At 43.4% G+C, this 72089-nt stretch overlaps 1 protein-coding gene, 1 non-coding gene and 1 pseudogene across 5 annotated transcripts; 2 read left to right on the top strand and 1 right to left on the bottom strand.

The window, feature by feature from the left end:
* Window positions 1-26459: 26459 nt before the first annotated feature.
* AZIN1 (antizyme inhibitor 1) lies at window positions 26460-57324 on the bottom strand. Of its 4 annotated transcripts, XM_057531646.1 has the most exons (13): window positions 56967-57324; window positions 52401-52538; window positions 45196-45341; window positions 39014-39211; window positions 36975-37148; window positions 35624-35796; window positions 33835-33969; window positions 32403-32484; window positions 31969-32043; window positions 31217-31376; window positions 29924-30039; window positions 29384-29598; window positions 26460-28790 (listed from the first exon to the last, which is right to left on the bottom strand). In XM_057531646.1, exons 4-13 carry the CDS (start codon window positions 39113-39115, stop codon window positions 28679-28681), a joined length of 1344 nt encoding a protein of 447 aa, XP_057387629.1. In that variant the 5' UTR covers window positions 39116-39211; window positions 45196-45341; window positions 52401-52538; window positions 56967-57324; the 3' UTR covers window positions 26460-28678.
* TRNAG-UCC (transfer RNA glycine (anticodon UCC)) lies at window positions 44450-44523 on the top strand. Its single transcript has one exon. It is a non-coding gene; the product is annotated as a tRNA-Gly (tRNA).
* A 13168-nt stretch (window positions 57325-70492) lies between the features above and the next one.
* Window positions 70493-71295, top strand: LOC103007637 (60S ribosomal protein L7a-like; annotated as a pseudogene).
* Window positions 71296-72089: the final 794 nt, after the last annotated feature.

Genomic DNA, 72089 nt, shown 5'->3' with positions numbered 1-72089 from the left:
GCGGGAGGTGGCCCGGCGTGTGGTCTGGGAGCCCTGGTGCACTTGTAGATGTGTTGGCAGCTGCCAGGAGAAGGCTGAATTGTTTCCAGGTTGTTTTCAAGGCTTCCTTCTGCAGCTGTTGGGCCCCGCCGGTTCCCTCCAGGGAGATCTCCGAGAAGAGGCTCAGGGCCTTTTTCCCAGGGCCCTACACGGCAGCCCTGGAGCTGTAGGCCTGGTCTCCCTGGAGTCCCTGATACGAGGCGTATGCCTGCCAGACTCTTTTCCAGAAGTCACTTCTCTGCCTTCCCCTACTGGGGTGGATGGAGGCCCACACAAGGTTGCCAGATTGAGCAAATGAAAATACATGGTGGCCAGTTCAATTTGAATCTCAGATAAATGACAAATAAATTTTTTAGTAGAGGCATGTCCCATGCAATATTCAAAACATGCTTTTATACTAACAAAATATTCGTTGTTTTATCTGGAATTCAAATGTAACAGGCCATCTTGTATTTTATCTGGCAACCCTGGCCTCACCTCATTCTTTAAATTCTAGGAATGTCCCTCTTCTCCGCTTCTTATCTATGGGAAGATAACTGAACATCAGGGCACATGCAAGGCATTGGTATTTTTCATGTTATTGTAGATATTAACCTGGTTTTAAAACTCTGGAACACTACTGATGTTTGCATACATTTCTGAAGCTGATCTATCTTATTAACTCTGTATTTCACAGTGACCTACTGTAATGAAAACCTCCAAAAAAATTAAAAAATGAAAATAAAAACCTCTAGCGGAAAATTTCTTTTCCTTCATGTTTCTTTCTTATTTTTGTTACCCTTGTATGTTTTGGAAATGTCCTGCCAGTATATAGGAAACCACCCTATCCTTACCTTATTATCAAAGGTGTTGAGGAAAATTCTCTACCTTTCTCTTCTGTTCCTTTTAAGAAAAGCCCAGCTACCACCTTGACCCCTATTTCTCTTTGGAAAGGGAAGCTGCCAGGCTGGTCCCAGCTTTCTCAAGAGGAGGGCTGACTGGTGAATGACAGACACCCCTGGTGTATGGACACTCTTGAAATTATACTCTGGATTGGAGTGTATGAGGTTCAAGGCCCAATCCTAAGGGCCAGGGCCTCAGAAGATCTCCAGCTGAACATGCTTGGGCCTGCGGAAATATGTCCCGTTCACTTTTGTCTCCTTCTGCCCCCTCTCCCACATTTTCCCCCCTAAGTATTAGAAACAGCAATGTTCCAACATCCAGAGTCGCAGGAGTAGGGCGTGGCCAAGGCTTCCCCCAGGGCAGGCACAGAGGTCCCAGGTCTCTGCCTCTGGGCATGTGTCAGGGACCTGAACCACTTTCCAAATGCACCTCAACACGGAGGGTCTGCCCTGGCAGCCACCCGGCCCCTCCAAGGCCCAGCTGTCACTCCAGATCACTGGGGAAGAATCTTTGGGAACATCTGGCCCTCTCCAGGCAGCATCTTGGCAAGGGCCCAGTTTGGGCTCTCCCTGCCTCTCAGGAGAGCCAGCCCCTGCCCAGCCCCCTGCATCCTGGATGTAGGCCGTCCTCAGCCACGCCAGGCAGGGCCTCCTGGGCCGGTCCTGCAGCACCCCAGCTGCAGGCTCCCCCCCTCCCCCTCCCTCCTGCCTCTCCCCACCCCTCTCTCCCAGGATTCCCGAGGACTTTGTCAGGGTGCCTCAGGCCAACATCACACCCACCTCGGCTCAGAGAGTGTGAGACAATGTATATGCCATCCAGGGGTGGCTCCGGTGAGCTCCCAGGTTGACATCTGGGCAGTGGCTTAATAGCACTCACCCACCTGCCCTAAAGCCTGGCTTCCATCTCTCATCATCTTCTTCCATCACTGTGCTCTTAGGGAGCACGGTGGCGAAGTTCTCAGTCTGAGATTGAAATGACTGGGTTCTAATACTGGCCCTCTCACCTAGTAGGCTAAGTTACTTAACTTCTCTGTACCTCAGTTCTTTCATCTGTGAAAGGGGCTAATCATCATCGCTATTTCATAAGGCTGTTGTGAGGATTAAATGAGGCAACGCATGTAAGGAGCTTAGAAAATTTCCTGGCACACAGTAAATGCTTACTAAATGTTAGTTGTTCGCTATTATGTAGACTGGCCAGATGTCGTCTGTGGTCACCCACATTTGGTCTCTGCAGTGGGCAGCACACAATACCAGGCATTAAAGGGCAGACGAGACATTGATGCTGTTGTTCTCATTCTCTGCTTTTGGGTCCCCCTGGAGAAAATCTGAAAGCACCTGCATAGTAGATTTCTCTTGTGCTTTGTGGCCACCTTTGCATGAATCCTTTGAATGCGCTTCCTGTGTTTGGGTAAGATCCCACATTAGATGTCCATCCTCCCCAAGGTAACAAGCCAGAAACTCGATTTCCCAGCCTGCCTTGCAGTGGGGCACAGATTCATGACCCAGGTTCCACCAATCAGATGTATTCACGAGAGACCTTGAGGAAGCAGGAGCCTGCAGGCACCGCAAAGGCAAATGACTCTCCTCCATACTTTCCTACACTTCTCCATAGAGGCTGTTATGGCTTGAATTATGTCCACCCTCAAAAAAAGAAGACATGTCGGAGTCCTAACCCTTAGTAGCTCAGAATGTGACCTTTGTTGAAGATAAAGTCTTTCCAGAGATGATCAAGTTAATGAGGCCATTAGGGTGGGCTCTAATTTAACACCATTGGTGTCTTTATAAAAAGGGGAAATTTGGATAAACAGACACACAGGGAGAACACCATGTGAAGATGCAGGCAGAAGTTGGGGTGCTGTAGCTGTACACCAAGGAACGCCAAAGATTGCCAGCACCTACCAGAAGTGAGGGGAAAGGCCTGGAACAGACTTGCCCTTACAGGCCTCAAAGCCTCTCAGAGGGAACCAACACTGCCCAGACCTCGGTCCTGGATTTCTAGAACTGTGAGAAAATACATTTCTGTTGCTTAAGCCACCCAATCTGTGGTACTTTGTTACAGCAGCCCTAGGAAACGAATGCGGAGGAGAAGCGCCTATGCTTCTGTGTCAAACGTAAGCTCTTAAGAGCAGAAAATTTTGTCTGTTTTATTTTCTGGCACCTAGATGGTGCCCAAGAAATATATGTTCAATAAATTAATGTCCTCTTCATAGTTCACAGCCCAGGACGCACAGGACAGAGAAAAGTCCCACATTCAAAGACCGCCCACTTCTCATCCATTACCATCGGCCTCAGCTGTGATCAGAGGACCGTGCCTGCCCCACCTCCCTACAGAGGCCCCAGAGCCCACCCGACGCAGCAGGGCCTCAGGAGCTGTGTGGATGGCCACGTGGCCCTGTGGCTCTCAGGCCCGAGTGACTGCTGAAGAGACCGTAGAAATCCTACTCCAACTCTTTCATTGTATTTTTAAATTTTTCGTTCATTTTATTTTGAAATTTTTATTGGAGTATAGTTGATTTACCAACTCTTTCATTTTAAAGCGCAAAGCCCACGAGGCCCAGTGAAGGTTTAAGTAACTCCCTGACCCATCCCTTTCCACGGCACAGCACAGCCACCCCAGGTGACCCTCGAGCTCAGCTGAAAGATACATCAGCACAGACCCTTTCGATATGCCTTCCATGCCATCTTGCCTACCCAAAGGTTTCTTTCTTTCTTTTTTTTTCTTTCATGCATAGCAGGGTCACACCAAGGAGGCACTTAGTGGCAGGGAGAGCCTCTGAGTTCTGAAGAGAAGTGATATTATGCCTGGGGTCAGTACAGGGGTTCTTGTTACATACTGCCTGGCCTGATTTCTTTGGGGCCTAGTCTAATTTCTGTGTGGCAATGGCCTGGGGGAACAGGGAAGGGTCTGCACAATAGAGTTGACTAGTCTAAGTATGGTTAGGTGGGACCTTCTCTCATTTGGACTCTGAGCGTGTGAATGTGTGTGTGAGTGTATACGTGTGCACACGTGTGTGTGTGTGTGTGTGTGTGTGTGTGTGTGTGTGGTAGACCTAGGAAGCCTCTTTCCCAGAGGAAGAAAACGCAGTTGCCCATGTCCTGTGGAGTTAAGTGGCCTCTCTCCATCCTCATGTGCAGACCAGAGCATAATGAGGACTGAAGTCACCCATCCAGATGGGTCACGGGGCTCTGCCCAGCAGGGTTCAGCCTACAGGCCACACCCAGGACTGTCTGGGAATGGGCCTCCTTTGTGTTAGGAAACGTGAGCCTCCCAGATTGCACACGGGGCTGGGTGTGTCCCGCACAGAGAGCCCTTTGTGCCTGGGAGAACGTTGGCCCCGTTTGTTCTGGCAGACGTCCAGGCACTGCCCACCTGCAGCCATCCCACCCCGGGGCTCCCTGCCTTTCCTCTCCAGCTGCACTTCCCTTCCTCATGGGGTGCGGCCACCCTACTGAGGGCAGAGCACTAGGGAGGAGGCCTGGGCTTTGCCAGAAGGGCGACCCTGGGAGCCCCTGGCTGGAGACCAGGGTGACTCCAAGGACAGCTGTCACGGAGAAGAGAGGGCTCTGGGGCGGACTCACGCGGGCAGGCTGACAGAGCAAGGGCTGCTGACAGACCCACCCTGGGGCACCAGGAGCCGGGAGAGAGCTCCAAGGCAGAAAAGGCCTTCCTGCTCATCCTGCCTGGGTAGGGTGGGAGACAGCATGAGTTGGCTTGCTGCTGGGGAGACACTATCACTGAAGGTCCATGATTATAATTGCAACTGTTCGTGTTCCTTTAAAAATTAAATTAAAAAAAAAAAAAAAACCCCAAGAAATCTCATGCTTGTCAGAGCCTTCCTCCCCCGCTGTCGGCTCCCATTATGAATCCGTGGCATCTTCTGCTGAGAGTTAATTACATGTTGTATGAAAGTTACAGGGCTTCCTTTTACATTTTTTCCTCCTTGATGGGTCCTAACCCTTTTGGCTGCCTTCCTCTGCTCCCTCCCCATGCCGCAGGGAAAAAGGCACAACTGGCCTGACCTCCTGCCCTGTGCTCCCCAGAGCCAGGCTCTCAGCCCCACTGCTCCGGGCCTCCCTGAGTTGGCGAGCTGATGACAGCCCTGCCCATCCAGGTCTCATTTCCCACCGCGGGGCGATCCAGTCCTGCCAGAGTGCTGGGGATTATGACACAGCACAAATGGAAGGTGTTATTAAAAGGGGCCACGCACTTCACCCACCTCCTGTGGCCCTCTTCCCGCCCAAACAGTGCGGATCAGGTGCGGGGTCCTGCAGCCTGAAGCCATCTATTCTATGAGAGGGCGAGAGGGCGCAGAGGGGGGGTATGGTCCCTGCCAGGAGGCTAGATGCCCTTTTTTCTTACAGTTCCCACCTGGAGCGCTGTCTTCATTCTCAGGATGGCTCATCTTTTCTCTTAGGAGGCTGTGACCAACTCCGGAAGCAACAAGTGTGGACTAATACCCTGAATTATTGCCTCTTTGCGGTGTTGAGTTTCACCTACTGATGAGATGGCTGAAATTGCACAGCTGCTGCCCTCCCCCAACCCAGCAGTTACAGTTTCCCCGGGTCTGGACAAGTCACAGCCCCAGAGGGCTGGGAGGGCTTTCTCAGCCAGCGCCTGCCCTGAGCCAGCACACACCTCAAAGTGGAGAACTTTCTACTGTCCTCTGATAGCGCTCCGCTAAACCAGTCAATAAAGGACACCTCAGGTTGGGAGTTAAAAGTAATCATGTCTATAATTACGATTCTCAACTAACGGCACGTGGAATACCCACTTGTTAATACGGCAAAGCTTTCCCTGTGGGCTGATGTCCTCCTGCAACTGCTTAATTCCAACCTAGGGTAGAGTCTGGGGATGTTAACTCCTTTTAATTATTAGCCTAATGTAAATTAGGAAACACAACCTGCTGTTACTGAATTCCAAAATATAATACAATTATGAATTTTCTATTCTTTTGAATATGTTTTGCAGCTTCCCGTCTTAGGCACAACCAAGAATGAACTTTATAAAAAAGAATAATTTCTCTTCAAAACAAAAGTGACTGATGTGAGAAACCATGCTGGATTACTGATGAGCGGGTTGTCCACAGCCTCTAAGGCAAGGGGAATTCAAACTCAAGTGTGCAGAGCCTGTAAGAATGCAAATTCCTGGGCCTTGTGCCCAGAGATCCTGATTTAGTAGGCCTAGGGTTGGGCCTAGAATTCTGCATTTTTAAATAAGCATCATGGGTAATTCTGAGGCAAGGAGCCATCCAACTACATGTTGAGAAACTCTAGAGGGTTACGGCTATGGCTTATAAACACAGAAATCAGCTGGACACCCAGCAGCTGCTACTCTCCTCCCAGCCAGAACTTCCCTGGAATGTATATTCCAGGAAACTATTTATATATCTATTTTAAAAATAACATTAGGGTTTTTTTCTCCTTGGTTATAAAGCTAATGCAGAGAATATATATAATGCCATAATAATAATTTTTAAAACTCACTCATAATCTCTCCACAAGAAGGGGGGAGACTTTTAACATTATGTTGATGTTTTTCTTCCTTGTATATTTTTTATAAAGTTGACAACATATAGAATATGTCATTTTATTTCATTTTTTCCCATGTTACAAATATTTTTCTGGAAATATCATTTCTAAAGGCTATATAACACCCCCCTCACGTAGATGTGGCTTATTTTAACAACCATCCCTAACTGCTGGACATTGAAGTTGTTTCTAATAATTATTATAAACAACATTGAGATGAATACCTCTGTGCATACGGTTTTATCAACATTTTTGCTGACTTCCTACAGCTGGATTCCTAGTTGTGAATCACTGGATTAAAGGATATGAATGCTTCTGAGGCTCCTGATAGATGGACTGCCAACTTGCTGTCCCGATTTGCCCCCTTGCTGGCACAGGGCAGAATGCCCATGTTGACGACCTTCTCAGCCTGTGCGGCAGCCTGTTTATCAAAGGTATCGCTCTTACCATATGTTATAGGTTGAATTGTTTTCCCTAAAAAAGATATTGTAAAATCCTAATCCCCCAGTACCTGTGGATGTGACCTTATTTGGAAACAGGGTCTTTGCAGGTGTAACAAAGTTAAGACGAGGCTATTAGGGTGGGCCCTTATCCAGTATGACTGGGGTTCTAATAAAGAGGAGATTGCCATATGAAGACGCACACAGAACATCACGTGCTAACAGAGGCAGAGATTGGAGTGATGTAGCTGCAGGCCAAGGAATGCCAAGGATTGCCAGCTATCTGAAGCTAGGAAGCTAGGAAGAGCCAAGGAAGGAGTCCACCCAGAGTCTCAGAGGGAGCAGGGCCCTGCTGATACCTTGATTTCAAACCTCCAGCCTCCAGGACTCTGAGCAAATACGTTTCTGTTGTTTCGAGATACCCAGTTTGTGGTGCTTGGTTATGCAGTCCTAGGAGACTAATATACCATATGTTCCCTGGATTGGTGTCAGATGGGCCAGAAAGAGCTGAGGTGAGGCGCAAAGGATAGTTCTTACTCCCTCTCCAAAGGATGTCCAATGCAGCCCATTAATCTGTCCTTCCTGGGAACATTACCTGCTCCCATTCACGGGAGCAAGAATCCAGGGCCCAGCGTGTGGCTCTGGGACCCATCACACACTACAGCAGGGTCTGATTTAGTGTTTTCCCTCAGGGTAACATCTCACACGGTCAAGGGGCACACAAAATATAAACTTTGCATTTGTCTTCAAACTCTTGGATTTGACTTAATGAATAAGTATTTATTAGGCTCTTTCAACACCTCCTGCACTAAAGGCTCATTCAGCGGCTCAAACATGCCAGTGTCTGGGCAAAGGTCATCTTTGTCACTGATTAGGCCTCAGAATGATTCATTCTCAGGTTTCTCTCAGGCCTGAAACCCACGATTGGTTAGCAGATTGCGCTGCTCTTAAATTCCTTACCTCTCCTAGAGATGTTGGTCTTTGCTCCAGTGGCTTCTGAAAAAGACCTCAACGCTCTCTCAGTTTGACCTTCTTGACCCTGGACGGAACCTAAACCTAAAGAATCCCAATGGAGAAGATTATACACTTAAGGAAGTTGTTATCCCAACAGTTAGAGAGTCTAAAACATTTTAAGCTACCCTTTACTGAGCACCCACCAAGTGTCAATTACCTCCTCTGGTCCTCACAAGAGCCCTAAGAGGTAGGTATAAGGATCTCTATTTTACAGGAGAAGAAACCAAGGCACAGACAGATCAGCAGGTGGCCCAAGGTGGCAGAGCTCAGACATGGCAGAGCCAGAGACGGAACCAGATTTTCTGCCACAGAGTCCCCCGCTCTCTGCTCCATTACGTGGTCAAGGACGGCTGGAGAAGGTTAGCTTTCCAGTGGAGTGATAAACGCTACCAAGGGATGCCAGATGTTTTGAGGAGTTACGCCAGATCTTTTGAGGCAGATATTCCTAGTTCGGCTCAGTTTCATCTCCAACTTTTCTGGCATCTGCAGTAATACAGAACTTTGTTACACAACCCCTGAAAATAGTCTAATCTCTGCTAATTCATCTCCTAATTTTGTATCTCACTTTCAATGTATCTATTCCTCAAAAGTTGCAAGGAAAATGAGCCCTCTAAATACATACCAGGAATCTCATATTTAATGGTATGCTTTGAAAAAAGTTTTGTGAAGGGTTGCAGCCCTTATTTATTTATTTATTTTTAAATAATTTTATTCTCTTTACATATGCGTTTGGTATCCCTTGATGCCACTTTTTGAGTCATTTGACACATTTTTTTAAAGTATTTGTTTATTTATTTATTTATTTATTTATGGCTGTATTGGGTCTTCGTTTCTGTGCAAGGGCTTTCTCTAGTTGTGGCAAGCGGGGGCCACTCTTCATCGCGGTGCGCGGGCCTCTCACTATCGCGGCCTCTCTTGCTGCGGAGCACAGGCTCCAGACGCGCAGGCTCAGTAATTGTGGCTCACGGGCCCAGCCGCTCCGCGGCATGTGGGATCTTCCCAGACCAGGGCTCGAACCCGTGTCCCCTGCATTGGCAGGCAGATTCTCAACCACTGCGCCACCAGGGAAGCCCAGCCCTTATTTTTTGTATGACTGTGGATTTACACGTGACATGTTAGCTTCAGTTAGGTCCACCTGCATTCCTGGATGTGCAGGTACACGCAACGGGCTGGCTGGCTTTAGTGAAGTACACTTAGGCTCCATCGACCCTTTGCTCTAGTTCCAACTGCTAAGGGAAGGTGCATAAGCTCTCCCTGCTGAACAGCTGCCAGGTGTCAATCAGGATAACAAGCCAGGGTCCCAAAGGCTGGGCTGAACTGTCAGGCAAAGAGCAGGTTGGGTCAAAACCCAGGATGAAGCTCTCGTGGAAGCAGCAGACACAGCAGACAGGAAGTGCCCTCAGACACAAAGGAGGCTATCAGGCCAAGCGTGGGGCAGAGGAGGGCAGAGTTGACAGCTAATTCACTTCCCCATGAGTTCCACCGAGAGGGAGTTGCAAAGATGAAACTCTGGGCCTCCCAGTAGGCCTCTGGGTAGAGAGGGAAGTTGAAGACAGCAAAACCTCTCAGGCCAAGCAAAGCATGGTAAGGGTTACGGTGCAGGTGTGGAGGGCTACAAGCCCACAGATTGTGGAATGGGAGAAAAGAGCTTCACCCAGATCGTGATAACTGTCTCTCTGACAGATACATGAGAAATCAGAATTTGAAACAGTGGAGGAAGCAGCCTCTACCAAGAGAGTTCTCAGCATGAAAAAAAAAGTGGAAGTTGGGGGTTGCAGTGTTTGTGGCTTAAGTATCCGGCCACAGCCCCCGTTCTGCACCTGGCCTTAGCCTCCTAGGATAACCCCCACTGGTCCAGCCCACCAACTTCCCCGAAGGGCAACCACACAGGGCCCAGGACCTCCTGCTACTAACACTTTCCATACCGATCCCCAGCCAGTATTTCTGCCCTTTGATGTCACAGGGCTCTGCATCTTGCCCCACCTCAGCAAATTAGACCCCCTGGCTTCCCAAGAGCTGTTATTTTTAACTCTTCTACAGAGGCCTGGAATACAGAGCTTCCCAGAACTCTGGCTCAGTGCTATTTTGACCTGGCAGGAATGAGCCACCCATACACACACTTGGGAGAAGGCTGCCCAAGGAGAAGGGGGCCGGGAGCTCTTGCTCTGCCTGAGTTTGAATGCGGGTCACATGGGGCAAGAGGCAGCTCACGTGGTCCTGTGAGGCCATACTGACAAACAGCTCTGGACAGATCCGGATGGGTTTGGTTCACCCAGCTGTTGTGCTACTTCTGCCTGCAAGATGAGACACAACACCCCCTCCATGGGCTGGCATCACTTGTTGAGCCGTGGCTTTGGAAAGAACGGCAAGTCAAATCCCGGAAAGAGACTGAGAATGAATTGCAGCTGGAGGCCCACTGACGGCAGTTGTGTCTTGCTCATCCTGGGGGTCAAGGGAGGGTGGGGTGAGGTGGGATGGAGTGGGAGAGGAGGAAACCCAGGTGCCTGGGGAGCTTTGCTGCCTTTCTGTCTTCCTGGCTCCTCTCCCTTCTGACAAGGGCAGAGAAAACTGTCAGGGTTAAGGAAGCTTCTAGGTGTCGCTTAGGCCACTGCAGGTGGGTGCTTTTTAAAGGGTCTTTTGCCCTTTCTTGAGCATCCTAGAGCCACAGGAGGCAGCCTCTCAAAGTGGGTGCTCAGCACGGACAGTGGCAGACCAGAGCACCCAGAGGCTCCAGCCTCTTACTCAGAGGAAGAAGCCCAGACTCCACATTCCTTCCTGCAGCGAATCCATTTTCTTTCCTCTGAGGATTTTGGCCTGATTCCTCAGGTAGTAGGAAACTCACCTTTCCAAGGACTGCAGTTATGTCCTTGGCATGTTCTTAAAATTCTTCTTCCTTCTTTTTACACCTCCTTCCTTCTTCCTACTACTCCCCCCGCCTTCACTGGGCAGCCATCCACCCTCAACTTACTCAGCCTCTCAAAGTCTTTGACCCTTGGACAGACATCCTCTTTGACGGGTGGGAGGTGGAGGAGCCTCCAGCCCTAACCCCATCCCACCGCGGTCAGCGGAGGCCACTGGGTTAGGCCAGTGCATTTCTTTAGGTCCAACCCTAACCAGGCAGGGCCAGCCCTGCAGGCTTGGCCAGAGCTGCTCCCATCAAAGGGATCTGGGCCGCGTTATCCAGACACGAACGTTCCCTGGTGGCCTGGGGCCGAGCGTGTCCACCCGCGGTTCTTCTCCTCCCCCAGAAACGTGGCCTGGGGCCTTTCCCAGCAAGGGCCTCTCCCTCCCCCACGCCTCCCCAAGCCACCCACCCAGCGCCGGCTCCAGCACGTGGCTCTGGGCGCAGGTTCCCTCCCCGCCCCGGCAGCTCCGCAGGGCGGTTTTCACCCTCTCGGTTCCCCTACCCCCCGTGACTTCTTGTAAAAAACTCCGCTCGTCCCCACCCACCTCCGCCCTCCCGCGGCTGCCAGACCCGGCCAGCCCCGCACCGCCTCCCCCGGAGGCAACGCTCTCTCCCAGCCCCTGGCAGTAGGCTCAGCTTCGGAAACTGTTGACTCAGAGGGTGGCCGGGCGGCCAGCGTCTGATGTCAGCTTGGATTGGGGCCAGGGGAGCCGAGGGGCCGGGGGAGGAGGGTGCCGGAGGCGGGCGGGAGCGGGAGGCGCGGGAGGCGCGGGAGGCGGGAGGCGCTGGGCGCGCGGGAGGAGCCAGACGCCGGGCGCGGGGCGCGGAGCCGGGCCCTCCCGGGGGTCGCTCGGCCGCGGCGGGGGCCTGCGCTCGGCGTCCCGGCTCCGCGCTGCGCGCTCGGCGGCTGCGGCTGCCCAGGCGCCCGTGAGTCACGGTGCGTCACCGGAGCAGATGCCCGGGGAGGCTGGAGGCTCCCCGGCTCCCGCTGACTCATCAGAAAGCCCTGCCCCGCGGCCAGGGAGGCGGGGGGCGGGGCGGGGAAGCGGCTCGGGCCGGCGGCTGCCGAGGTCGTTTGAGGCGCTCCGAGCCGGAAAACCCCAAGAAGGCGGCTGCGGCGGGGCCGCTGGGGGTGCTCGGCGGGGAGTGGGGACAACTGGCAGCAACCGGGGTCACCTGCGGCGCGGGCCGGCGGACGCCCCGCTGTCGGGAGGAGGCGGTTCCGTGGCACCAGCACTGGCCTCGGCGGCGCCCGAGGTCGCGGGGTCCTACCCCTCCCTTTAAGACTTTGGGTCTGTCTGTGGGAAGAGACTGCGCCAGCATCCAGGGCTTCGACGCTCTCATCCCCCGCCTCAGTCTTTCTACCCGTCCCTCCCCAGGGGAAGCTACTCTGGTGCTGCGGACACCACGTGCTGGGTCAAGGCCTGGCCTCAGCTCTTTCCTGTCGCTGCCGGCTAACCACAAGGCCCCCTGACACTCCGGAAATGGAGCGGACGGGCCAGAGAACTATCAGGAAGGGGCACGAGCAGAGCGGATTTATCTTTGTGGCTGTCCACCCTGTCCTGGAACAGGGACAAATTCTGTAGCATTCAGGAAAAGCGTGGTGCTCCTCCACGCAAGGCGCCTCCACCCCACCCCCAGAGACAGGCCGGGGAGGAAGAGGCACAGAGGGGTGTGATCGCCCCCGCCCTTCCTGCATCTACAGCCTGGCCAGGGAGGCAACCCTGCGCACACCCGGGCAGTGACAGTCTGGGAAGGGGGGTACAGGCGCTTACAGAAGGTGGAGGCTTCCTGGTGGAGCTGGCATTAGGGCAGGGACCTTGAAGAGGAAAGATTTGAACAGATGGGGAAAGGACATTCCAGATGGAATCAAATGCCGGGAACCAAAACCTAGAAGGGGAAAGATCAGGGGGAGTTCTGGGAACGGCAAGCAATGCAGTTGGACTGGAAGAACTGAGGCGCACAGGAGCATCAGGGGCCTCTCCCAGCAGCACGAACGTGCGTCTCAGAAGCAGGCACAGTGGCCCAGAGGGACCTGGAGTCACGCTGGGCTCCTCCCTCTGTCCCTGGGCACCGAGTCATGCCAGTTCCCAGACGGGTGGACTTTTTCCAAGTATTCCACAGTCCTGCTCAGCCACAGCTGCAGGAGCCTTCCTGCCTCGGACAGCTTTTATTAGCTGGTCTCTAACGCAAACCTCCTTTGTTCAGATATCAAATGCTTTCCCCTTCTGTCCTTTGACCACTGTCTGTTTGTATTGATCTCCCTCAGTGTTTCTCAACCGCGACAGCACACTGGAATTACCTGGGGGTGCTTTAGAAATCACAAATGTTGACACATCGGCCCCCTCCCAGAAAGGTGATTTCACTGGTCTGGGGTGGAGCCCAGGCATCAGCATTCTTTCACTGGGCAGCCAGGGATGAGAACCACTGATGCAGATGGTCACCGTCAAGAGTGTCCAGATGAGGCCCACACTCCCAGAGCGGGGGCCCCCTGGCCTTCAGACTTCCCAACTCCAACAACCCCCCACCTCCCCCGAGAGTGGCCTTGACAGATCTCCAGGAGCAGTTGGGCTCCCCAAGGCTGGAGCTGAAATGTGTTTCCCAGGCATCCACTCTGCAGCTGAGGCCAAAGTTTCCAACAGGAAGGGAGGGTGAGGCTTCTGTTTGTTTCCCAAGAGCCAACTGGCCTTTCAAGCCAGTGATAACGAACATGAACCTCACTGGCAGGAGAACCAGGCATCAGTAGGAACTGCAGCCATTTCCTGTCGACAAGGCATACCTGGAAGGGGCCCTAGGTGGAGGTGGCACCACCTGTAACACTCTGTCCTCAGAGGTGGAGGAGGACCCAGCTAAGGACAGATTGGGGACCTGGGCAACAGGTCCTCTGCTTTCTTACGGGCAAAAAGGAGGTGATGCCTCCTGCCTCAAAGGTTCTTGTGAGGACCCTGAGATAAATCACCCCAGTGTGGAGGTAATTTTCAGTAAGCATTCTTTTCTTCCTGTTTTGCTAGTAACTCACAAATTTAGGGAAAATGTCCATGTCTGGGCTTCTCAGCTCTCTCAGCATTTGTCCACCCGCACCTCCCCAATCTACAGGATTTGGGGAGGACCCTGAAACCGTATCTGAAGCCAGGGGTAAAGGAAGGTCAGGCTGAGGAGCTTGGCAGTGGCCTGTCTGCTGCAAGGGAAATGACATTGATTAACAAGGGGGGGGGGGGACCAACGGTCCTCTCCCAGGACCGAGAAGCAGAAATATGGCCTTGAGCCTAGGGAGGATCTACAACTAGGAAGAATTTCCTGACAAATGGCAATGCTGCCTAAAGGACTCATGAGAGTTTGTGAAAGTCAGAGATTCATCCTGGATACCTGACCCTGTCGCCACCAAGCAGTGTTGTGTTCCCATTTGACAGCTGAGAAAACAGACTGAGCGACATTCAGTACCTTGGTGAAGCAGCCACAGCCAGCAAGTGGCAGAGTAGTGACTGAAATCTGAAAGACCAGCAGTTAAGCATAGTGGGCCAAGACCTCCCCCCGACCCCGCCTTTTGACTCTAAGATCTTGGGAATTTAAGTTTTTCATCTCAAGCCTTGTTTGCAATCAGAGCCCTAGAAAAGCCAAACTTAATCCTAGGGCTGACGCACTTAACCCAAAGAGAAAGTGTGTCATTGAAATGCTTCTGCACTCCTCTCCCTTTGAATCCCCATCACGGAGGAGGAAACTCTATGAAGGGTAACTAGTGTTTATTGGAAGGTCTTTCCTGGCCAAAATGAGGGCGAACAAGAGATTGTCGAAGGCCTTGGTAAATGCAGTAGAGACGCCACGAGATGGCCCTTTCTTGGATTTAGGAATGGATAATTCTTCCCTTAGAATTCTCCCCGGCACAGCTCCTTGTGGCGTCACGAGGTTCCTGGTGTGAAGACCTGCGGGCCTACTGGGAGGTTAGGTATTCCTTTTCCCATTTCACAGATTAGGAAACTAAGCTGGACCGAGGCTGGGATTCAGTGTTGGTTGGATCTGACTGCATAAATTCCTTCCCTCGTTCCTGAGGAAGAACTGACCACCTACGGCGGACACGACTGGTAACCTGGCCGCCCTCCCAGGCCAGACTCCCCGCTGCAGGGCGGCCCGGGGCGCGGCGGAGCAGAGGAGCAGAAGGAACGGAACCGGCGCGACGCGCACACGCCGAGGCCCAGGGCGGGGGCCTCGAGCGCCGGGGAAGGGCGCATTTCCCTTCCCGCTCCCCTGGGAACCCGGAGTGGGGGGAGGGGGCAGCCTCTGCCCTCCCCATCCGCCCCAGCCGCCAGGTGCCCAGAAACTCGGCCTCCCCCCCTCCCCCCGCGCCTGTTCCCGGCGCAGCCCGTATCTCGGCGGTCACGTCTCCCCATCCGGCTCCAAAGTACGAGTCAGCCGCGGCCCGGCCAACCCCGCGGAAGGGCGGAGGCAGGGAGGGGGAGGGCGGCGCCGGGGGCGTAGTGGGGGCAGACGGCCCGGGCGGGCGGGGCCGCGCGCTGCAACCCTCCTCCCTCCCGCGCCGCGCGGTGGGTCTGCGAGGAGCCGGGTCCCGCCTGCCGCGCCAGGGTCGGCCCGGACCTAGGGGCGAGGCACTGGCTACGTCGCAGCAGCGCGGCCGCCGCCCCGGCTGCGTGCTCTGCGGGCGGGGGGGCGGGTCGGGTCGGGAGGCCCGGCGGGGAAAGCCGGGAGGCCGCGCCTCCGGAGCGGCGCGCGGGCGGGTGTTGCTGGGGAGAAAAGCGCGGCCGCGGCCCCGCCCCGAGCCCCTTGGGCGCAGCGCCCTCTGCTGGTGCGGCCTCAGAACTGCACGGGGACTTCCCCCGCATCTACAGCGACTACCCGACTGCGGAGGCGGAGGAGGGCTCCGGTCCTGCTGTAGGTTCGTAGAAATTCCTGGTTAATTAAAGATCTCCATTCTCTTTAAAAAAAAAAAAAATTAATAATAATAATAATTAAAAGACGAGTGCAGAGCATTGGAGGAAAATTTGGAAATGTGGAGAAGAAAAAAAGAAAACAAATTACTCATAATGCCTGTTTTAGAATTTTACTATCTGCCCTTCAGTGCTTCATATCTGCAAATCTGTGTGTGCATCTTTTATAGAATTTTAAAAGTACAATTTTGTCAGCTTTGTGAACGCATAGGCCTTGTTTTGTTCACTGCACCATCCTCAGTGTCTAGAACACTGTTTAGCAGTGTTCTGGGTGCTCAAAAACCAATTGTTGTTTCTACCAACATGGGATCATGCTTTTCACACTTTCAAGATCATCATTTTTAGCACGCTTAAATTTTCTTGTATGCTCCCCTGAGTAGTAAAAGATTGATGAGAAAATGGTCCACTAGCTCCCTTCTAGAATTTGAAGGAATGTGTTTGGAATTTAGAATTATTCACAGTATATGTATAAGGTGACCACCCCCCACACACACCACCACCACCAGCTGCGGGCTCTGGAACAGCACAACACCCTGTAATCAAACATACCACATTCCTGCAGCAAAATGTGTGACTATTCGCACCAACTAGGATAAATAAACACTATAAACAGCTTCATGTCCTTTCAGTCAGGTTTTGAGGCCAAATGAGTTTTCACCGAACTAAACAAAAAACTTTTGAGTTTCCAGAACATTTTGAATTTGAAGAGACTGCACTAACCTCAGGCACAAGGGTCTGAAGACGTGAGTGAGTCTCTGCTGTGTGCGCTTGTTTTCCCATTTGCCTCAGTCTGTGCTCGGTAATCCCAGGTAATTGAGGTGCCAGCTGATGAGAATTGAGTGAATGTGGGGTGCCATGTGAAAGGCTAGGATATGGTTGGGTTAGACTTTTGGATGTGGTCACAGCTCCTTCTCTACTCCAGGCTGCCACCTTCAAACCAATGGACGTCACCACTTGTGTGGTTGCCTTTGTTTCTTCCTGGATTCACTTCTAGGGCTATGCTTGTCCCATGGACCTCACCTGGGGATTTTGGAAGAGAGCCGAAGTCCCCCAGAACACCCGCACCCACCTATGACCAAAGGGGCATGACAGTAATTTCTCCAAAAGGGCATGTCATTCAGCTGATATCTGTTGGTTGTGCTGTTACCACATGCACAGAACCATACGCAGCCTCTGGGCTGGGCCTCTCTCTGAACTCCAGACTGAGTACCCAGCCTCCCACTGACCTCCCCACCCCAAAGTCACCTCAAATGCAACATGTCCAAGACCACACTCACAAGCCTCCCCTCAAAACCTGGTCCTCTTCTCTTGTGACCAACGTGTCAGTGACCGAGCCCATTATCCAGTTACACAAGCTAGAAACTCAGAGGCATCCTCCCCCTCTGTCTCCTCCATCCTTATCCAACTCATCACATCTTGCCCATTTACCTCTGAAACAGCCCTTCACTGCACCACCACCATCTGGTCCCAATGCCAGAGCCTAACCAAGCCGCCACTCCCAATTCTTGCCCTCCTCAGGTCCTTTCTCCACAATGAAGCCAGACGAATCCCTTCGAACACAAACTCAATTACTTCACATACACTGCAGGACCACCAGGAGCAGCTCCAAGGTTTATGGCTTCACCTAGGATTTCTGCAAAATCGTTTGACAGCTCTGAAACACACCCCACCTCTAGCTATAAAAAGAGTAACGCCACCCCCATCTTTCTTAGGATAAAAATAGAAATCCATTAAAAGGCCTGCAGAGCCCTGCCTGGGCTGGTGCATCCTACAGAATGCTTGTGCTATGAGTCTCTACCCTCCAGGAGCACTGACCTTCTTCCTCAGGCCCTTGAATTTCCATCTCCTGGCCTTTGCACTTGCTGTACTCCTTGCCTGGAACATTCTCCCTCCATCTCTTCACCTACTTAACTCCACTCTTCATTCACATCTCAGTGCAACTATCATTTCACCAGGAAATCTTCCTGACCAAGCCAAGTGCCCCATCATCTGCTCTTTAGCACCAGTGCTGTTCCTTCAAAGCTGAGACTCTATTGTAGTCTTACATGTATGTTGATTCCCTCAGGACATGGTCCTGTCTGGTTTGCCCATCATGGTGTTCCCAGCACCTGGTCCAGTGCCTGGCATAAAGCAAGTACTTCTTGAATATGTATTCCATGAATCCGCTACCTTGTCTGCTCACCCATCTTGGGACAACCCCAGAAAGGAGGCGGTGTTGTGAGTTCATTCACCCACCCAACAAAGAGCATCTGTTATGCACCGGGCTTTGGGGATATGAAAAAGATACAGGCATGACCTCAAGAGCTACTGGAAGATGGCAGACTGAGAAACCAGTTGACTGACTGCCTTCAAGATCTTAACTTCTAAATCACAAAAACTGATTCATGGATCTAGCAAAGCCATAGTCACACAGAGAACATTCTCCACAGATAAAAAGATCCCTTCTTTGAACCTGAACCAATCAGCAAAAGTCCCTTTTCTCCCAACCCACCAGCCCTAATCGTTCCCTGCTTTTCAAGCTGGCCTCAACCACTTGATCCTACGAAAAGCCCAACCTGACCTTCAAAGACTTAGAGGGTCCAAAGGCTTGCCTGGTGTGTGGGTTCCTTGGATGCATCAAGCTATGTAAACTTGGTTTTGTGTGGCCATAGGTATGTCATTGGTGGACCTGACATCCCAACTTGGAGTTCAAAATGCACCTGGAAAAAGCCACAAAGTTTAACCACCACATTCCTTGAGTGTCTGGGTCTTCTAGCCTTTGGTTATATTGTCTCACACCCAAGAACAAGGGTCCCTCTTGGGCTCAGAGTTGTCACGGTAACTTGTCAGTGGGCTCAGCTCCAGCAGTTGTCATGGTCACTGCAAACCTGTACTTTGTTTGGGATTTGCAGTGGCAAGAGCTGTTGCTAATGGGGATGGGTGAATGGAGGAGGGGAAGGAAGGTGAGGCAGAATCCCCTCTTCCTCCTGGCTCCGCCCCACCTCGAAACCCACTGTAACAGTGGATTAGGACAGAGAGGCGGAGGCTTGTGTGACGTTCAGAAACATGCTAGAACGTAAGAATTTAATACTACGTGAAATCAACTAAGAAAACTGAAAAAAATTGCTTGCTGCAACTTCGAGGCACTATGAGCAAAGATAATCCACGAGCGCCATCTAGTGGGCAGATCAGCCATTGCAGCCCAACCCCTGAGCCCTTCTTGAGTGGCAGCGATGTCTGCTCTGTTTCCACCAACAGAGAAGGCCAGCCATCTGCATCTGGGCCCTTGCTAGAAAGAGCATTTTGAGCTTAATTGCCCCTGGCACTGTGCTCTGCACTGTGGAAAGAAAGCTTCACTCATATCCTATGGATGCTTTGAATGTTGTTAACATTTTTTAAATTTGAATTTAAAGTGTTTCCCTTTTAACTCTGGCTGCTAGGAACCTCAGAGATAAAGCGTGGTCAGACTTTAGCAGCACCTTGTGATGATCACTTTTGGACTAACCTTGACTCAGTTTTATCTAATATTTAAAGTTGTCCTCCACTTTACTGCCATATTCTTATCAAGTTTCTTTCCTTTTTTTTTGGCTGCATTGGGTCTTAGTTGCAGCACATGGGATCTTTCCTTGTGGTGCACGAGCTCTAGAACACACAGGCTCAGTAGTTGTGGGCTTAGTTGCTCAGCGGCATGTGGGATCTTAGTTCCCCCACCAGGGATCGAATCTGTGTCCCCTGCATTACAAGGCGGATTCTTAACCACTGGACTACCAGGGAAGTCCCCTCTAGTTTCTATCTTATATGAAGGATATTTCAAAGAATTTTTGGAAGAAGGTGGAGTCACCAGTAATTCCACACAGACTCCATTACCAAAACATCTTATTCAGGAGTCATCAGGAGCAAGAGGGTTCCAAGCACCAGGGAGATTCAATGAGCAGGAACCCAGGAGATATAATGGCAAACACATACTGAAATTTTACTACATGCTGAGCACTTTTCTAAGCACTTTAAATGTAAAAACTCATTGAATTCTTACAATCCTATTTTTTATAGATGAAGAAGTGAAGCTCAAAGTTTGGGGGCAATTTGTTATACAGCAATACATGGAAGAGGTTAACTGAGGATCAGAGAAGTTAATAACTTGTCCAAGGTCACACAGCTAGTAAGTGGTAGAAATGGAGTTACGATGCCCCAAGTCCACGTTCTTAACCACTAGGCTCTACTGCTGCTTCATGAACTCTTGAGTCAGGCAGCAGCTGAGGCCAGAATGGGGAAAAGAGGCTTTGTTTCAGGGTCGCAGACTGAAAGAGGAACTCACAAGCAGAGCTGTGTGGCACAGAAACGCCTGCAGTTGTTGGTGTGTAATTGAGGTTGTGTGGATATTACACAGTTGCTGACTCTTGTCCAGCCCAGCATCCTGGATGAGGGATGCGGGGGACCCTGAAGGGTCAGACCACTTACTGTAGCAGGCCTAAAGATAAAAAAGTGGGGGCTGGTCCATCCCTCAGAATCCAGAAGTGAGCTGAAAGCCTCTAGGAGGCCTACTGAGATGGAAGTGCCACGTGGGCCGGGATTTAGGGGTATTTTGTTTACTGCTGTCCCAGTGCTAGAATAGTCCCTGGCCTGGAAATATCAAAAGATATTTGTTGGAGAATAAATGAACAACCAAAGGAATGAATGAATGAATGATAAGGTTGAACTCACCCTCGGGCATTGCTGTGAAGGAGCTACGCTGAGAGGTGCTGCGGGATCTCACAGGATGAGTAGCAAGATGGAACCTCTGGGGTTTTTTTAAAAAATATTTATTTATTATTTATTTTGGTTGCACTAGGTCTTAGTTGCGGCATGTGGGCTCCTTAGTTGTGGTATGTGGGCTCTTAATTGCAGCATGCATGCGGGATCTAGTTCCCTGACCAGGGATCGAACCCCAGGCCCCTGCATTGGGAGCACGGAGTCTTAACCACTGTGCCACCAAGGAAGTCCCTGCACCTTCAGTTTGAAGGCTGACCAGGGCCTAGAAAGCACAGATCCCAGACGGGACTGCAGAGGGAGACTTTAAAGCAGATTAGTGATTTCATCAGACCCGTTTCAGGAGCTCACTCTGCAGCCATAAGGATGGTGGCTCGAGGGGAGACCCTAGTAGCAGAGAGACTAGTTAGAAACCATTGAAATAGTCCAGGTCAGAGAGAGGAGGCAAGGCTCTAGAACCAGGTCTCTAGCCTGACTCCGGCCCCGCCGTGGCGTTGGGGTAGTCTGGGGCTGCAGATCTTTGGGGTCACGTGGTGTGGGTGGTCTGTCGGCAGGCGGAAGCCGGCAGAGGTAAGGGAGCTACAGCAAAGTGGGTGATGGCCTTCTGAGCCGCTGGTCTGGGGGCTGAGTTGTGGGAAGAGAGAGGTTAAAGTGTTGAAAATAAAAAGGGGCCACTCAGGTTGAGGAAAGTTCTTGGACATGCTCTCACACCTCCAGCTGCCCTCTGAGCTGGGCTGAGGCCTGAACTCAGGCTCACCTTCCCCTAGAGAACCATCTGGAGGGTGGCAGAGTCGCCACATCCCTTTGAACTTACCCTTCCCAGGCATTGCAGGTGTACCTGAGGGCTCGCCTGAGGGGTGAACCGACTTCAGATGGTCTCCCCAGACGTTCCTCTCCTGCAGGTTCCTGCACTGTTCAAGATAAAAGGTTTGAAATGATTGGAAGTGGCAGAAGTAAAATGCTGGGTAGTGTCCATTATGGTCAGACTTTTTCCCGAAGGAGAAAGAGGGTTGGAATGTTGGAATAAAAACAGTTATCTAGAAGGTAGTGCCACAAAATATTAAAAGCAGTTGTCTCTGTTGCAGAGTTTCAGATGATTTTTTTCGTCAAGAGTTTTTCTAATTTATAAGAATTTTATAATAATAGGAAAAAACAAAGATCCTTTAACCTTGTAAGAAAAAGGGAAGATAAAGAAAAGATAAAAAGCAGGAAGCCTGAAAATGTGCTGAGGAAAGGAAGGCAGCAGAAGAAAGGAGCAGCTACTGTCAGGGAAGGGAGTGGGCAGGCAGGGGCCACCAGGGCAGCTACAAACATATCTGTGTTTATAGGTTGTGTCCCCTTAAATTCACATGAAGTCCTAACCCCCCAGTACCGAGGAATGTGAACTTATTTGGAAATAGGGTCATTGCAGACATGATTAAAGTTAATATGAAGTCATTAGGGAGTGACCTAATCCAGTATGACTGGTGTCCCTGTAAAAAGGGAAGTTTGGAAACAGACTCATATGCACAGGGAGAATGCCATGTCAACATGAAGACGGCTGTCTACATGCCAAGGAGAGAGCTTAGAAGAGATCTTTTCCTCACAGCTGTCTTAGTTAACCCTTAACCACACCTTGATCTGGGACTTCTGGCCTCCAGAACTATGAGACAATAAATTTCTATTGTTTAAGCCCCCCAGTTTGTGGTACTTTACTACAGCAGCCGTAGGAAACTGACACACATCCTAGCAGAAATTGCAGTTCTGACCTTCTTAAATAGAAATTGAACATGATATATAGTCTTTTTCTTTTAATGACTGAGTACAGAGCGCTCTGTCAAGCTGCTCTGCAGGGCTGATGGACGCATCCCCCAGATACTAGCCAGCAGCCGCTGAATGCTCACAGCTGCATTCTTCACTGGGAATTGGCTCACAACTTTGTTCATCTCTGAGAATTGCCCTCTGCCACAGGGAACTGCTTGCCCAAGGTTATGTCTCTTCACAAGGTGCAGCTTGTAGCCAACGGCTGGCTAGTACTGTGATACAAAGTCCCAGCCCCGCCTTCTCAATTTGGCCCAACTCTGAAGGGCCAGCCCAGCTCCAGAACCCCCCATTGGCTCAGCTAAGGACTCGGCTGGAAATACATCATGGATCAGCTTCTCTGCCCACTCCTGCCTCCCAGCTCCTACGAGCACTTCCAATCAACCTTCTGCGTGCAGCTGTCTTCACCTGTGTTCAGGAAACCCAGTCTAAAACAATGACACAGGTTTATCAAGCCTTAGGTTCAAATCCCTGCTCTGATACATCTTAGCTGTAAAATTTGGGGGCAAATTCCTTTACCTATCTGAGTCTCCATTTCTTCAAGTGTAAAACAAAGAAATTAGGTAAGAATATCCCTAGGATACTTTGAGCTCCATATTTGTGTGTCACACAGAGGTATCATGAGGCTGTGGAGATGCTCTTCCTTGACGAAATAGCTTAGGCTAGGCTTTTAGTTCCACTGTGTCCTATGTTTTTGCTCTTCTTTTCTCAATTGCCGTCAAACTGCTGTAGTAAAGACTTGAGTGTAATCCTTTATTATTGATACACTCTTCAAACCTACTCCCAACAGGGTGAGAGTTAAGTCAGTTTTGAAACCGTTTGTTCCAGGGTGATTGGTTCATTAGGGGTCAACGTTAAGATAACTTGAACTTCGTGGTTCTTAACATACGAATATGCAAAATACACACTCCTCAAATATCTACCAGCTACCTCAGTTCACCAAGTGTAACAAGCCACACCCACCCATAAACTGATGTTACCACTTTCAGATAACCCCCTTCCACCACTTCACAACTCACAAGCTGCAACGCTTCCACAAACTGTGGGTCTTTTTCAAGGTGACGTGCTGCAGTGGTTGTAGTATCTATGTATTTGCTTAACATGTGTACAACTCTACAGCCATTTTAAATTGGTTACCATCAATATTGTAATGTCGCACTGACAGCATGAGTGCTCCCAACCTCATATTCCCCATCAGCCCATGGTGCGGTTTCACATAGTGTAATGATTTTTAGGAAAGCATATGCCAAGTTCTAGCAAAACTGACTGTACATAAAAGGGAGGGGGCAGTAGCATTGTGCCACTTGGGTAGTTACTTTCCTCCTCAACGTGAACTTCTTGTATGTCCGCATAGGTTCTCATATGAAGCTTTACATGCCCTCCCCAACATCAATCTAAAATACTCTAAACCCAGTTCCTATTGGGGCAACATGAAGGTAACACTAACTAAACCCATTTTAAAAAAAATTTATTTTTGGCTGCGTTGGGTCTTCGTTGCTGCGCATGGGCTTTACCTAGTTGTGGTGAGCGGGGGCTACTCTTCGTTGCAGTGCACGTGCTTCTCATTGCAGTGGCTTCTCGTTGCAGAGCATGGGCTCTAGGCGCGTGGGCTTCAGTAGTTGTAGCACGCGGGCTCAGCAGTCGTGGCTCAGGTCTAGAGCGCAGGCTCAGTAGCTGTGGCGCACGGGCTTAGTTGCTCTGTGGCATGTGGGATCTTCCCGGACCAGGGATCGAACCTGTGTCCCCTGCATTGGCAGGCGGATTCTTAACCACTGCGCCACCGGGGACGTCCCTAAACCCATTTTTAAAACACATTTTAAAATGATGCCTCTCTTTTGGGAAACACTAAAGTTCTCCTCCCTCTCCCAGTGAGCTCTTTACGTGTGTTCTCTCGTAGAATCAGAAAAGGAGGAAACCAAACTTCAAAAATGCCCTCGCTTCCTTTATTTCTGTTGAGAATTTAACAGTAAGAGAGACTATTAAGAGGGTAGGTTTAAGTCACAGAAGTAACTAAAGCTGAGGGGCATTACTGAGCAGTAAAACAAAGAAATTGCCTAAGTGCATTAAGACTGGTTTGAAGCAACAAAAGCTGAGTATGTGACTGTGTTGCATAAACTACAACTTAAGAGCATCCCACTAAAATTAAAAAAGAACAGTTCTAGATAAATGCAAATTAAAATTCTATTCCCATATATCCCTTATGGTAAAGGGATTGTTGGTATACCCATAAAATTATAAAACTTTAAAATCCCCCCAAATTAAGCTCAGTGAGCAGATGGAAATAGTCTGAGTGGTCTCCCCAAATTTAAAAGTTCTCCTAATTTGACTGCTCATGCACGTAGTATATATTGAGAGGCACGTTTACAATGGTGGACTGGAAACGCATCTGTTTCTTCCTGAACTAAGGCGAAAACTCACAAGGATGGAGACATCAGATGAAAAAATGAAGCTGGAAAGTGCACAGACTAGTAAATTATTTAGAAACTGCAGGAAACAGAATCCCAAGTTGCCAGGGGGTACCAAAAAACCCTCAAATTCTAAAACGTTGCAGAGAAATTGGTAGCAGTCCCATCTGGAGGTGGGGCAAAATAAGGATTGTCTGGAAGTCTAAGCATTCAATTCCTAAATCCTTTCTCCTACACTGCACAGCTGGGCAAGAGCCCACTCTCATTCGTCATGACTGGAGATTCCTTCTCTCAAGTGGGTAAATGGGCCTCTGGAATAATGGACATGGAGCACTGCTGAGGGCAGGGGTACCCTACTGCACACTGAATACAGGAGCCCAACCCCTCTGACTCCACTTGTCTTCTAGAATGCTAGCAGATGGCCCATTACCCTTCAGGAAGGAGACATGAAAAGTGTTCACTGAGAATGAGCAAAGACTTCAAAATTATGACATGAGGTTCCCCAACCGATCCACTAGGACAGAGCACATTCAGTTGACAAACTGCACTCACAGCTTCCTATTCGCTCTTTAGCCCCCCACTCAGATAGAAGGGTTACCACACATCCGAAGAATGCCTCTAATAAAGATACAGACCAATCCAAAAACATATAGAGAAAAAAAAAAAAAGACTTCATCTACGTCTGGGGTGGGGGTGAGGGATGCGGGGGAGAAGGGCTGGCTGGGGGGGAACTTCCAAAAAGCTTTCTTGGGAGATCATTCGCTTGTAAAAATTGCAGAGATAAAAAAAAAAGACTTGGGGGACTTCTTCGCGGTCCAGTGAGTAAGACTCTGTGCTCCCAATGCAGCGGGCCTGGGTTCCATCCCTGGTCAGGGAACTAGATCCCACATGCATGCTGCAACTAAGAGTCCACATGCAGCAACTAAGGCAACTAAGACCCAATGCAGCCTAAATAAATAACTCCGCGCTTTCACTGCAGGGGGCGCAGGTTCCAACCCTGGTCAGTGAACTAAGATCCCGCATACCGTGCAGTGAGGCCAAAAATTAAAAAAAAAAACAGATGGGAAGAAATCAATGAGATCCAGAGAATTAAAAATTTCTGAATTTTAACCGTGTCCCCCTTGCTCTGTACACCATTGCTAAAAATTGAGTGGTGACAGAACTGTAAGCACAGGCGGACAGGATGAAGTCTGGCACCGTCATTTAGGAAAAGCTCTAACTGGAATCTGAGACTGAATCTAATCAGCATAAGATCCTGCTGGTTTACCAAAGGATCTTTCTTCTCTTGCACTCTCACGCAACCCCTTTTTTCTATTGCCAATACATGATCACTTCACCTGTTAGCCAGCTGTGGATTAACTTTCCAATTTCCCATAATTGATCCAGTGCTAAATTTCTTCCTAAGCCATCAACTACAAAGGGTTTTGACAGGCGTAAGAGGTATTATGGTAGAATCAGGATTTCAAAGATTAAAATGGAACTGCTTTTGAAACTGAAGCCAATATAGGTCATGGAATTCAGGAGTAAGAAAGATGGTGCTTACCTGCTCCAAGACAACACACAAAAGCTGAAATCTTTGGGCTCACATATATATTGGACTTTATCGAAGCCTTCAGTATTCCGTATGTAATATCCAGAATCATTTTACCAGATTCAATTTGTTACTAAGTGATAAAGCAAGTTAAGATTCTGAAAGAATGCTTACAAGTTAACACACAAAGCTGATATGTAAAATTACAAGTCTTTCACGACAGAAGCCAAAGCAAAGCAAAACTAAGATATAAGGAGGAATAAAAACATTTTATCTGTGTATTCAGAATCACACACAAGTTACCTTTACAGTTCAATTTACTATATAGAAATCATTTAGGTTTTATAGTTTCAGTTAAATTCTGAACTGAGATTACAATATTGTTTTTAAAAAAATGGTTACATTAATTCATTATTTTAAGCAAACCAAATTGAAATACATAAGTTCAAACTTCAGATTTATGGCAAACAGTCTTCAAATACAACACAGATGTTTCTTAAAGTTACCGTATCATTCACGTCTTACTTGCAACTCTGAGCTGTTATACACAGAATAGCTCTCCTATAAATATGGCAAAATCGACATGCCATGAAGCTCAAAGTTGTATAGTCAGGCCAATGAGTCAAAGTTGTACCATCTCTTAAAAGATTTGGCATTTCTGGACCAAAAAGCACAACAAGTAAAGAAGGTTAGGAACAATTCCTCCTCCTTATTACAGTTAAAAAAAGTTGCATGGTAGCTTGGAATTCTGCATAAAACCCCACATTACGTCTTGGAAAAGCCCAAGGGTAATTAGATGACAACAGATTGGAGTCTTTTTTTTTTTAAATTAATAGAACCCACATAATTCAAATGGGAATTTATCAAATCAAAAATATTAAGCACCTACTGGTTTAAGAGATTGAAATTTATTAGAGATTCATGATCAATTTCCTTCCACCTTGAAATCAAGGTGTAAAAACCAGCTATTAAGTGCATTCCAAACTTCTCCTATGTAGCACAGGTAGAATTTTCTGTCCATTGGCACCAAAGTGAAGTCACATTTCCTCTTGGTAGACAGAAATTCCACATCTGAACATAGAGTAAGTTAGGAAAAAATGACCCCTGTTGTTTATTACTATTGTGATTCTGAGATCTAGGATTACTAATATACTAGCAGTGAACAACGCAAATTCCTGGCAACAACTGTCATGTTAGTGACTCTAACTCACTTCCCCCAATCACCATAAAATTTTAGTATGAAAAGAATTAAAACTACACTAAGCTGAACAAATGGGAAATAACAAGAAGCTAAGTGAATAGCTAAAACAAAACAAACCCTAAGTCTGAGATCACTGCAATTGAGAAACTGAAAATAGGTGTGCTTCTCCCCACCCCACCTCACAATTTTCAATTTAAATAATATTCCGTGCAAAGGAGCATCAGGTTTCTGGATATAGATGTAGCCCTTCTTTAAGATTTAGTGCGCTGCAGAGTTTTCTGCAATTTTATTTCTCCCTCCCCCAAGTTTTTTCAAGGTACTTAAGAGAATCTTCCATTTCAGCCAAAAGATTTGTGATTCAAAGATTTACTAAGGTACTCTATGCATTCTATCTGTACAGAAACACCTATTAATTATTACAATTGGTTTATGCAGGATTAACATTTTTGGTGTTAAAATTGTTAAACATCATGCTTACTGCACATCAACTCTCCATAATGAATCTCAACTTCACAATGATTTACCAAACATTTTACTTAAATTACTAATTAAATAAATGAAAAATGTACTGAGCCAAACTAAACTTAAATGGGCTATAAAGGAAAATAACCTTCTAAACAGTCCATATACACATCTATTTCGAAACTACCTTTGCTAGCTAGCCCCTTTCCCAAAGTTTTAGCCTGAAAAAACAGTAAAATCTACACAAAATTTTATTGCAATCATACAAGGGTTACATTAGGTCAAATACAACAAATACTATGATGCAATTTTACATTTATTAAACTACAGTTCAAAGCACAAATTTACACATTCTAAATACACTAAACGTATCTAATGAAATCACACTGGTCTTCCACTGACATTTGATATATCTGGGTGAAAGACATTAACTTTACAAGACTTTTTAAACACGAATCCTTAGTATAAAAACTGTGTACTTGTATGTAAACGGTTTAATGGGGAACCCAATTAATGGGCTTCCATCTCCACTAAGTCATCCATTTTGTTGCATATTTTATTTTAAACGCTTAAGGGGTAGGGCAAACTGGTAAGTTTAAATGTGGATACATTATCTTAATCTCCCAATTACCCCCAGTGAATTATAGATGAGAGCTAATTTTGTCTGGTCCCAAATAGCTATTACTAGTAGTTTTTGTTTCCAAGAGAATTAACAGAATAAGATTGTTCAAATTTTTTCCACACTGGAATGTAGACCAGACAAGCTTAACCTGCAACTTCAGATCTAAAAAAGCGTTAATGCCTGCTTAAGCTTCAGTGGAAAAGTTGTCTTCTTGGCTCAACTGAATGCAAGAAGGCACAAAGAAGAAGTTCTTCATCATTGTGTCTGAAGTAATTCCAGCATCTTGCATCTCATACCTACGTAAGAAAAAAGTAGAAAATTTGAATTTAAGGATAAAGACCACACAACCACATAACAAATGGACAATGAAATAGGACTGTAAAATAAGTGGTCTTCCAATTACTCTTTTTTTTTTTTTAATTTTCATTTATTTATTTGGTTGTGTTGGGTCTTCATTGCTGCACGCGGGCTTTCTCTAATTACATCGAGCAGGGGCTACTCTTCATTGTGGTGTGCGGGCTTCTCATTGCAGTGGTTTCTCTTGTTGCGGAGCTCAGGCTTTAGGAGCGCGGGCTTCAGTAGTTGTGGCACATGGGCTCAGTAGTTGTGGCTCACGGGCTCAGTAGTCATGGCTCGTGGACGTTAGAGCACAGGCTCAGTAGTTGTGATGCACAAGCTTAGTTGCTCCGCGGCATGTGGGATCTTCCTGGACCAGGGCTCGAACCCGTGTCCCCTGCATTGGCAGGCGGATTCTTAACCACTGCGTCACCAGGCAAGTCCCCCAGTTACTCTTAAAAGATCATTTTGCTATTACTTTTAAGTTGTGCGTTCATTACAGTTCTGTCACCTCAAATACCCAATCTGCTTTAAAACAAAAACACCATCTTACCAATCACTGTATGACATCATATAATAAATAGCCGGCCTCTGAAAATCATTAAAAGCAGATGGTTCATGGAAAGAATCTGCTCCCATGTTATCAAAGATAAGCCAATCTCCCACATTCAGCTCAGGAAGAAGACAGTTTTCCACAATTTGATCAAGCTCATCACAGGATGGACCCCAAAGGCTGCTTGTAAACAGAGGCTCATCTTCCTTGTATTTCTGTAGGAAAAAAAAGGTTGTTGTTTTGTTAGGTTTTTACTCAGGCAGGCACTGAATTTGAAGGTGGATAAGAGCATTTTTTCACTATCTCAGATCAAATGTGCCCCTGGAAGAAAGGCCTAGAGCCAGCGGCAGTGATGTTCCTTAACTCCATCTAAGGAAGCAACTAAAGGAACTCAGCCAGAGATATGCAAGTCCTCAAAAAAGGGGCAACCTTCCCCCATCCTAAAATATTTCTCCAAAAACTGGGATGTATCTTAAAAATAACAGCTTGTTCATAAACTGCCATATAAGCAGTTTTTATATTATTTGTAATAAAACTTGCCTTGTGAACCTCTGGAATGGTATTTAAGTCCTCAGACAGTTTACTTGCAAAAGAACCATAAACACCATCGTTCATATAATACATAAAGGTTGGTTCATCACTTCCGGTTTTTCCTACTGAAATGAAACAGGAAAAGTAAAGACGAGTTTATAGTAAAACATCTAAAAGGTGTATCAAAGTCTGAATTAGTATTTACAGAACTGACTCGTAGGTTTCACATTCCTCAAAACATAAACACCGATATATATATACTGACATACCTTAAAACTGTTAGCCTAAAATACTGAACACACTTCACAAAGGACGATAACCAATGAAGACATGAAAAAAGTGCTCTACATCATTTGTCACCAGGTAAATGCAAATTAAAACTACAGTGAGATACCACCACCACACGCCTACTGAATGGATAAAATTTAAAACGCTGACACCCCCCCCCCCGAAAAAGTCAGTAAAGGTGGGGAGCAACCAGAACTTGCATATATACATTGTCATTGGAGGGGCAAAATAGTAACACAATTCTGAAATCTTTGCAGACACCTACTCTGTGACCCAGCAATTCTATTCTTAATCATTTACCTAAGAGAAATGAAAAATGTCCACAATACCAGTAGTACAAGAATGTAGTAATAATTTTATTCTTAATAGCCAAAAACTGGGAACAATCAAATAATCATCAGCAAGAGAATGGATACAACGAATATACAATGTATATTCATTCAGAAAATGGAATATTAATTGGCAATCAATGTAAAACAAAATGGTTCAGACATTATACCGAGCTGTCTTAAACAGAAGAATATATGTTATATGACCTCATTTATATGAAGTTCAAGAGCAGCCCAAACTAATCTATGGTGGAAAAATAATCAGAGTGATTATCTGGCAAAGGAACAAAACTGAGAAAAAACTTTAAGATACGAAAATTATTTGTAGCTTGATAGGGATGACAGTGTAAGCCTTCATTAACTTGTCAAATCATACATTTAAGACTGTACTGGTTCTTAAGGGGAATCAATCACCTGGGTAAGTTTATCTAAAATAAGCCTATCTCAACATCAGTATCAAGAAGAGCTGGATTCAGAAAGTCTTATTATGGAATGGGACCTTGGCTAGGGCATTTTGAAAAGCTCCCTAGCTGCTGCCTACTGATGGATGAAGACCACCCACAACTTTATAATCCATGAAATGTCCTACAGTAAATTTATACCTGAGTGGTATCTGATAAACTCATCTTCGAACTAATTGGAATTACCTACTAACAGAAACAAAACTATAAACTTTGTAACTTACCTCCAGAGGAAAACTTATTTTCAACAACTTTCTTTGCAATGATATTAACTGCAAGTGTAAATGCAGAAGACACATAGTAGCTTCCGGGTTCAGAAATTATCTTAATGCCGGATCCTTCAGGAAAGTAGACATCCAACAAAGGGCTGATAACATGATTAACCTATGGATTTAAAACCCCACATTATGGTTTTAATACTGGATTAGATAATTCACAATAAGAGACTAATAGCTATTAAATTTTCTAGGAAAATTAAGTAGTTGAATTATAGACCATGAAGCTTTGCAATAAAGCAGGCTTTCAAGTCATCAAAGTTTATTTTCTAACTATCAGAATGGCATAAAAAAAAAATATCGTAACTCCAATGGCAAATGGCTACTGGTGATTGTTTAAAGTCATGTCTCTATATTCAATCACTATCAATGAAGGAGCAAAATTTCAAATCAGTTTCTATATATTAGGAAGGTGAGGAGTGGTGTGTATCTGGATAAAATAGCTCAAGCTCTCCAAGTTATGAATTCATCTGTGCCATCAAGTACTGAAAATAGAAACTGTGATAAAATTATGCTATAGAGTTTTAACTTTTCAAAGTTAAGCTATCTTCTCATTGCCTATTCATTTTCTTAGAATAAAATTTTAAACAATATTACACCTTTAGTTGCTGCTGTAAAAACTCTAGTCTACAAATCTACCAGGTAAGTAATAAAGAATGAGAGATTATTCCAGTTATGTCCACCCACTGAACAAGGTTTACCTCTTCCAATTGAAATTCGGTTCCTGTGAAGCCTCCACCAATGTCTAACATGTTCATTGTGAAGCCAAATTCTCCCTAGAGATGTGGAGGGGGGAAAATCTTTAAATGCTTTTCCAAATTGTAATGCATATAGGGACATTTCAAAAAAAAAAGGAGGTAAATAATCTCTGTTCTGACCTTTAGTACAGTAAATTTCTTGCTTTCTACTAACAGAAGCAGATTCATTCAATGTTATATGTATTGTCTTCCTGATGTTTCCGTATTATCTTTAGACATATGCAAGTAAATTACTATTTCATCCCTTCACACCCATTTTTAAAAATGTGCATGTCATAAAAATGAATGAATGAAGAGTACTTCAGAGGTAGAAAACCACTGAATCTTAGATAACATCCTAGCTTAAAATATCGAAATAATTTAAGGGAAAAACTTACAGCCATGTCAAATACACATCGAGCATCAGATAAAGCATGTACATATACTTGAGATTCTTTGCAAGCACTTGAAACATGAAATCTGAAAGAAATAAGAGTAATAAATTTGAAGCTGCTGCAAGTTTTAGAGGCCTTTCCTATAAGTCCTTTCTCATTCACCATACTGACACAAAAAATATTCACATTAACCTTACCAAATATTTAAAGCATTAGAAGCACGAGCATCTAATCATCCAAGTTACAATACCAGCCTTTTAGAAAAGTATTATCCAATACTAGAATACTGTAATTTTATAAACCATTTTTTTATAAGTTATCAGTTATGCTTCATGACTATCAGATAGGGACATGCTTTTTACGCATATATGGTAAAGTAACAAGCATCACCCTACAAAACCTTTAATTTGAACGCACAATTTTATCTAAAAATATAAAAATGTTATCTATTGTGAAATAAATACAAGTGAACATTAATTCAGCTGAGTAGTACTGATACTTGTTAGTATTCATTAACAGTGATACTTATCAATGATTCAGACTATTTAAATTTAAATAGGGAATTCCCTAGCGGTCCAGTGGTTAGGACTCCATGCTTCCACTGCAGGCGGCCCGGGTTCAATCCCTGGTTGAGGAACGAAGATCCCACAAACTGCGTGGTGCAGCCAAAAAATAAAATAAAATAAATTGAATTGAAATATGGTTCTTTCTGTACCCTGACTGTGGCAGTGGTTACAAAAATATGTTAAAATTCATAGAAGAATATACCCCAAATCAATTTTCCTGTGTGTTAACAATAAAATTTAGCTGAACTATGAAAACTCTCCAATACTGTTAATATTATCAAGTAAGGTAGATTTAAGCTTAACAGTGGTGATTCTTTATCCATCTTAATGAGCAGTTTTAAAATTTGGAGCATTAAGCTGCTCCAAATTTGATTCAGATCATGGTTCTGAAACTATGATCAAAATCATTAACTCTCTGGGTCTTAGTTTTCCTCACACATAAAATTGAGAGGATAAAATAAAGTCTACTGATTTTTTGAAGTGCTCCTGAGGGATTAAAAAGGAGAAGAGAAAAAGTCTTAGGATAGGAAAAAGAAAAAAAAATGACATCTCCAACAACTTAGACGCTGAATGCCATTTTGGTATTCATTAGAATTCTAGTAAATCCCTCCATTCAATTTAAAAAGAGGTGATTTACATTACTAACTGAATCGTTATTTACTATTTTCTCTCTTTACTGGGTGAGGGGAAGGTACAGGTACAAAATAGTATGAAGGATAAGCATATTTAGTTGCTTTCCTGAACTAAGGGAAATGTGTATATTAAACCCAAAGTTGAATCTGTTAGAGTTCATGCAAATGAAATTCTAAATCAGTAAACAGAAAGACAAAGATTATCACCACAAAATGAAGTTTAAAACAAATACTCACTTAACCCCAATAATTTGGACATCAAGTTCCTTAGCACATTCCAAAAGATGCCTACAGTTCTTCAGGGTAGTGCCAAACTTCATGTTACCCTCTTCACCTCCAATATTATCCTCTGTTGCAATATGTAGTAAGACCCTAAGAGAAGGGGAAGATGATTGGGGCAGAGTTGGTTTACATCATCATCAGCACATGTGAAGCCTGAAGATTGTAGGAAGTGTGTTGATTATGTTGTCAGTGCTCCAAAATCCAGCGTCGGATGAATCAAGTGAACCTAATGAAAAACAATCCTGTATAGAGAAAAAACTAGCAATTAGGGCCTAAAGCATGAAGCTTACAAGGATGGGAATTTGGAAAATGCAGGAAGTTAAGACTCTGTTGTAGCATCAAGAGTCGGTTGGGCTCTGTAATGAAAGACATTACTTTCAAATCAAGTCCATCAGTCCATAAATCCACCTAGAAAGACTAAATTGAATAGCAATGCCATCATTGCCTTTCAGTAAAAATGATCATGGCTTTAAATGTTCCAAATTTCCTAAATTGTTCTAGTTAGCTAACCTTCTACCACTTATTCTGAACATTCCTCCCATTAATTTTGTACATCTAACAAAAAAATTAGGAAGTCCTACGTTATTTTACGTATCTCAACAGCAGCCTTTTAGACTACTGATTCAAATCTATTTGGTATTTCCTTCCAAACCACGACAACCAAGACAAAATGATCAAGACTGTCAGGTAATCTCCAAGTAATTACTAACCACTAAAAAATGCAATTATACAAAAATGCTGTTTGTAAACACAAAATTATTCTACCTACAAGTAGAACCAGCTCTATCAAGAATATACCATTCCATTTATAATCTAATACAGTAAACACCCCAAATCAGGTCACAGAAAAGTAAGACTCCCCCCCCCACCGCCCCCAGAAGACTTTTAAGAGAGACAAGCGGTTCCCTAGAACCACTTTATCAAAAAACTGGCCTTTATCAAAACAAAGGTTTTCAGAGTAATAAATCCTGTCACGATACCTTTCTAAGAATACCATTAAAGTCAATAAGAAAATTATGAATACAAGGAAAATATGGATATGATACACATTTTCGGCAACATATAACATACACAATAACTTACTAAAAAGGCAACAATTTTGTACTAATATACTTTCAGTATATTGTAAAATCCTCTTGATATACCAATTCATGGCAATATTAATTTTGCCTTAAATTCTTTTGCTTTTAAAAAGTGAAGTGTTTAGTTAAAAAAATAACTCTTGGGATGCATGTAGGTACAAGTAAAAACATTAAACTTCCTGTTTGAGGAGAAGGGCCTTAAAAAAATCCCAGGAATCTATGGACTAGGTTCCTAAGACACTGACACAAAGGACAACCATTCAAGAAACTACATCTAAGGGCAGATTAAACCCTCAGCTAACCAGGAAAAAAAGCTGACCAAAACACATCCTGTTCCCAATATGACAAATAACTAGCATGGTTAATGTAATTGTGAAAATATAGCTGTGGCTCTAATTTGATTATCCTACCAACCAGATTCTCTTCCTTGAATTAAAGATTATAAATTCATATCCCAAAATGCCCTTATCTCATCCCAGCTCCACAGGAAGGATCAGAAGTAGCCAATAAAATGCTAGTAGCATTTTCCATAAAGGAACTTGAAATAGTCACAGTAATCACAACATATACCACTGCTCTACATAAATGCCCCCTTTTCCCAGGCTAAAGACAACCCCAAACCCTAGGTAATAATATTCCCATGTACCTAGTTTTACACTTACTTGGCATTTGGGTGATTACGTGCAATTTTCTTCAATTCGACTTCATTGTCACATGTCATGATATTCACTCCAACTTTTGCTGCATACTTTATCTGAGACACTTGCTTGCAAGGACTTATGTAAATGATGTTTTCTGGAGATACACCCAATTCTTGCACTAAAGCCATTTCAGTCTAAAAACAGATTTTAAACAGTGTCATCTAAAAGGCATGCTTTCTATTACTTTTCAATCACTACCACATACCTTTATTTTTTGGTTAAATTCAAATTATATAAGGTTAAATTAGGATTATGTATGTCATAGTTCAGATTCCGGTAATGCTTACTATACTGTACCCTGTTAAAAACCTTTTAAAAAGGTATACAGGGACTTCCCTGGTGGCGCAGCAGTTAAGAATCCACCTGCCAATGCAGGGGACACAGGTTCGAGCCCTGGTCCGGGAAGATCCCACAAGCTGCGGAGCAACTAAGCCTGTGCGCCACAACTACTGAGCCTGCGCTCTAGAGCCCGCAAGCCACAACTACAACTACTGAAGCCCGTGCGCCTAGGCCCATGCTCCGCAACGAAGAAAAGCCACCACAATGAGAAGCCTGCACAGCACAACAAAGAGCAGCCCCTGCTTGCACTAGAGAAAGCCCACACGCAGCAACAAAGACCCAAAGCAGCCAAAAAATAAAATTAAAAATAAATACTGATCCTACTTTTTAAAAAAAAGGTATACAGGCATATCTCATTTTATTGCACTTTGCAGATACTGCATTTTTACAATTGAAGATTTGTGGCAACCTTGTGTTGAGCAAGTCTACTGGAACCAGTTTTTCAACAGCATTATTTTTTTATTTGATATATGTACATTATATTTTAGACATAATGCTATATTGCACACTTAATAGACCACAATATAGTATAAACATAACTTTTATATGGACTGAGAAACCAAAAAATTCATGTGACTTGCTTTATTGCAGTGGTCTAGAACCCAATCTGCAGTACCTCTGAGGTATGCCTGTAATTACCATCAGAGAAATCTCATAGTTTAGGATATTATCTTGCTGTCATAAGAAGTAATTTGGTCAAGCTAGCTCTAGGCTAAAAATGAGGAACAAATAACAGTTTTTGATTAAAGAAAAATAAAGCTTATAAAATCTCATCTCACTGAAACATTCCTTGAAAGGTACACTTGAAAGTTTGTAAATTTCCAATATTACACTGCAAATTTAAACAAGAGTTAGGAAACACATTCAAAAGTCAAAACTTCCTTGCAAGTGTTCTCCTACTGCTGTGGGTCACCAAAAATTAGTCAATTTTAAAATGCTGCAGTTTAGTAATAAAGTAATGAAAATGACTTACTTTACTGGAACAAGCAAATCCAGTTCCAAGAGCTGCCAAAATCTCAAGTACAGCTGGAGCGGAGTTGCACTTTACCGTGTAGAATGGCTTTATCTGAGCCACTATGTTCTGCCACTGACTGTGTTTCTTCACAATCTTTCCAAGATCTCCCACAAAAAATGCATTTTTCCCTGTCTATTATGGTTACGACAAAGAGAAACATAAACTATTGAAAACAGATTATCAAAAGTAGGAAAGAACTCCCTTGGATAAACATTTACATACTACCACACTTAAGGCTTGTTTCTTTTAAATTTGACTCTGTGCTGTGCTATGCTATGCTGGTATAGAAAATATTCTCTTCGATTAAAAAAAATGTATCAATTATAGCGACTTTCTACTTCAGAAATGCCTCAATTTTACTTTTGGGGAGAGGAGGGGAAGGAGACTACTTATTTCCTTCCATGCTTTCCTTAACTGTTTAAAATAAACCTACTTTAGCAGTATAGGATCTAATTTCCTAATATGGTGAGTAGAATGAGGAATCCTAAACAAAAAGCTGTATCTCCATTATGAATTCCACTTAAAGACAGTAAAACAAGGAAACAAAAGAAACCCATTTTTAAGGAGATAAAGTTGGTAGTTTGTGTGCATATAGGTGGCCAACTTGAATTTAAAAATACAGAAGTACACTAAATGTCAGATAAATCTGAGTAAGGATATTCTTCCCTCAAAAGAAAGAAAACTGGGGGACTTCCCTGGAGGTCCAGTGGTTAGGACTTGCGCTTTCACTGCTGTGGCCTGGGTTCAATCCCTGGTTGGAGAACTAAGATCCCACAAGCCACACAGCGTGACACAAACAAATAAACAGATTTCATTAGGGACTGGGAGAGATCTGTAATGATATCGAAGTTGGGGCTACTCTAGGGGTAGAGAGATGACTATGCATGTCATCCAGAGCATAAATTACCCAATGTTAGATGGCAGACAAAATAATCTTATTAAAAACATACAATATGCAAGTATTGTTTGAAAAGCCATGAAGATATTACTGTTTTCTATAATCCACATTATTTGAAGATATACATTACTGGAACATACTGACCAAGAAACAGACACGACTAGAAATTATGGGTTACGGGTGGCAGATATAGGACAGTTGTACTGAAGTTACCCCATCCTTAAAAAACATGCTGCCATCCCCAGGAAGTGTGCTGTAAAAGTGCCATCCCCAGGAAGTGTGTTGTAAAAGTGACTAAGACTAGTGACATCACAGAATTAACTGTAGAATGACAACTATAGAACAGACTGAACGGTAGGACAAGTGTCACTCTTCCTCACCCCCCAAAAAGAATTCTGATGGCAGAATAGAGAAATAACAGGATTTTGCTGGTGTGTGAGAAGACTTAAGCACATCTGTAAAGGTCAAGAGAAGCAGAAAGTTTTTTGGATATCCTATTACTGAACACCGGTAACACAAAAACAATTGTTCGAATTTGGGGAATATGGGAAATAAGCTTCAACAAAAATTCTATCAGTAAGGCAATAAACAAAATTTTTCTATCAGTAAGTATGAAACAAAAATGATCTTAAGTAGCAATAAATATGATTCTATAGAAATTGACACTTGGGCAGTGGAGAGTAAGCATTCAGTATAAATTCTCATTCAACATACATAACCAAGATTATCTGAAATATAAATTAAAATCTAATTATAATTTATAACTGTGTACTGAAGTACACAGTTGAGAAAAATGGGTAAGAAGCCACGTACTGATTAAGTGGATAGCTGGCAACATATCAAGAAAATAAAAGAACATACAAAACCAGGTGCTATAAAGCACAGAAGAGAAAGGGCTGTCAGGAAGCATTTTTTTTTTTTTTTAATGTGAGCTAGAAAGAAAATCTCATCACTTCTCAAGGGGAACTGGGGTTGTCAAGTCAAGACAACCTGGAACAAAGTTCTTTTATCAGATTAAGACCTTGGAAACAAAGCATTGATGCTTCAGATTTCAGAAATTTATAACACTGTTTTCAGAAATGTGAGATGACACACTTACCAGGGTATGTTCATAAACATAGTTATCAATAACATTTCCAAGGTTTGTTCCTTCATCCAACAGGCCAACGGAGTAGTTTGCATCGTCAATAAATCCTTTCATCTCAGCCGTATTCCACAAAGCCGAAAGTCATAAACCAGGAAAAACAAGAGACGGGCCACCAAGCCTTACGTCTGGGTCCTTAGAATATGCAACAAACTGTCAAAATAGAAGTTATTTCCAAGTCTGTATTATTTCATTAGTCAAACTTAATGTATGAGTTGTCAATGAGAGTGTGTTAATAATAAGTACCCAATTTAGTGAAGAATCTGTGATCACTTAACACTTTCAGAAACACTAGATCACTAATATCCTTTCCTTTAGTGCCCATTTTAAAGCAAATAAATGTGAATTTATACATTAAAAAAATAAGCTTAATATGACAATTTCTTGAGAAGGTAATTAACACATATGCACAAAATATTACAAGTAGACATGGTCACCTTACATACAGAGTAGCAGAGCCAGTCTGTTTTATTCATCTTGTTTCGTGATTCCTCCATCACACACACAATTTTACTCATTTTAAGTGAAGAAAGCTAGCGGAATAAATGTCTGCAGCTAAGAAATCAAAATAGTCTGAACTTCAATACACTGCCAGCCACATAACAGTGTGCTACCAGGTAACTGCAAATAAACGTCTTCTAAGTAAAATTCTAGAGTAGGTGATGTGTAAATATCAATAATAGGAATGAGTGAAAGTGGAGGCCAACTTTAGGGGACAATCTGTAGCTTTGATACACACTATCTAGATCCCACCACAAGCTAAAATGGACTAGTTAAATAAAGTTAACAGTGTTAAGTCTCTTATGAGGTGAGCTGATTGGTGAAAATGTTACTGGACTAGAAGTCAGAAGACCTAGTCCTGGCTGTGTCATTTAATAGCTGCGCAATCTGAGGTCAACTTCAGTTAACTACCTTAACTACTTCCTCAAAAGATTGTTGTAAAAAACAAAATTAAAATCACTTGTTTAAGTGTTGACTCGGAAGGGCTAAAATTAAGTCACCAACTGCCAGAAATACAAAAATGCCATCATAATTTGAAACTAGGCATAAGCTAGGGACCTATACATCCTAAACCATTTATATACTAAGAACTCTGATTTTTAAAAGGGCATCAGACTAAATCCAACCCTCCCCCCCAATCAAATAAAGTTTTCCCTCTTCCTCCAAATCACCCACTGTCCTCTGGAGCGGCACACACAATAAGTTTATGTTCTTTGCTGAATTCACTGGTCCTTACGTTACTTTAGGCAAAGATTTATTTTAATATAAAGTCCATAAACAAAACAAGTCCTCTAGACAGGATGCTACTCATTGCCTGGGACTGATTTCTGGTTGCCACATTAATTATAACGGACATAGACCAGCTCTTGGCAACCTATTTTAAAACCTGCACAGCTTTGCCTACATCCTTGATTGCCCCCTTTCCTTTCCCCTCTCCCTGCTCTATGCAAGAGTTCACCATGGGTGACGGCCCCTGTCCTAAAAATATACTCCATTTCAATGGTTCTCAAAAGTGTCAGCTTTCACGGAGCAACTAAGCCCGTGCGCCACAACTACTGAGCCTGTGCTCTAGAGCCCGCGAACTACAACTACTGAAGCCCATGCGCCTAGAGCCCGTGCTCCACAACAAGAGAAGCCACCGCAATGAGAAGCCCACGCACCACAACAGAGTAGCTCCCGCTCGCCTCAACGAGAGAAAAGCCCACGTGCAGCAACAAAGACCCAATGCAGCCAAAAATAATTAAATTAAATAAATAAATTAAAAAAAAAAAAAAGTGTCCGCTTTTTGGTTGTACCAAAACAAACTCATCAATAAGCCAGAGCATTAGTCAAATTTCATAAAATACAAGCAGTATTTTAAAAATGACAATTTTATTTCCAAGAACTCAACTACATTCAGTTTAGCTGAGCAAATCTCTTAGATTATGATACCAGAAATGATTTAAATCTGTGCCCAGAAAGTACACATTTTAGGCTTGAGGATACATGTTTATTTTAAGCAATATAAGACCAGCTGGAACATCAATTTTAGAGGGATACTGAACTATGCACTAAAGGAACAGAACAGATAAAACCTACTCATTCAAAAAGATCAATAATTCTATTAATGATGAAAAATACTTAATCAAGATCTTTAGCCTAGTATTTCCGCTCATGAGACTCCTAAGGAGACTCTACTCTCTATGCAGTATTTACCTGGGAACCTTGAGTTATCAATTACTGACCATCACAGGCAACTGCTACCAAATGTAAAGTCTAGCTTTTAAAGCCAGGACAAGATGAACCTCAATTTCCTACAGCTAGTGTTTACAAGAAGGCTAATTTTTCTCTAACATCAGGATCCTAAACAGCTGCAAAAACATCAGGCCCATTCAATCCAGTCTTACCTGCTGAATGCCCACATTCTTCAGAAATTTTTCTAGATTAAGTAAGGTTATAGTCATAGGGATAGGATATTTTCTCCAACTATTTTCAAACTATATAATCTACAGGTTCAACTCTCACTGCCTGCTAAACTAGCTTAAATCTAAAAGCAAACATTTTTTATAGCAGTGTGCCAAGTACTTTACACAATATTCTCTTAACCTTTAAAACCACTATGACAGGGACTTCCCTGGTGGCGCAGTGGTTAAGAATCCGCCTGCCCATGCAGGGGACACGGGTTCGATGTCTGGTCCGGGAAGATCCCACATGCCGCGGAGCAACTAAGCCCGCGCACCTAAAGCCCCTGCCCCGCAGGGAGAGAAGCCACCCCCACTGAGAAGCCCGCGCACCACAATGAAGAGCAGCCCCCGCTCGCGGCAACTCGCGGCAACTCGAGAAAGCCTGCGCGCAGCAATGAAGACCCAATGCAGCCAAAAATAAATAAATGAATAAATAAATATTAAAAGAAAACCCCACTATGACAGTATTATTCTGTTTTACAGATGAAGACACTGAGGCACAGAACAACTAATTAGGCTAGCTCTAGAGATGCTGATGATCAAATTAACAGGCATACCTTGGAGGTTCAGTTCCAAACCACTGTAATAAAGTGAGTATTGCATTAAAGCCAGTCACACAAACTTTTTAGTTTCCCAGTTCCTATAAAAGTTATGCTTACACTATCCTCTAGTCTATTAAGTGTGAAAAAAAACCCACACACACCCAAAAAACACAATGTATATACCTTAACTAAAAAATAATGCTGTTGGAAAATGGCACCAATAGACTTGCTCAAAGCAAGGTCACCACAAACCTTTAGTCTGTAAAAAATGCAGTATTTGCCAAGTGCAATAAAACGAGGTATGCCTGTCTGTTAAAAGGAAAACTCTGTCTCCCCTGCAGTCCCGTTCCTAGAAAACACAGGATTCCTGCTTTGGAAATCAAACAACTCTCAGTCTCTTTGATAGACTAAATGACACCCCCATAATCAATTAACCATTTCTCAGACATATAAATTCCCATAGTTCTTAAACCTCTGTATAATAAAGTTTATTCACATGTGGTACCAAAACATCCTATCATGCCTTCTCATAGCCTTTCAAACCTTTCTTTATGACTAGTTTCTACATTTCAACCTTGCTCCTTCTATATCTTTTGTCTAAAACTCTCAGGTAAACTCTAAATTTGAATTAGTTTACATGCAATAACGTACACCCACGCTTTGACTAATGTATACACCATTGTAACCAGCACTACCATAAAGATAAATTTCTTCATGTCCCTTTTGTCCACCTCAGGCAACCATTTATCTGCTTTCTGTCACTACAGACTTTTGTGAAGTGGAATAAATTTTTTTTTTTTTTTAGAGCTCTTAACTAACTTTATTATGGTAGTCATTTTGCAACATACACTCCTAGCAAATCATTGGGTTGTAAGCCTTAAACATACACAATGTTATATGTCAAGTATATCTCAGTAAAGCTGGGGGGAAAAGAACACAACGTGAGATCTACCCTCTTAACAAATTTTGAGGTGCACAATACTGTATTGCGAACTACAGGCCCTGTGTTGTAGAGCAGATCTCTAGAACTTATTTCCCTGGCATAACTGAAACTTTACATCCTCTGAGGAACAACTCCCCATCTCCCCTTCCCTCAGCCCCTGGCAACCACACTGTATTCTCTGTGAAGTGGAATAATTTTAAACAGTAAAGGACAAACTAAAACAGCTGACAAATAAATGTACTACCAACAGGAATAAAGATATGTTAAAGCATGCCCTGCTCTAAAGGAAAGAGTGAGAGTACATTAGAGTGGCTGTATTACCATCACTGAAATGGAACTCTGACTTCTGAAGTAACCGTAGGGTTAGTTTACCAATCCTTAGCTTACTCACAAAAGGACTGTGACAGAAAAATAAAATAAAATGAGCTATATATTGGCAGGACCTGACAAAAAGGATTTGGGGACCAACACACCTGCAACAACTAAGACAGATGTAAACGTAGTATTTTTTACTTCCGTAATTATACCAAGCACTGCAATAACAGTTGATTAAAACCAATACTAATAACGTCTATGCATAAAAGATGGTAAATGTTGAGATAAGTGAGCTCTATCTCGGTTTATCTTCTCAGATGCTCCCTAGGAAGGTCTTGAGATTCCCATAATTTCCTAGCCCAGAGTAGGTGCTGAGAAACAGATGGACAAAGGATGATTCTAAGAATGGGGAGTTCTGAAACTTAAGGGTTGTGGTGATGACAGGAAAGAACTCCCTCAAGTGTGTTGAAAAAGAGGTCCATCTTTCCACATCCTTAAAAGGAGCCCAAAACCTTGATATAAAAGTGACCCACATGTAAATGCAAAGCTCAACTGTCAGTTAAAAACTAAAAGCTATGCCCAGGAAAAACTAATTCCTCAAAAGAATCCACAAATCTTTCCTCTTTAGGAAAGAGGGTTTCTAACACATTTTGAGCCAACAAACCCTGTGCTCAAATGAAATGTTCACTTGGAAGCCCAGTATTTCCAACAATTGAAAAGGCTTAAGTTGGTGGCTAAGCACAGACTGTTCTTGAGTCTTTCCTATGCCCGATCTCACTGAAAGAGTCCTAAAAGCAGTTCATAACCATACCCTCAGAAGCCTATGCTTGCAATTTTCTTAACACGTGAGCAAAAATACTTTAGTTTCACTGTTGCAAAAAGGTTCATGTTCTACATTTCTGCTTTACTAGGCACTAAAGTAAAGAAATATTTGAGTAAAATGTTTTCAAGAGGCATTTAAAGTTACTTGGTGGTAATATTAAACCAAAAATCTGACACACAGCATGTCCTAGGGAGTCAGAATGAAAATAAGCGTGCATGTGTTGGCGGTGAGCAGAGTTTATACTGTATGCCAGATCCACCAAGTTAATCCACACCACAGGGAATTTCCAGGAATCTCTCCATTAAGAACGCAGACGCAGGGAATTCCCCTGGTGGTCCAGTGGTTAGGACTCTGCACTTCCACTGTAGGGGGCCCAGGTTCAATCCCTGGTTGGGGAACTAAGATCCTGCAAAGTGCTCCGGCCAAAAAAAAGAATGCAGCAGACTCAAACCCAGATGATGCCAAACTTCCCCCATGTTCCAATCTAATCCTGGTTATAATTCCCAACAGACACTGCACCATTTTTTTAAATGGTGTATAAATCAGAAACAGTACTGATTTATTGGTTCCGACATGTTATAGACCACTACATACTATAGTCTAGTGTTGCTGGACGTTGACTTATTTAAACTTAAAAGAGCAAATCCATTTTTAATAAAAGCTCCCAAGTTTATTTTTATCAATAGACACTAGAATGTGCTCTCTATTCGCAAGAGCCTTTGAGCTATTTTCACAACCAAACACCTTAATATATGGTGAAAGAAAGCTCAGCTTATTTTACACTAATACAACTGCTGCAATCACAATACTATGTTTATAAACGAAATAATTTCCTCTTGGACATCATAGCTGGGAAGAAAAGAACATGTTTAACATTCCTTATTTACACCTTCATATTGGTGTTTTTTGATAATACATTTTTCAGGAAGAGCTGCCAAGGAAAGAAAAGGCTCCCAAGAACCACACACTGCTCCCTGGAGTCTTTCATGAGGTCGTGAGTCCTCATGTCATCGAGAGGGTAGCTCCAAGAGGAGTGGTTGCAGCAGCTGGGCACTTGCCTTGTTACACACCTGCTACAAAGGCTTCTACAGTTGATTGTACTTCAGAAGAAACTGATACATCTCTCAAATAATCACAAGATAATTCTGGCAGCAACAGCCCACTTGACACCAAGCTGGATGAATATGAGTCTTGGATTTCTGAAGTGAAGACCTCCCTGGAAGTAGAACAGGGAGAGCTGAAAGTTTGAGAGTACTGTTTCAGAGACATCTAAGCAGGAAACCCAACCTTAACACATGACCAGTTTTCTAAAAGGACTTTTACTCATTAAAAATGAGAACTTAAGATATTTTGAAATTTACACTACTATTATTATTCTGAAGAAGCCTAAGGGTATTTCTACCTTTATTATTACTTTTACATAGGCATTTGATGACTTAGCACTCAGCTCACAGGTTTAAAAATAGACACAATGGGGAAAAAAAAAAAAATAGACACAATGCTGTCAAAGTCACCTCTGCATTCTACATCCCACAGAAAAATGTTACTTACCACAGAGAATACCTTTAGAAATAATCGGCCAGAAGGATGACACTGGTACTACAAACATGAGGTCTGGAGCAGGCCTCCAGGAAGGTAGTTCCAGGAAGCTACATATCAGAACTGGTAGGTAGAAGTTCCAATAAATTGTGTGATCATAAGACCGTATGAACTTTTGCCATGTTGGACCAAAAGTGATGGATAATAACAATAGCCTACAGTGAGTACTTAGGATCATCAGGACAGGGGTTGCTTTAATTGACAGCAAGAGGAAAGCCAATAATGGCAATAAACATCCTTAAGTTTATTTTTCAGCTGATAAGGTTGAAAAAAACTAACTCTAGAGGAAGAAGACTAAAGGTGACTGCTGAAGAATTATTTTTAAAAAAACAGACAAGAACAAGAATGAATAGGAAATACATAAAGGTGGGGGGAATCCTAAAGGAAATGAGCCCAACAGGCTAAGTTTGAAATGCTTGGGTAAAGGCTGCCCAATGAAATGCCTCACATTAAACTCTAAAATACATCTAAATGAGAAAATGGAAATACAGGATTTTCATAGCAATATACTTTTGCAAGTGAAATTGACAAGATTAGGCTCTCTTAAAAAATGTGTCTTGACTATCTGATGTGAAGACTAAATTTCTTCTGCAACAAGTATGTACCTGTACAGAAGTGAAATATGTAAATCCCTATGGTAATTAAAATGTAGTAACATTACAGATAACTATTATAATGCAACATGAACAGCAGCAAATACATAACCATATTATTTCAAGCTTTCTAGTTTTCCTGGTGCAGCACAGGAAATAACCTTTTAAACAAATACACTTAACTACTATTTTGATTACCCTAGGGCAGATCTCATTGCCACTTCACCAAGAGGAAAATTTACTTTTATTATATAAAGCATGTGTCCATTACAAAGACTGCAGTAAACACCAGGTTAAGGAAGACTGAATACCTCAGAAGCCCCTAAACATCTTTACCAGGTAGCAGTGGTTGCATCTCCTCTAGAATAAGCATGTTCAGACTTTTCCAATCATCATTCCCTTGTTATTTAATCTTTTTATTCCTCTATCTGCTCCCTAAAACATCGGCTTTACTGGTTTTGAACCATGAACGGAGTCACCGTTGTTTTCCTACTATGACGTCTTTTGCTCAACTTTATAATTTCAATTCCTTCACACAGATAGATGGGACTGGAGTCCATTAATTTTCATTGCTGTGTACTATTCTTTGTAGATGTACAACATTTATTTATCCAAAGAGGACCTATAGGTTGTTCCATTTTTTTGCTATATTGTTTATAAACACCATAATATAATTTCTTGCTGTTATTTATGTACCCAAGGGGAACACTGCTCAAGTTGTGGTCTGCAAACTAGCTGATCCACAAATGAAGAACCAAGCAGTGTGCTACTTCACCTGGGAGTGAAACTGCTATGTTGCTAGTGAAAAATTGTTTTTAAGCCTTTTGCTCATTTTCCTACATGTTTTTTGCTTTTTCTTATTGACCTATAAGAGCTCTTCGTGAATTCAGGATAGCAAATCTCTCTCATTTTGAGTTTTATTTATTTTGCTATAGTATCCATGTTGAACATACTAGAATATCCCATCCTACTCTTGGTCATGCCAAACATAACATGCAAACCATGCTGAACCTAGATGATGAACTAAGGAGAGACTATACTTATTTAGGAGCTCTTTATATACTGGGCACCACAGTATCTTTGCAGTAAAAAACAACAAATAGGGAATTCCCTGGCGGTCCAGTGGTTAGGACTCCACGCCTCCACTGCAGGGGGTCAGGGTTCGATTCCTGGTTGGGGAACAAAGATCCCACAAGCCAGCCCCCACCAAAAGAAAGAAACAGATCAAAAATAATCTGAAGTCATATATTCAACGTAAACCTAATATTAAGTTCAGTCTGTATGAGCACGTGAAGTATAGCAGGGAGCTGGATCTTAAGAACATGCTGGGCAACTAAAGAATTCAACTAGAATATAAAACTGAAAAGCCCCTACAGTCAAGAACAGTTTATTAGACAAACTTAAGGAGAACGAAGAGAATGTGTAATTCTTATGATTCTTATTAACAGATATTTTAAGATTAATATGGTTAATACCACTCACATTCACAGTAACAATTATCCTAGAGTGATGCTGTCCAACAGAACTTTCTATGATGATTGAAACGTTCTTTGTCACTGTCCAAAACAATAGCCATTAGCCACATATAATTCCCAAGCACTCAAAATGTGCCCAAGCAACTGAACAGCTGAATTTTTAATTTAATTTAATTCTTTAAATTTATATAGCTACCTGGCTAGTGGCTACTGTACTGAACAGAGCAGTTCTAGAGAATGCTGTTTTCATAAAAAATTTTAAACTTCTAAGGATCAAGTCCACACACATCACAGATAAAAAAACAAGAACAAAAACCATGGTACCCCAAAATAATTTTGCTCAAGGTAACAAAGATCAATTCACAAGTTTACAAAACTAGACAGTAAAGGAAAGAAAGGTCGAAACTCCACACCAAGTAAATCCTAGAGAAATGAAATGTGTGCTTACATAAGATAATGAAGAAAGGTGGAAAAGTTTAGAGCAGAGCATTCCAAAAGGGTTTTATCATCTTGGCTCCTGCTGCAACTCACTCAGTTACAGGCATTTAAGACCTCATGGTGGCTGGGTATGGTTTGGGCAGGCTGAACTTCATCAGCCTAATTCTTGCAACTCAGTACGCTGCACAAATATTTTCTACTTATGCCATAATGTTCTTCACATTATTCCCTGGATTAGAAAAAAGGATGGCCAAATCTTTGTTTCGGTTAGGTTGTGACAAACTGCTTCAGTGTGCATGGATGGCCCTGGAATGGAGGTGAAGGACAAAAGCATCTGTGTCTTCTAGGCCTTACCAGCACGACAGCATTGCACTTGCAACGGCCTCCTTAGGCCAGTCTGAACAATGGTCAGCCTAAAACTGCAGCCTACCATTTACCTAGATTTTATAGCTTAGGACGTACAGTTTACACAATATCTTATTTACTCCTAATCAGAAGAATTAAGTGTCTCTAAATGCTTTTTTGAGGGCAGAGGAGAAAAACCCCAAACTCAAAAACTCTGAAATTAAGACCAAAGGGAGTGTAATGGAATACACAGATTGGTAGTGACTATTAAACTTTCTCAGCTCACTATCTTCTGTAATAAATGCAAGAACAATTTTATTCCCTTTAAAAGTGGTCTACACTGCATTCTAATCTATTTGGCTCCCCCAGAAAAGTTTAAACTTGCCTGAAGAAAGAATACCATGTCCCCCAAACCGTTTTATCCATTAACATCCTATTATTCCCATTGGGCTTATAGAGAATGCTTTTTTGCTACTTTACACAAGCAATGGGGCACCACTGAATACTACTTTTTGCATGCCAAGGGCATACACATACTTTAAAAACTGGTCCCTAAATCTGTGTGTTTTCAATGATAGTTTTATTCGTCTTCGCGGTCAAAGAGCACCAACAACCATTAATAAAAGTTCTGTGAATTTGCTTACATCACAGAATCTTTAAATTACCAAATATTGGTAATTTAAATTGAATATTTAAAATTTTAGACAAAATTTGTCCGTTTAGACAAATCAATTAATTGAATCCCTTTTCTATTCTTAGAAACAAAACATTAAAAGGTATATGTTAATAATTAATTCAATCTGACTTCATCACTAGATCTGCTAATAAAAGCAGCTGGTTAGAAGAGAATTTAGTTTTCTGAAACAGACTTTAAAATTTTTCCATTAGGCTGATCTATTAATTATAATCGGAGCTCTAGCTAAAATACCTTGAAAATATAGCCCACTGAAAAAACCACTGCAGCGTAGAGCCTAAGAAATTTAAAACGTACACAAAAACTCTTCCACAATTAGAGCCCTTCAGTAATCTGAGATATTATTAAGCTTAAGCATTTGTTATGATATCTTTACAGTGCTCACACATTACACCACACACACATCCAAAAGAAGAAATTTTACTATGCAAGCAGCTTATAAAGTTTCCATATACTTAATGAAATGAACTATCTAAAAATTCAGATGGTTACCTGATTTAAAAACCTATATCTGAAGCCAAATCCTAGAGCTTAGACCACCTGCACAGAAATCCTACTGGAGTACTAGACGTATAACATGGTTCATGTAATTATATATTTTGCAATGCTATGTGCTAAGTGTTTTCCATGAAGGCCAGTGTGTTAAATCCTTTGACTTCTAATTTTCCAAACAGTATTGTCGCTCCACAGGAAATATCAGGATTTCAAAGTCTAGTACTGCAAACAGCTATTAATATCTAAGGACATTTCTGGAATGTAGAATTTCTCTTGCCACCTTTACTAATTCTAGTCAAGAAACCTTTGGGGCAAGATATCTTTCTGGATTCAAAATTTCTGATTTTAGAATGGCAATTTAGTACATATACGTTTAATATATTATTTAACGCTCTCCAGGAGGCAGCAGAATTAGGAATATTAGCACTAAATGGGATAAGTCAAAATAAAAATAGCCTCAAATTAGCTCAGATTCAGGTCAACTTTTTGTTCCCCAATCAGGTTGTCACATCAAGGAAGCTATACATTTTTTTTTAACTTTTCAATTTTGGAATTACATGAATGAGGGATTGTGGCTGTAGCTTTATAGCAAAGCACCAAGAACTAAAGTTTCACTTAACATAATATACACTGTACCTGGGCATAATAAATCAGTCAGTCACTTTGGCTGCCGGAACCTTCAGAATGAAGTGTTAGCATTTTCTATCTGTGCCTATATACACTACACCTCCACAAACAAAAAAAGAGGGGGAAATTATAGACTTTCTGAGTTCTACAATATTAATTATCTTAAAGACTTTTCCCTGAGTTGGCAGAATCATTTATAAATGTGTGAGCTCACTAATATGTTTCTCAAGTCTAAGAGGAAACACCAGTAGAAATATAAAATATAATGCAAAGTTAGGTTTCCATTAAAGAGACTTGAAATGAAAATCTTATCCTTTAATATGGTCTTCCTTAAAACATGAAGCTTGTTATGAAATTTCCATCTTAGAATCTATTCCCCTCTCAACTATGGAGTCAACTACACCCCACCCAGAAAAGTTTTATATCTCTAAGACAACTTGGGAGAAAACATCAGATATGTTGGAAGGAGAATAGATGACTAACAAAAATTAAAGAGATAACTGGCTTGGCACTGAACTGGTGGCAACTGTACTTCTCTTTAATATGCATACAAGCCACTTGGTTAAAATGCAGATTTCTGATTCAGGTTTGGGTGGAGCTGAGAGTCTGCAGTTCTATTCTAGGTTATGCTAATGCTACTGTTCCAAAGACCACACACACTGCATTAACAAAGGGCGATTAAAACCCTCAAAAAAAGAGAAATCATTGTATCAATTTACAGTTAAAGGAACTGTTCTAGTTCAACTTTATTTTACAGCTGTGATTTAAAAAATAAGCAATTCGCTCAAATTCACACAGGCAGGAGAAAGCCAGTACGGGAAACCCTCCAGTCTGCGTTCCAAGTCAGTAGAACTTTCAAGAATTCGTATTATTTAAACTGTTTCCCCCCTTTCTCTTTAGACTTAAAAAAAGAAGTCTAAAATTGTAATTTGAGGTTAACAGTAAATGTGTTGAAAAGGTCTGCTTTAACATACGCTATCCAATTAGACCTCTTTCCTGAAATTTTCTAATGTTACTCCCTCCAAGTCTCTAGCCCACTTAAAGACATCCAAACCTCAACACCAAAACCCAAATTTCAATTGCAAGAAATCTACAAATAATAAAAAATTTTAAATGAACCACACAAATCTAGCAGCACAAGTTCGAACAACAGTTTACTGTGGAACTGCATTTTGCACAGAGGTTTAAATTCAAAGTTAAATCCATACACAGAAAATCAAGTATAGTCAAAAACTATCCCTGAAAATCTTTTGGGAAGGTAGCCGGTTGAGAGATAAGCATGTATCATCTCTCAGTAATACCTCTAAAGACAACCAGTTTTTCTACCAGGTGAGTAGTATACAAAGTCTTTTTGTGAAAAAGAACATAAACTCTTAGAAATTACATTGTATTTGGCAAGATGCTCATAACTAGAAAAACAAGAACTAAGATTCACCTCTTATATCCCATGCTCTGTGGAAGAGGTTTGAGTGGAATGGAGAGCAGAATTTTTTGCTTGAATACTTGAATTTTTTACTTGAATACTTGAATACTCCAAATACTTGAATCTAACAAGTTAAATGGTTGAATGGCGTGATAAACTACTACCCACACCTCATTAAAACACAAACAAAAAACCATCTCTCCAACTTATATTAAAATCTGGAATAGTAAGATTTCCTAAAACTTACCCTGCAGTATGTACTTAGATATAGTAACAAATAAGGATCCAGCCACTAGTAAACAATGCATACAACTGAATCAACTTTAAGGGTAAGTGGGGGAGTTCCCTGGTGGCCTAGTGGTTATGATTTCGGGCTCTCTCACTGCCATGGCCTGGGTTCAAGCCCTGGTGGGGAGCTGAGATCCCTCAAGCCACCCAGTTCGGCCAAAAAAAAGGTGGGGGGCGGGGTGGGGCGTAAGTGGTAAATACAATTTCAAGTTTTGAAAAAGACTGAGCAACAAGAACTCTCCTTTACTTCTATTTTACAAGACCGTCCCTCACCCTCTGCAGATGTGAAAATACTTACATGGACAAGTTAGGAGATGGAACCCCCCTATCATCAGCTAGGTTCCCAAGGTGGCTCAGCGTTGAAGTCGAACTGCTCTCTATACAGCACTTCTCCTAGGCCCTCTGGGTAGTTGTATACTTGGTCAGAAAGTTCGCCCTAAAGAGGAAAATAAAAGTATATAAGTCCAGTGGTAAAAAATGTTAGGTGGCGCTTCAAGAAGGTTAAATTGATGTAAAGATTAAGTGCGGGAAGAAGTTTTAGTTTGAAGTGTTTCATTAAAGCACACTACACAAAATGATGTTTTCAAAGGGTTTATCACAGTACCAAGTACTTTTTTATGTAATAAGCATTTCCAAGCTGCTAGAGTACAGAACTGACAGAATTTGAGGTCATGGTCATCTTACCAAGTTATTCTATCTACCTACTCAGTTTCCAGTCTTCACCGAATTTCATTTTTGCTTTTATTTGTCCTCCAAAACCCAAACTTCTAAGTGGCCTAAAATTTTAAGATCTCCAAGTGCCCTCACTAACCTGGTGTGTGTGCAAGATTTTATATGTATATCTAATAGTCTGAAACTACCCACAAGCCTTCTTCTACTCTCCAAATTCTAAGTTCTTCTTTGCTTAAGTGTAAAATCCTACTACATATCAAAAAGAAAAACATTTTGTGACTTAGCTAATACACTAAGTACACATGTGAAATAACTTCTGAGACCTGCCTTACATATCCGACAAGTAACCTCTTAAGGTTTACCTCCTCCTCATTCCTAATCTAAGTCACTCTACTATCACTAGGAACAACATATGAATGTGAACTTGGCACACTACAAAATGCTAAATAAGTTTTAGAAGTGGTTTTTACCTATTATGATTTGACAGGATAGACTTATCACCTCTAACCTAAACAGCTACATCTATACTTCTATTTGTAATTCAGTGATTGCTACCTTAAAGTAATACAACCTGACAGTATCTGCTAGAAGATGGGTGGTAAGAAGGGAACCAGAAAAATAATGAAATTTAGAAATTAGAAGAATCTGAGATTTCAGAAGCACTCTAGACACATCTTAAGCATATCTCATCTCAACCAGGATAGAGGCACCCTTAGGGGAGGTAAAATGTTCTTTCAATCTACTAGGGGTATCCTGCTCACATGCTCAATGACACTTATGGACAATGAGGCAAAAATCCATACTAGTATGCAACAGTGACTATATCATCACGTTAGATTCCAACTAAGTACTCCAAAACAAAGGTTCCAATTCTTCCCAAACCAAGGTAATTTTAAAAGTAAATTAAAAGCCGACTCACGCTAGCGACAGAGACAGAGTTTATCCTTAACTGTTCTAAGGAATAGGATAATTATCCTGGCTGAGACATTTTCACCCACACCCCCCCAACCCCGACCCGCTATAGATCAATAGCTATTTTGCTGCTTAATGCAACCCAGGAGCAGTACTGTGAAATGTTGAGAACATTACACTTCAGACATTCAAGAATGTTCTTCAGCAGGATCTCTAAAATATTTCCACGTAACGAAAAAGATACTAGCAGGAAATGAAGGCTCTAAACTTTGAAAGGCACCCTTTAATATAAATAAAAGGGGTACAGGGCCATTTACATACAGGATGAACTGAATGTTCACCTGTACAGTCACGATAAACCATAAGAGAAGGTTAAATAAAAATATGAAGGGTTTCCCTGGTGGCTCAGTGGTTGGGAGTCCGCCTGCCAGTGCAGGGGACGTGAGTTCGAGCACCAGTCTGGGAAGATCCCACATGCCACAGAGCAACGAGGCCCGTGCACCACAACTTCTGAGCCTGCACGCCTAGAGCCTGTGCTCCACAAGAGAAGCCTCCGCAATGAGAAGCCCACGCACAGTGACAAAGACCCAGTGCAGCCAAAAATAAATAAATAAATAAATTTATTAAAAAATAAAAATATGGAAAAATAGAAGGTAAAGGGAAAGATAAATTTTTCTCATTTAGAATGTTTCAATCAGTTGGATCATGTACAACACTGCAATCAAATTCAATTGTTTGAAGAGAATGACCCTTGCTACACTATCTTGGCAGACAGCACAGGGAGAACTAGAGTTAACCGCGTCAGCAGCTGGCCAATAAATCACCAAAAACCTCCCATCACTTTTGACAGTAACTACCCAGAAACTTAGTATCCCCCAAATTATCAGTATTTCTCTGAACAACTTACATTGCCTTTACCAATGACTTTTCAAGTTGTTCTGGGTATTCTTTCCAAAAACCCCAAACCCTAGTCCAATCATGAGAAAAATATCAAACCCAAATTGGGGACATTTTACTGGATATCTGGCCAGTACTTCTCTAGACTGTCAAAGACATGAGAAACTGTCACAAATCAGAGATGACTGGGGAAGACATGACAACTAAATGTAGTGTGGTATCTTGGATTGGCCCCTGGACAGAAAGCACATTAAAAACTGGTGAAATCTAAAGAAAGTCTGGAGTTTAGGTGGGAGTAATGTATCAAAGTCAGTTTCTTAATTTTGACAAATGTACTATCAATACCTCTTATAATAAGGTAAACGAGGTGAGAAGTACAAAGTAACTTCATGTTATCTTTGTAAGTGTTCCATAAATCTAAAATTATTCCAAAATAAAGTTGTTTAAAAAAAAATCAGGCAACATATTCATATAATGGACTACTACTTGGCAGTTAAAAGTAACAATTTACTGATGAATGGATGAATATCAAAAACATTCTGAGTTAAAGAAGCCTTTTACAAAATACAATGCATACAGTATATGCCTATGGAAGTTGTAGAATAGACTTCCATAATAACTAACCTATATGGTTAGTAAGAAGTCAGAACAGTGGTTGCCTCTGTGGGTTGTGAGGGATGGAGTTCGAAGGGGCAAAAGAGAATTTTCTGGGTTTGATGGCAATGTTCTCATCTCTTGTTAAAGGTCTGGATTACTTTTTTCTGTCAAACTCGTCAAATGGTAAACTTAAGATTTGTACATTTTGCTGTTATGTGAATTTTACCCTATTAAACTCTATTTAATGATATGTACATACTGAAGTTGGAGGGGTGAAGTGTTCTGGTGTCTCCAACTTATTTTAAAATACATAGAAACATAAGATTGATGAGTGCACAGTGGAATGGCAAATAAAGGAAAATGTTAAGTGTTTACTGAACGTAGGTGAGGGTACAATTCTTTCACTCCCTCTGTTATGTTTGAAAATTTATAAGTTAAACCTGGGTGGCAAGAGGGACGGCACTGATTATTACTTGATTCCGGCGCCTACCATATCACCTATAATCATCAGGAGCCTATCTTTCCTTCTAACTCTTCTGGGCTTATTTGCCTTCATAACCAGCATCTGTACTCTCCTATAGTTGCAAAAGAAATCAAAGGACTGTTAGAGCCTTGCCCTATAATCATTAGCTGTATTTCTGCCAGGCTCGTCCACATCAACCTTTCCTTGATCACACATCAATTCTCTCCCTTAAGTGTCCTTCGGTTCCCATCCAAGCAGGGGGTTCAACGGTGGAAACCCGACGGGACACAAAACATCTTAATGTATCCACGAGGCAACCACAAAAGCCAGTTAAATCTGCTGAAACATGGGGCCGTAAACTGTGTTCCCGACCGTTTCAGGTCGCCGAACCAGCAGCTTAGCCTAAGAAACACACGTTCAGGATATACACTGGGGAAGGGTTAAAACAGCACCATTAACTGCCAAAACAGTGCTTGATAAGCCACCCAAGCCTACCGCTCTCCCTCTCTCTGCCCTGGAATCGTGGCGTGGCCGGGAAAACGAAGCCATGGTGACTAATCCTCGGGCTCCAGAAGGTGGCTGGGGTGAGTGAAGGCGACTCGGCCCAATCAGGAGCGCCGCAGGGGGCGGAGCAGCAGCCCCGAGGCTTCCAGAAGGGGCCAAAGGCCTCTCGCTCGCTACCTGACACCGGGGCTTCCCCGCCGCCTGGCCCCTTGCGGCGTCAACTTTCCTCCAGCAGAGGGGGGCCGCACTCCCCGCACCCTCGAGCACCCGTCCTCCTCCGGCAGCTGTCACAGGAGGCCGGCGCCGGGCCCGCCCCGCTCCATTCATAACCTAAGGCCGCGGCGGTTGCAACCGGTCGCGCTCCCGCCAGGCTCCCGGAGGCGAAGGCGCGGCGCCGCTCAGGGTCGGGCGGCGGGACCAAGGCCCCTCAGGGTTGCAGCCCGTCCCCCTCCCCGGAAACAGCAATGCACCACGGGAGCGGGGTGGGGGCCGCACGCCGCCCGGAGGCGCCGCCGACCCGCGGCGGCGAGACCCCCGCGCGCGCCCCCCCCCCCACACGCCCCCTCGCCCCAACAGCAGCTGCTCGGGCTCGGCTCGGCGGCCACCGGCCGCCCGCCGCCCCGGCCCGCCGCGCCGCCGCCACCGCGGAAGCACCGGCAGCCGCCACACACGCCGCCATCCGCCATGTTCGAGGCGGCCGGCCGCGGGGCGCTGCGGGGACGCCGACCGGGCGGCGGGGCCCAGCCGGAGGCACCCGGCAGCACCCCGAGGCCGGCCCCGCGCCCCGGCCCCGGCCGCGCCCCTCGGGTCGGTACTCACGTGAGATAACGGCCCAAAGAGTCGGGTAAAGCGTCTTCTCTTTTTAGGCGGAATTTTTAAAGAGGGATGTGGTTACCTTGAGCAGAAATACCCAAGGCGGCCTGGGCCATAGGCTGCGGGGACGACGTGGGGGGAAAAGCGCGGCACCGACACCAGCTGTGCAGCAGTGGCGGCGGCGGCCGAAGGAGAGAAATAGAACAGCGCGGGCAGAAGAAGAAAGGCGAGGGCTGGGTGCGGAGAGGATTCAGCCTCGTCACACCGCAGAGCAGAGAGCGAGAAAGGATGAGAAGAGGCAGAGAAGGCGAAGGAACGAAACACTGCAACCGAGCGAAGAGCCAGAGAGTGTGAGAAGGCGGCGCCAGAGACGCCATTATTTATATCAAGGGGGCGGGACATAGTGACGTCACAGCGGCCGGGTCGCCGCGGGAGCCGGGCGGAGCGGGGCTGCGGCCCGGAGAGAAGGGAGGGGGCGGAAGAGAAAGGGGTACAGCGCGGAGGGAGAGAAAGGGTCTGGGGCCGGGCGACCCCGCGATGCAGGTGCCGGTCGTCCGGTAGCTTCCCGCCCTCGGCAGCTTCCCCGCCCGAGGAAGACCGCCGCGCGGACGTGGGCGGGCTGGGGATAAGGGAGGTGGCTCCGGCAGAACGCTGCATCGCCCGCGCCCCCGCCGCCTGGGCGCCTGCGCTCACTCCCGAGGCGGGCCCGGGCGCTTTAGGAACTGGGCCCGGCGGCCGCGGCGCCGAGCGCAGTCCGGGGCCATGGGCTGCGCGACGCGTGCACTGCCTGGAGAGGGTGAAAGGGAGGTCCGTGCCAGCCACCCCCGGAGACTCCCTCCCTCGAGAGCCTCCGCTTTGGAGGGCTCTGTAGGCTGCGCCTGGGTACTGCCCTCCCAGGGTGAAGCTCCAGTCCCCGCGGGATGCAGCGCTCCTTTTTGGAAGCGAGTTTCTAATGGCCAGGACGGCTCGGCCCAGTGTTCGGGTGGTTGCAGAGGCTCGTGACCGCGTGGAAATGTCCCCGTGCTCGCACGTTGCAGTGTGGTGCAGTAGGATTTTTTTTTCTAAAGGAGTGACATTTGTGTCTTCCTTTTTAAAAGAGTTGGTGCAGTCAGACCCAGTCCTTATTAATGAAGGACCAGTGTCGTAGAGGGCATTACCGACGTTACAAGGGCACATTACTTTAACCCCCTACGTCTCGTTGCGCGGTCATTGAATTTTACTACTCCGTAACAAACTTATTTTTACTGGCGAACCTAGGACGACCTGCATGGCTTTTAGTTTATTCTCATCTTTTAAAAATGTCTTCGCTCTACTCATCAGAAACCCTGAGTCCTCCCGTGCTAATGCCTTGCAACTCAGACTCAATGAAATATGTACTGACACACCCCTCCAAAATCTTTGAGATAAAGACCCAGACTTTTTTCCTCTGGTACTTGCTGACCGTCTGTTTACTTTGTGAGCTGCACTGTGGTTGATTACTAAATCATGAGATAAGAAAGTAAGAGAGAGAACATTCCTGAGTAGAACGGTAGCAACGCTGAAATGTACGCTCTGGGATGAAAGTATTAGGTAGAAATCAGGAGCTGTGGACTTTTCCTGATTTCATATCTCCATATTTCACTCTGCTGTCTCTTGATTTTCTCTTTCACTCTATAAAAATTATTTTCGCTTCAGAACATTTATAAGCACAGCACTTTACTAGACCCCGTCCCTGGTGGAGGGAGGAGGGCTAGAAATGAATACCCCACTTGAAATCTTGCTTACAATCTAGCAGGGGAAATAAAACAACTACACAAAATAACTAAATTGTTGACAGATAAATAAAATGTTGCACGGAACCTAGTGGAAGTGGGAAATGATTGCAGCTAAGTAAGAGAAAGGCTGGTGGGGAAAGGTAGAGATAGATTTTGAGAGCAGACATTCCAGACATGGGAAATAAGTGATTTTGAGAGCAGATATTCCAGGCAAGGGAACTATGTGAGAGAAGGCACAGAAATGGGCCAGTTCAGAGAACCGAGTGACCTTTGTGACTCCAGCTTAGGGCATCGTGTTGCAAATGAGATGGAAAAGGTGGGTTAGGGTGAGATCAAGAACGGATCAGAGCTTGGACTTCATTCTGGAACCATTTAATCAGGGACATGATATACTCAAAGATATTTTTAAAAGATTACTCTGGCATCAGTGGAATTGAAAACAGAAAATGTGGAAGAGGGAGACAGTGAAGGATACTCTTATAGCAGTTAAGAAGAGTACCAAGAGTTTCAGAATAGATGGGAGGGAAAAGTCAAAGAAAGAGTAGAGGTAATCTTGAATGTCAAGGGAAAGGAGAACTTGTCAAATGATTTGGAGATACGAAACTAATCAACAGGGAGAATTCTGGAATCATGAACAGAGATAGAAATAGAATGACCTAGTTCAGAGGGAAGACTATGAGCCTTCCTTGAGCATAGTTTGAGCTGTTGATGAGATATCCATGTAAAAATGGTCCAAAAGCCCCTGGAAACAGGGAGATCTGGAACACTTTTGGCTGTGAATTTGGGAGCCTCTCCTACAGACATGATAATTAAGGAAATGTTAAGGTCTACAGGAAAAGGGATATAAGCACAGGACTTAGAGAAATGCCAGAGAGAAGATAGGCCAGTAAAGAGGACCAGCCAGAGGAGTAGGAGGAGAATCACAGTAGTACCATGTCAAGCCATTCAAGGAAGGTGTTTCAAGATGGAATGAATGATCAGCATGTCATATCCCTGAAATGGCTGAAAGGGGGTTCTGATTTAGGAAAATGGCAAGTCATCGGTAAACTCCAAACTCAGGTTAAGAAGTCTGGATTTTTAACACAAAAGCGTTTCAATCATGGGAGTGATTTGAATTTTAGAAAAGGGGAGAGTGTAGGGGTGGGAAGAAAAAGGACTATACATGTGTGGCAGGGAGAACACTTGGTAAGCTATTATAAGGATCCAGTAAGGAGAATGATAAGGGCCTGAAAACAAGTTATGTGTGACCTTTAACTGAATTTCAGTGGAGTGGGAGGCACAGACATGTGGCAGAGGTTCCAGTGGGGAGCAGCTGAAGTGAAGTCAGTGAATGTCCACTCTTTCAACTGGATTAGACCCTAATCCAACATCATTTATACAGTGAAGCAACCCAACAATTTATCATTCAAACTATGTGCCCTCACAATTAGTATTTGTGTATTCAAATCTAAATAATGCTAGCTTTTAATGAATACAATACAGCCTTAAAAACTGTATTTCAATGAACTAGACAACATAGTATGTAACTTTAACAGAATGAAAGCTGCCTAATGAGAACAGCATATTTAATTGCGTTTCGGGTGCGAGGTTTGGGTTTTTTTTGCCAAGTCAGGTTATACATACACAAAAACACAGGTAGTGCCAGAGGAAGTATTATCATTAAATAGAGAGCCTTAAGATAAAATGATATAATACCATTCACACTTAGATCATACTGGTCTGTTGATTCAAAGTCGTTTGCCTTTGTGCCAGTAGATATAAAAGACTGAATGAATTAGATTGTTGATAAAGACAAGTCACTCAAAAAACAATGGGTAAACCTAAAATTACTAGCCTGTAATAGAAATATCTTGTAGTCACATATATAAATGTGACAAAATAAAGAGCCCAGTGGTAACTGAGAGTGAAAATCCTAATTTAATGGGAATGTTTAAAGAGAGCTTAATAAGAATTTCTATTGCTAAGGTACATTCTTAGAGTATGCCTTATTATGTAGAAAAGCAAAATATATAGATTTCAAATAGTTAAAACATTCACACTTTAATATGTTATGATATTTCAGTTGTCCACCACATCTTTTTGTGCACTGATAATATTTGAAAAAGCTAACTTGCTTATCAAGAATCTGGTGCTATGTCCTTTACGGACAGGTAAAAATGAGTAATTACTCACTTGCTCTGTAAATTACTTTGCTGAGCACAGAGTTCAGATTATACACCATTCTCTCTTTGAACAGAATGGATATAAGGTGCTATCCTTTATTTGCTAAGAATTTGTTGTTATAATCTTTTAGAGTCGTAATTCCTTTACCTAGGTTGATTTTCACCTCAGATGAGGAATCACTTAATTTGGAAGGAGACTTCTTATTGTCATATTTAATTTTTTTTTTCTCAAAAAATGTAGGGATCAGGTCAGCAGGGGTTATGTGGCATTCCAGTCCAGGTGCCCTGCATCCCAGCACTGATTTGAAATCACTCATGTCCATCACCCATATCTTTGTCCACAGGACAATTTGAACTATAGAATGGTATGCCTGGCAAGCAAAGGGTGAGAGAGCCCAGATACAAACCCAGTTTGAGGGAAAAGAATTTTTTTCTTTTTTTTTTTTTAAATATTATTTATCTTGATTATTGGGCCTTTAACACTTTTTAATTAATTATTTATTTATTTTTGGGTGTGTTGGGTCTTCGTTTCTGTACAAGGACTTTCTCTAGTTGCAGCAAGTGGGGGCCACTCTTCATCGCGGTGCACGGGCCTCTCACTGTCGCGGCCCCTTGTTGCGGAGCACAGGCTCCAGACGCGCAGGCTCAGTAGCTGTGGCTCACGGGCTCATTTGCTCCGCGGCATGTGGGATCTTCCCAGACCAGGGCTCGAACCCGTGTCCCCTGCATTGGCAGGCAGATTCTCAACCACTGCGCCACCAGGGGAGCCCCAAAGAATTTTTTTCTATTTTCATTGCAGTGGTTGTGTATGTCATTAGATATGGGTCAGCATATCTCCCATGTGATTTGGATGGTTTCTAAGATAAGCACGTCATAAGCAATACACTGACATCTTTTATTACTTCAAGAAATAACAAATTACTCACTGTTAATTTAAGAGGACTGTTTTGGAAACCTGTCTAAAAGGGCAAAGCAATAATCCAGCTTTACAAATTAAATGTAACATACAAGTATTCCCTCGTGCTCCAGTGATTAGGACTCCAAGCTTCCACTGCAGGGCACACGGGTTCGATCCCTGGTCAGGGAACTAAGATCCCACATGCCACACAGCTTGGCCAATAAATAAATAAATAAATAAATAATTTAAAAATAACTGTAACATACATGACTAGAATAATCAATGGACGTGACCCATGAGTTTACTCCCTCATATCTTTCTCTAATCCTTGGAAGTTAGGAAATCCTTGGAAAATTAATCTCATTTTCACTTTGCTGTCAGGCATTATCTGATAAGTGTTTTGTTTGTTGGGTAATACATAGCAAGATAGGCTTGTATCTCTCTGTCTCAAAACAACTTCCTGGCAAACATCCTAAACTTTTTGGTTCAGGGCATATAGAAGATAGGAGCTCTGAAATCTATTCTTGTCCAGTTTGAATTATGATTTACTCTATTTTTAAAAATAAATAACCTAGCCTAGGTTATGTCACCTGAGCACCTAAATGATTATTAATAAGTAACTCCGGGCTACATTTTATTTAATGAGAATTTTTGTTACTTTGTCATTTAACTTGAAGTTTTGCAAGTTCTCAGATAAACATTTATATCAATCTAAATTTGCTTTACCTAATACTAACTAAAAGGAGAAAAGGCCATGCAGTAAAGACAATAAAAGATTAGTTCCTTCTTTACTTAAATAGGGAGAAGAAACGTAAATGACTTGATTTCACAAAAATAATATTTTTGTGTCATTCAACCATCTGTAACAACAGTAGTTTGAGAATCTTCATTTCATCTAGGTCCTACTTGTCTAAATCACTTAATTCTAAGCCACCTCCATTGCTTTTATTTATTTATTTATTTATTTATTTATTTATTTATTTATTTAATTTTTTTGGCCGCACAGCATGCAGGATACTAGTTCCCTGACCAGGGATCGAACCCGTGACCCCTGCAGTGGAAGCTCAGAGTCCTAACCAGTAGACGGCCAGGGAATTCCCCTCCATTGCTTTTAGAAAATGTATTCCTCATTCCTTTGGGAGAACATCTCCCCTGCCATACCCTGAGTTCTGCTGGGAACTGCTACCTTCTCAACCTTCTGCCTTGCTGGGACAAAGTAACCAGTTTAAGGGTTGACAACTTCTCACCCTCTCTTGGGGGCAGAGGCAGCTCAATAACGATTGGCACATTTTTGATTCAGACCTTGGTTGGAGGGAGGAGGAATGGACGAGGGAATCATTTTTTCTATGACTCAAGTCATGACAGTATGAGCCAGGAGCTGCTGCCATAAGGGTCCCAGTAGAAAGCTATGTGAGAAAATGAAGCCACTGCTCATCATGAAGAAGGGATAGTCAGCATTCTAGTTGTCCCATTTTTCTTGCTCTTCAGTTATGCCAACAGAAAAATTCGTCTTTCTTACTTAAGTTTTTAGTTCCAACTAGCTTTCTGTTACTTGCTACTAAGAATCAAGGCTTACACAGGAGAGTGAAAGGAAAAGACCTTCATTTAGGTTAAAAAAATCAATTGCATGGGAATTCCCGGGCGGTCTAGCGGTTTAGTGCTTTCACTGCCGTGGCCCTGGTTCAATCCCTGGTCGGCGAACTAAGATCTCACAAACCGTCTGACCAGCCAAAAAAAAAAAAAAAAATCAATAGCACAAGTACAAGACAGGAGAGACCTATTGTTCATTAATTATCTAAATAGTGCCTAGAGAAGGTAGTTGGCCACAAGCTTGCCATGAACTGATAAGGCATGTGTGGAATTGCTAAAAAACAAAAGCAAAACAAAAAAAAACTTGAATGCAATAATTTTGAACATTCAATAAATTAATGCATTAACAGAAGTACAGGTTAGAAGGGAAGTAGTGGTTTGGTTTACGGTTTTGGTCAGAAACCAACGAACAGAAAAAGTAACATTTTGGGGGGAAATTTTTATTGTTGTAAAGTTCAAGGTAGCACATTGTACAGGAGAATGAAAACGAGATAGTTTGGAGGAGGATAGCCATAAAGGTGAGGAGGTCTAGAAACAACATATTATTAGGAGTGATAAAAATATTAGAGATAAATTGGGGAGAAAAAAACACAGGGAAAATGAAAAAAAAGTAAAAGCAAAAGCTACAATTTTTTATACACCAAGTGCCAGGCACTAATGCTAAAGCCTCTTATATTATTATTTAATTCTTCAGTAAGCTTGTCAGGTAGGTCTTACTATGCCCATTTTACAAATGAAAACACAGAAGTACAGTGAGGTTATGTAACTTGCTCAAGGTCACCCAGCTAAAAAAGAAAAGGTCCAGATTCATGTCCAAAGATGTCTAATGCCCAAGACCCAGCTTCAAGCCCCTCAACTATATTGCCTCTTTGGACTCATCTATAGACTATGTCAAGCTCTACAAGTGGACAAGAGAAACTATAGTGTCAGTCCAGACAGCGGAGCTAGGACCAGTGGGTTTCCTTGGCTAGATGCACTATCTCATTCCTCCCCTTGAGTTTCCACAAGGTTTGGTTTGTGCCTTTCTATAGCCCCTTTAATTTCTTGTCTTATTGTAATTATTGTCTGAACTTTGTGAAAAGTTCACAAAGCTTCTTTATGGCAAGGATTTTATTCTTATTTTTTTAATCTGATGGAACACTCAGCACAGTGCCTTGCACATAGACCTCTGATTACTTCCTAACAGCGTAGTAACTGGCAGTGCCCTAGGATGTCTTGTGGAGCAGAAGGCTATCAATATCTTGTCACCGGACTCACTCAGAGATACAGAGGGGATTTCTGCCCTGGGAGGATGTTGGAGAAGAGGGACCTCTTAGACACTTTCCTTACTTAATCACAAAGTAAAGGTGAAACATATTCATTACTACTTATTAAATATTATTTTTTAAAAACCAGCAAAATTTAGCATTATTTTAACTTTAAATGTGATGATTGCATATTAACATATGAAGTTCTATTTCTTTATAATGCATTATTTACTCATACTAAAATTAGGATGCATTTTATCTGTGATTAGCCATTATTGATTCCTCCTCCTCCCCAAGGAAATCAATAGCCTACAGTAGGAAAAAAAAAAAAAAAGAAAATGCCTCTAATTTGAGAGAACTGAATAGTGCTTGTTTGTTTGTTTGTTTTAATTTTAAATGGTAGTCGTAAAAATGGAGATAAACTATCCAAGAAAAACTGGGGTGTTTTATGTTTACTTGTGTGCCTAATTACCAAGAAAAGAGTGTTTGCTTTTCAAAGAAAGTGAAGAAATAGAAAATGAGGGACACTATAATAGTATAACATTAAGAATGCTTTAAAAGAAAAAAGTCTCAGTCATTGTTCTTTGTGCACAAAAACAATGGTGCTTAACAACATACTTGATTCCTAAGTCAAATTTCCAGCTGCCAGCAGCAGCCCTTGAGTGGGAGATGATTTAACACAGAGGGTCTGTGTTGTGGCATGCCTCTTACTTCCCAGGCACCGTACCCACTGGCAGCAGAGTTACATGACTATCAAGCACTGGGATCCAACATTTCGTTGCTAATACCACAGTAAAATGATGAACCAAACCTTTTAGTTGTTAGAGAACAATGGTCAGAAAATCAAAATCAATATTCTTCCAAATATGATGAGCTGGCATTACTCAGGGCCTCCCGTCACTTCTTGTTCTGCCTTCTGGTTGCTTAGATCTGGGGGAATTAGATTAGACTGGGCCAAAGCCTGAGTGATCAGACAGCCCCAAAGAGTAATTCAGACTTACAGGAAAGAAATGAGACTACCCATTCTACAGTGATAGCCCTAGTCATGAGGAGAGAAGCCCTTAGAGAAGCTCCATAATGTTCTGTCATTTTTGACACTTTGGGAAACTGCCAAACCAGCTTACTTGAAGTTCAGCCATACTCATAATCCTACGCATCCAGAATACTGAATGTATGGGTGAGGAAAGCAAGAAGGTACTAGAATGTGTGTCAACTATGGGGGCCTACAAAGCTCACAGAATTAGTAAAATCAACAATGAAAAATAAAACTAGAATTTCAGCTTTATCGTACTAGAGTAATAACACTGAAAATGGGAGAATAGCCTTTGTGTTTTTCCTAAGTACATTCTAAATTGTAATCTTAAATTTCTGAATTATTTCATGCAAGTTTTTAGTTGATCAGTGTGCTCATAAAATATTTTTAGAAAACAGATGAAACTTAGGAGTGCTAATTTAGTAAAATGGGTATCAAGATCTTGTAGACTGTGTTAAACTATTAGGATTTCTAAAGAAATATTTGAAATCAAATGATAAAATCCTGTGAATCGCTCAATGTTTCACATTTTGATAAGATTGGAGACTTTTCAAATTAGGAAATATTTTCTTCACGCCTGCCATATTTCCACTCAACTTTAAAATCAGTACCTAAGAACGCCACAGTCCAAATTATAATCGTTGGATAAACTTTTAACTTGGCCATCTTGTCTCCTGATAAACTCCTGTTTATCCTTTAAGAATCAGTGCAAGCGGGACTTCCCTGCTGGTCCAGTGGTTAAGAATCTGACTTCCAATGCAGGGGACTCGGGTTCCATCCCTGGTCAGGGAACTAAGATCCCACGTGCCACAGGGCTACTGAGCCCACGCGCCACAACTACAGAGCCCACCCGCTCTGGAGCCCACACACCAAAAGGAAAGATCCCACGTGCGGCAACTAAGACTGACACAGCCAAAAAAAAAAAAAAAAAGAATCAGTGCAAGCATAATTTCCTCTCTTGAAATTTCTATGACTTTTCCCTCTAGGTAAAATTGCCTTCTTTGTGCCCCACCTGTGCCTGTGCCCACCTCAGTGGATTCAATATTTATTAAATTGCCAGTTTAAGTGAACTAGCTACAAAAGTAATGAGTATGAGTGTCTAAGAATATAACCGTTAGATATTAAGGCAGGCAGTCGCTAAAATGGCCTCCAATAATCCTGCCCCCTAGTAGTCACACCCTTATGTAACCCTTTCCCCTTGACTTGTTTCTAATGAATAGAATTTGGCAAAAGTGATGAGACGTTACCTCTGAGATTCGGTTGTATGAGAGCGGGGCCCTCTCTCATTCACTCACTTTCAGAGAGAAGACAGCTGCCATGTTCTAAGTGCCCGTATGGAGAAGCTTACGTGGTAAGATACCAATGTCTCCAGCCAACAGCCAGGGACCGGAGGCTGCTTCCAAGCTCACTCAAAGCTTGGAAGCAGATCCCCCAACCACATCCGACCCCGAGCCTGGCAAGCCTTGATATGACTGCCGTCTGAGACCCAGAGAAGGTCAATAAATTGTCAAGTTCCTATAGCTAACAAATAGCAAAGCCAAAATTCCTGTCTCTTTTCTGCCTCTTGATTCAATTCTCTGCTGTCTCCTCCTATGGCTTTTCTCCTCTTCTCACTGTTTCCTCTCCCTTGGATAATTCATCCATTCCTACAGTTATTTGACAAGATGATGCCTATGACTCCAAAACGGATATCACTAGTTTTGATCTGTCGTTAAAGTACAGCTCCGAATGGCCAACTGCCTCTAGGACATCTCTTCTAGGATGTCCTGTGTTATCCCAAATTCAAGATTTCTTTATCTATACAACATGATCCTTAGTTGTTCCACATGGTTAGATGCAAAGTCTCACTTAGCTGTAAGACTCAAATGAATCTCGGTCCCAAACTAAATTCATCACTGTCCACTCCTTCCCCCTAAACTGATCCTCCTCTTTCAGGTCTCCCCTGCCCATGCTTGATATAACTCTCAGCCAGGTTCAAATTTTTGAAAAATTTTAATCCCTTCTTTTCTTTATCTCTCCCACATAAAAACCAAGTTCCGTTTGTTTTTATTTTGAAATTATCATTTTTTCCCCTCCCTAGTCCAATCCTATACCACATCATGTTTGGATAGTTGCAAAATCTGTGGCAAGCCCAATTTTTCCTGCCCCAATCCACTTAGCATGGATATTTCTCATACTAATCTTCCTGAAATGCTGTTTTCATGTCCTTCCACTGGTAAAAACCCATAATGAAGCTTTGCTTCTTACAAATCATATCTTTTTTTTTTTTAACATCTGTATTGGAGTATAATTGCTTTACAATGGTGTGTTAGTTTCTGCTTTATAACAAAGTGAATCAGCTATATATATACATATATCCCCATATCTCCTCCCTCTTGTGTTTCCCTCCCACCCTCCCTACCCCACCCCTCTAGGTGGTCAAAAGTAGACTGCCTATTTTCTCTTCATTTGTTTGGTCTGGTGGGTTTTTACCTTCCTCCTTCATCTGCTGTGTGCTTCTCTGTCTTCTCATTTTCCTTAACTTACTATGTTTGGGGTCTCCTTTTCGCAGGCTGCAGGTTCGTAGCTCCCGTTGTTTTTGGTGTCTGCCCCCAGTGGGTAAGGTTGGTTCAGTGGGTTGTGTAGGCTTCCTGGTGGAGGGGACCGGTGCCTGTGTTCTGGTGGTTGAGACTGGATCTTGTCTTTCTGGTGTGCAGGACTGCATCCGGTGGTGTGTTTTGGGTTGTCTGTGACCTTATTACGATTTTAGGCAGCCTCTCTGCTAATGCGTGGGGTTGTGTTCCTGTCTTGCTAGTTGTTTGGCATAGGGTGTCCAGCACTGTAGCTTGCTGGTCGTTGAGTGGAGCTGGGTCTTAGCGCTGAGATGGAGATCTCTGGGAGAGCTTTCGCCATTTGATATTACGTGGAGCCGGGATGTCTCTGGTGGACCAATGTGCTGAACTCGGCTCTCCCACCTCAGAGACACAGGCCTGACACCCGGCCGGAACACTAAGACCCTGTCAGCCACACGGCTGCTAGTGTTGGAGGGTCTCCTGCAGAGGCGGGGGGTGGCTGTGGCTCACCGTGGGGACAAGGACACTGGCAGCAGAAGTTCTGGGAAGTACTCCTTGGCGTGAAGCCTCCCAGAGTCCACCCACAAGTCATGTCTTGACTCCTCTGCTGGCTTATAAGGCTCTTCAGACCCCAGCCCCACCCTTGGGAGCCAGCCTTCTAAACCCCCATACAAACCTTCAGCTTCGGTTTGTCTGGTTTGCTCGTGGGCCTTGGGGTTATCCATGATCGAGTTATCCATGATCGTGTCTGCCTCAGGGACTTTGTACTGTTGTTTTATTGTCTACCCAGATTCTACTGTCCAAAGTCCCAGCTGAAGTCCAATATCCTGTTTGGATCCCAGGAGGCCTGTCTCACTGTTACTAAACTTGACATCACAGGTCTTTCTGGGCCTTTAAGGCCACTATGACTCACTGAACTACCCTATTCCCATCCCATATAAGTGCCAAAATGTGAATGCCTCTGGTCATCCATCTTATCCTGTACACTGGTCCCCAAACTGCCCTGTGCCTTCCCACACGCATTCCCCAGCTGCTCCTTTCCTTCTCACATTTTTCTGTTTTCTCTGGAACCCCCATTTCATGGTGAACAAATCCTTCCACATCCCCAGTCTGTCTCCTATTCCTTGCCTTAACTGAAACCTGGCTATCGTCTTGAATTGAGGGGTGTTTACTCTAACAAGCCTCACATACTTCAGGGTTGGAAGGCAGGATTGGCCATTTCCCAGCTCCACAATATTACTGCCAGACCATTACTCTGAAAATAAATAGGAGATTAAGTCAGCTGGCCTGCCCACGCCCTATCCATGCCTGTATCATCTGACACCTTGCTGCCACTCCCACGACGATTAAAAAAAAAGGCACTTAGGTCATTGTCCTCCTTTCCTAAATTAAAGTTCCTGTATTATAGCTTTAAAACAACTTTCATTATTCTTTCTCCTTAAAAAGATACTATAGTAATAAAATTCCCCTATAATCTCAGCTATCCCCACCCCACTCCAGTGATGGCCACCATCCCTAACTGGACATGTATCCTTCTGAAGTTGCAGTCTTGAATCTCCTTGTGAAGTCAGTGTTTTTGGAGATAAGGTTTGGGTCACCTTAGCTGTTTTTACTGCTCAAATCCAGGGGCCCTCACCTGCCCTAAACTATTCAGTATTGGAGTCTTCAATCCCAATATTCCTCCCTCTGATCGCAACCTCCTTTACCTTCCAGCAGCCTCATGCCATCCCCATACCTGCTCTTCAGGTATAATTGCCCAATTTTTTTTTTTTAAATCAAGCTGAAATTCACAAAATGTATAATTAACCATTTTAAAGTATAAATTCTGTGACATTTAGTGCATTCAAAATGCTGTGTAAATACCACCCAATCTGCAGATTCAAACGTGATCGCTATCAAAATCTCAATGGCTTTTTTTGCAGAAATAGAAAAACCCATCCTAAAATTCAAATGGAATCTCAAGAGAATAGCCAAAACAACCTTGAAAAAGAACAAAATCGGAAGACTCACACCTCTTAATTTCAAAACTTACTACAAAGGTGTAGTAATCAAAACAATATGGTACTGTCATAGAACAGACGTATAGACCAATGGAAGCTAATAGAGAGCCCAGAAATAAACCCTGAATATACGGTCAAATGCTTTTTAACAAAGGTGCTAAGACCATTCAATGAGGAAAAGACAGTCTTTTTAACAAACGGTGCTGGGAAAACTGTATATCCACATGCAAAAGAATGAAGTTGGACCTTACTTTACGTCATATACAAAAATCAGCTCAAGCTCTCTCTGCCAGCCGTTCAAGATGCCGAAGGGAAAGAAGGCCCAGGGCAGGAAGGTGGCCCAGGCCCCTGCTGCCGTGAAGAAGCAGGAGGCCAAGAAGGTGATCAATCCCCTGTTTGAAAAAAGGCCCAAGAATTTTGGCATTGGACAGGACATCCAGCCCAAAAGGGACCTCACCCACTTCGTTAAACGGCCCCGCTATATCCGGCTGCAGTGGCAAATCCTCTATAAGCAGCTGAAAGTGCCTCCTGCGATTAACCAATTCACCCAGGCCTTGGATCGCCAAACAGCTACTCACCCGCTTAAGCTGGCCCAGAAGTACAGACCAGAGATGAAGCAAGAGAAGAAGTAGAGGTTGCTGGCCTGAGCTGAGAAGAAAGCTGAGGGCAAAGGGGATGTCCCCACCAAGAGGCCACCTGTCCTTCAAGCAGGGGTTAATACTGTCCCCACCTTGGTGGAGAGCAAGAAGGCTCAGCTGGTGGTGATTGTACATGACATGGATCCCATTGAGCTGGTGGTCTTCCTGCCTGCCCTGTGCTGTAAGATGGGGGATCCCTACTGCATCACCAAGGGGATGGCCAGGCTGGGACATGTGGTCCACAGGAAGACCTGCACCACCATTGCCTTCACACAAGTCAACTCAGAAGACAAAGGGGCTCTGGCTAAGCTAGTGGAAGCCATCAGGACTGATTACGATGATGATATGACAACATCTGCCGTCACTGGGGAAGCAACATCCTTGGTCCAAAATCAGGGGCTTGCATTGCCAACCTGGAAAAGGCAAAGGCCAAAGAGCTGCCTACCAAACTGGCCAGCTGAGTGTACACTATTGAGTTTTCTGTACACAAAAGTAATAAAAATTCTTTGGCCAAAAATAAACCCAAACAAACAAAGAAAAATTAGCTCAAATGGGAATTCCCCAGAGGTCCAGTGGTTAGGACTCAGCGCTTTCACTGCGGGGTCCTGGGTTCAATCCCTGGTCAGGGAACTCAGATCCTGCAAGCCACGTGGCGCAGCCAAATAAAACAAAATAAAATAAAATAAAATAGTATATATGAGCTATGTATTATATGCACACACACAGAGACTGTAAACTTCATGAGATTTGGGACTGTACCTCGCCCCAAACATTTTTTCCCACAGGTCTGGTACACCACAGTCTTGTCCCACAGGAAGTTTTCAATATATATTTTTAATTAAATGAATGAAGGAGAGAGAAAGAATACTCTGTTTAATTCTTCCATTATCACCAGCATTATTTTTCTAAAATTCAGAGGCAATCAGGCCATTTTTGGCTCAGAATTCTTGCATGACTTCCCTCCCAGTGCCTCCGGAGTCGAGTGTGGACTCGTTACCTGGCAGGCAACCTCCCTCCCTCTGCTCTCTGCCATCCTCTCCACCCCATCCTCATCACGGTACAATGGAGGGAATGGCTTTGGCCTTTGTGCACTTGGTAAAATAGGGGCAATCGACACCACCTCAAGGATTGCTGAAACGATTAAATGCGATGACATCTTAAAGTGTCCGGCATATACTTGAGACCAGTCAATTCATGCTGGTTTCTTTTTCTCCCTCCTGCACCCTGCTCTTCAGCCACATTGTAGTTTTTGCTG

The sequence above is a fragment of the Balaenoptera acutorostrata genome, chromosome 17 (assembly GCF_949987535.1).
Source record: "Balaenoptera acutorostrata chromosome 17, mBalAcu1.1, whole genome shotgun sequence".
In the NCBI taxonomy this organism is placed as follows: domain Eukaryota; kingdom Metazoa; phylum Chordata; class Mammalia; order Artiodactyla; family Balaenopteridae; genus Balaenoptera; species Balaenoptera acutorostrata.
The sequence above is the reverse complement of the archived record's forward strand: the minus strand, read 5'-3'. Positions and strand labels throughout refer to the sequence as shown.

Excerpts from the sequence above, each read along its gene's own strand:
- AZIN1 (XM_057531646.1), bottom strand. The coding sequence starts at position 39,115 with ATGAAAGGATTTATTGACGATGCAAACTACTCCGTTGGCCTGTTGGAT. Across the intron at positions 32,485-33,834 it reads GTCCAAATTATTGGGGTTAA|ATTTCATGTTTCAAGTGCTT; the intron begins GTGAGTATTTGT and ends TATTTCTTTCAG. Across the intron at positions 30,040-31,216 it reads AAATAAGTTTTCCTCTGGAG|TAGGAAAAACCGGAAGTGAT; the intron begins GTAAGTTACAAA and ends GTTTCATTTCAG.